The sequence below is a fragment of the Dipodomys merriami genome, unplaced genomic scaffold (genome assembly GCF_024711535.1).
Source record: "Dipodomys merriami isolate MVZ:Mamm:240054 unplaced genomic scaffold, mDipMer1.0.p SCAF_3, whole genome shotgun sequence".
NCBI lineage: Eukaryota > Metazoa > Chordata > Mammalia > Rodentia > Heteromyidae > Dipodomys > Dipodomys merriami.
Genome location: NW_027204492.1, coordinates 3,038,758 through 3,108,873, shown reverse-complemented (window position 1 = coordinate 3,108,873; position 70,116 = coordinate 3,038,758). Strand labels below are relative to the sequence as shown.

The 70,116-nt window shown below is 46.6% G+C and overlaps 3 protein-coding genes across 6 annotated transcripts; all 3 read left to right on the top strand.

Annotated features, from left to right (window-relative positions):
* The first annotated feature begins 11,006 nt into the window (after positions 1-11,006).
* Positions 11,007-21,989, top strand: Prrg3 (proline rich and Gla domain 3). Of its 3 annotated transcripts, none has more exons than XM_070039566.1 (4): positions 11,007-11,181; positions 14,855-14,892; positions 15,944-16,104; positions 16,492-21,989. In XM_070039566.1, exons 2-4 carry the CDS (start codon positions 14,886-14,888, stop codon positions 17,017-17,019), a joined length of 696 nt encoding a protein of 231 aa, XP_069895667.1. In that variant the 5' UTR covers positions 11,007-11,181; positions 14,855-14,885; the 3' UTR covers positions 17,020-21,989. The 3 variants fall into 3 exon arrangements, with proteins under 3 accessions (XP_069895667.1, XP_069895668.1, XP_069895666.1); XM_070039567.1 differs by lacking the exon at positions 11,007-11,181 and adding an exon at positions 11,726-11,742; XM_070039565.1 differs by lacking the exon at positions 11,007-11,181 and adding an exon at positions 11,984-12,052.
* Positions 21,990-30,683: 8,694 nt separating this feature from the next.
* On the top strand, positions 30,684-34,496 carry Fate1 (fetal and adult testis expressed 1). Its single transcript, XM_070038879.1, has 5 exons — positions 30,684-30,854; positions 31,341-31,468; positions 33,088-33,194; positions 33,472-33,550; positions 33,976-34,496. Exons 1-5 carry the CDS (start codon positions 30,749-30,751, stop codon positions 34,105-34,107), a joined length of 552 nt encoding a protein of 183 aa, XP_069894980.1. The 5' UTR covers positions 30,684-30,748; the 3' UTR covers positions 34,108-34,496.
* A 4,280-nt stretch (positions 34,497-38,776) lies between these two features.
* On the top strand, positions 38,777-55,171 carry Cnga2 (cyclic nucleotide gated channel subunit alpha 2). 2 transcript variants are annotated; one of them, XM_070039562.1, is made up of 7 exons: positions 38,777-39,113; positions 47,550-47,683; positions 47,883-47,975; positions 48,555-48,725; positions 49,978-50,085; positions 52,622-52,728; positions 53,298-55,171. In XM_070039562.1, the coding sequence occupies exons 2-7, from the start codon at positions 47,574-47,576 to the stop codon at positions 54,701-54,703; spliced, it is 1,995 nt and encodes a 664-aa protein (XP_069895663.1). In that variant the 5' UTR covers positions 38,777-39,113; positions 47,550-47,573; the 3' UTR covers positions 54,704-55,171. The 2 variants fall into 2 exon arrangements, with proteins under 2 accessions (XP_069895663.1, XP_069895664.1); XM_070039563.1 differs by lacking the exon at positions 38,777-39,113 and adding an exon at positions 41,398-41,474.
* The last annotated feature ends 14,945 nt before the right edge of the window (positions 55,172-70,116 follow it).

The window sequence follows — 70,116 nt, the reverse complement described above, 5'->3', positions numbered from 1 at the left end:
GTGCTCTACCACTTGAGCTACAGTGCCACTTCCCATTTTGTGGTGGTTTATTGGAGATAAGCATCTCAGGGACTTTCCTTCAGTGGCTGGCTTTGAACCGTGTTCCTCAGATCTCAGCCTCCTGAGTAGCTAGGATTACAGGTGTGAGCCACTGGTGCCTGATTTCTTTTGTTTCTTTTTGAAACCAAATATATACATTGCCTGACAATTTCTTGAACTTATTCTCTCATATGCATTAATAACTGGAAGAAACAGTAGTATAAATGCTTATTGGAAGATTTGGTGGACTTTGCAAAAGTCCAGATTTGAAATTAGGTGCCACCAAGGCTAGTAAAAGTGAATTTCAAGGTGTTACGAGTAAAGCTTTATTTTCCCATTAAGCTTGGTGCTCTTGGCAGGAAATACAGATATGTTGATTACCCGTGCCATAAGGCAACAATGAAAAAGTTGGTTTCAAATTCCATCATTTGTACGCATTGGCATTCCTTTCCTGTGATGAAATTCTGGAAACTTTAATCAATGAAAGCCATATTTTCGTACAGAAGCCAGCCAAGTTAATGAGGGATTTGAACATCATATGCCATAGTATGATACTTGTGATGCTGCTGGGTTCTCTCTAAGTCTGTCTTGTCTCTGTCATTCTTTGTGTCCTCTCTCTCTTCCCTCCCTCTCTCCTCTCCTTTCTTACTTCGTTGTCTTTATTTCAGTGTTGGCATTGGATCATCATTACATTAGTGCAAGGGTGAGCAGGATAGACTTCTGCGTTCCTAAAGCAGCATAGAACCACAGCACACACAATGGGAAACTTTAATAGGGAATACTAATAGTGCTGTATATTGAATCATAATAGAATTTGAAGAAAAATAGAAGAGTAGTGCCATGGAGCAAATGAATGCATTCTGCCATGAGCACCAGGCCCTGAAAGAAAAGAAAGCTGTTACTCATTGTGACCCCAAACTTCTACATACCTCATGATGGTCTAATGGATGTCATAATCCATTGCCTGTATTCTGTTATCGCCATATCCTTTACCATATGTCAAGTTTTCTTAAGTTTTTCCATTAGTTAAGATGATCAGTATTTCTTCACACAATTTGATTAGACATGCAGACTATGTTTCATCTTTTCAATATTGGAACGGTATAATTGGAAATGGAAGTATACATTGTGCATAGACTTTGAAAGATTTGAATTCATTTCCTCTCTACTTACTTCTTGGAAAATGCAGTCTCACCACAGTAAGTGTGTGAATGTGGGCATGTACATAGATACTGAAACCTCTTCAGTAGGAGATGTCCTCTGTGTGCATCTGCCCTGGGAAAAGGTGGCATCCTTCAGCATGATAGCAAGCTGGGTGGCTGTCCTGTCCTTCACAAGATTTCAGATGAGCATAGTTCTAAAGCTGTGACTATAGCTGAGTCTGTGTATGTTATGATCACCTATCAAACTGTGCAAAGTGGCCTATGAAGCAATTTGTTGCACTTGTATGTCTCTCAAACCCTCTCAATAAAAGTGTAAGTGGCCACATGACAATGGCTCATGTCTATAATCCTAGTTGCTTAGGAGGCTGAGATCTGAGGATCTCAGTACAAAGCCAGCACAAGCAGGAAAGTCCATGAAACCTTTGTCTCCAATTACCCATCAAAAAATGACAGTGAAACTGTGATTCAAGTGATCAAACACTAACCTTGACCAAAAATACCTCAGGGAGAATTCCCAAGCCCTGCGTTCAAGCCCCAGGACTATCACAAAAATTATAAATAAATGTGCTTTAAAGGACAACACACACACAGACACACAGACACACACACACACACACACACACACACACACACACATATCACAATGACCCCATCAAATACTGTACATTATATGCTTGCTGCAAATATTTCAATGAAATCCTTTTGTATAATTTGTGCAAATAAGATTTAAAAAATGTATGCAAATATATTTTAGAAGATTGAATTTATTTCCAAAATTGTTCATGTGACATTTTGTTCTTTCTGGACTTTTCACTTTAGGGATTTTGATCTTCAGGGATTTCAGCACTCAAGGTTATAATATGTATCTTTCAGGATGATGACTCAAACTATGAAAAGCATTTGCTACAACTATAACAATGTACTGAATTCCTAATTTACACCTCCTGTAAAACTCAATTCCATACGGATTAAAAATGTATGTTTAACTGATGAAAAGGTAAAAGTATAGCATGAAAACAACATGTATGTGCAAATACTCTGTGGCAGTGCAACCCTGACAGCATTGTTTACAATGGCCAAAGAACTCCCCCAGCCCGCCCCCCCAACAGAGAGCACTGAATTCATGTGTCGATGCCATCATGGTAACATGATTCTCACTACATCATGTAATTTGGGGAAATGTTTAATATTCTGTTTTAAATCTTTTTAGCTGAATATTTGTATAATGTGTCCTTTGACACTTTTTTATTCAATGAAGCTAAAAATAAAAAAACTCATATTGCCTTTTCATTTTATATATTTATTTATTTATTTTTATTGTGAAAATACTGTACAGAGGGGTTACAATTACATGGGCAAGATAATGAGTACATTTCTTATCAAGCATTGTAGCCTCCTCCTTTGTTTCCCCTTCCCATCCCTTCCCATCCTCCCCCCACCCCCCCACCTAATCCTCTCCCCCACCACCAAAATTGTAAGGTTCCTTTTTGACATGACAACTTGTACTTCTCATTGTTGCAATGGGTCCACCTGTATCCTTATTTAAACAACTTGTTTTTCCCCTTCCCCTCCACAAATTATACCGACATCAAATACAGTGAAAGCAGGGGTTATACTGTGGGGGAGGGACATACAAAGCAACAAAGAAATAATCTTATAAATGCGTTAGAAACAAATGCATGAAAGAAAAAAACATTTCAATACATATCTTAGGGTTCATTTTCCTAATATCACCTTATCTGACCTTTTCTGCTTGAGTCATACATATACTAAATATTGCAAATAAGGGAAAACATGGGACCTATGTTTCTTTGGGCTTGGCTTACTTCACTTAATATAATTTTTTCCAAGTCTTTCCATTTCCTAACAAATGGGGCAATGTCATTCTTTCTGATGGAGGCATAGAATTCCATTGTGTATATGTTCCACATTTTCTTGATCCATTCATCTACTGAGGGGCATCTGGGTTGGTTCCATATCTTAGCTATAGTACATAATGCTGCAATAAACACAGTTGTGCTGGTAGCTTTAGTGTGGTCTTGTTTGTAAACATTTGGGTAAATGCCCAAAAGTGGGATTGCTGGGTCATAGGGGAGCTCTATGTGAAGTCTTTTCAGGAACCTCCATACTACTTTCCAAAGTGGTTGAACAAGTTTACACTCCCACCAACAATGAAGTAAGGTTCCCTTCTGTCCTTATCCCCTCCAGCATCTGTTGTTATTAAAGTTCTTGATTTTTGCCATTCTAACTGGGGTGAGGTGGTATCTTAATGTTGTTTTGATTTGCATTTCTTTTATGGCTAGGGAGGTTGAGCATTTCTTCATGTGTCTATTGGCCATCCTCCTTTCTTCTTCAGAGAAGTTTTTCTTTAAGTCTTTAGCCCACTTATTTATTGGGCAGCTGTTTCTTTGAGGATTTGTTTTGGGGGGATTTAATTTTTTGAGTTCCAAGTATATTTTATATATGAGACCCTTGTCCGTTGTATGGCTAGTGAAGATCTTCTCCCAGTCTGTAGGCTTTCTATTGATCTTGCTAGCTATGTCCTTTGCCATGCAGAAGCTCTGCAACTTCATGCAATCCCATTTGTCCAACCTTTGTTTGATTTGTTGTGTTTCCGGGTCTCTATTTCATATTGCCTTTTTAACACTGAGTTTATATATAAAACCTGAACAAGAAAATGCACTTTTACAAGACAAGCATCTATGGCTCATGACTGTAATCCTAGCTACTAAGGAAGCTGAGATGTGAGGATTATGGTTTGAAGCCAGCCTAGCCAGGAAAATGCATGAACCTCTTATCTCCCATTTACCAGCAAAACAAGAGAGGTGGAGGTGTGCTTCAAGAGGTAGAGCCATCAGCAAAAAAGCCAAGTGAGAGTACTAGGCTCTGAGTTCAAGCCCCAAAACAAAACAAAAATCCCAAACAGTAAGAACAACACTTCAATAGCTTTATCGGAATGGTGGAATTGTGGGTGATTATTTAAAAGAAACATAGTCCTAGGCTATGTGGTAGAGAACAATATGAGAAGACAGAAAAGGCCTTAGAGACTGCCTGGCTCTTTCACAGCTGACAATCTGGTGGGTCAGAGGTGGATATGAGTGGATCAGAAAAAAAACATTAAGCATGGAAAAATGTTACAGAGGAAAAGAAACTGGGGTATAACATAGGCTGTTTTGGAGATGTGTTTGGGAAGGCTCTATTGACAAGGTAACATTGAAACCAAGGAGAAGCCTGTTAGTGATGGAGATATATAGGAATGAAATGGCTTCAATAAGCTCATCTTCAGTCTTTCCATGCTGAGCTCTGCTCTAGCCACACTGACCTCCTGCCAGTGTTTCATGACCCTACTACCACAAGATCATGCCAAACCCAAAAGTATTGATCATATGGTAGAATGGACAATTGAGCTCCCTAAAGCCTCATTTTATTAAGGCACCAATACCATTCCTGTGGGTTCCACCTCATGACCTACTTACTACTTCATCTCCTAATAGTATCACATTGGGAATTAGGTTCTAGTTATATAGGAACTTTAATATTTGGAATATATAATCGGGGCAATGCAGAAAGCCCCATCCCCCACTGGGAGGATACACCAAATCTTTAGTGAGACCATGGGTGAGTCTTGTCCTTGTGGCTTGTGTGAAGTTCTGCAAGTTGCATGGGTGCCACAGTACAGTCCTTCCCTTGCACTGCTAGCACCTTAATACCACCAGAGCCGCCTCTGGGCCTTGGCATTTACACTTCCTTTTCCTAGGATATTCATCCAGTTGTCTGCCCCATCATTCTTCTTGCCTCCTTTAAATGTTGCTCAAAAATTACCTCTCAGTGAGTCCTGTGGCCAGTGGTTCTATGATGACAGTCTCCTATTATAGCCTTTCTCATATTCCTCTTCTACTTTACTTTTCTCCCTAGACATGCTGCTATAGGCCCACGAGTCTACGAAATAAATTTACCCCATGTCACTCACATTTTCACATTCTCTTTCACATGTCTATGTGAACTCAGGAGAAATTTCAATTTATAATTATAAATTTCAATTATAATGCTGTGGCTATTGAGTGGGTGTCAGCATCTGAGACAAAACTCAAACACAAAACATGTCCGTATAAGGAAAAAGTGGTATAGGGGAATTGGACTCAGAATGTGAGCTGATATACTCTAGTCACTTTATGTTGTTTACATGTATTGTTTTAGGTAAGCATCAAAGAGATCTACAACAAAAATCCGCATCTGTTTAAGTCTGAAGGATCTCTTTCAATAAGTAGAAAAGAAAACATTGTATCATGGCTCAAATAGCGTAATTGGTAGCACATGTAATTGCTGTCAGATTAGATTTGATGGAACTCTATCTCAATTGTGCTTATTTACAAACATGTTATCTGTCTTTCTTGCTGTAATCGCCATGAGTGTATCTCTGTACTGGGCTAGTATCTTGACTGAGGAAAATTTCAGGCAGAGGTGCCTTGCGTGTGGGCTTTCTGGAGACCACTTGTCATTCAACCTCTCAAGACTGCCAATGAGCTTCCTCTTCATTAAAGTGGCCATTCTCAGCCATATAGTTGGTGATTGGTAGTATTTCTGATGCATTGTATGGGAAAGGACTAGGCTCCTGGGGTGGGGTGGAGGTGATAGCTACAGTACCCATGGTGGCCAGGAGGTGGCAGAAGGGAAAATGAAATATGCCAGGGCTAAGCTGGAGGGGGAGCTTGTCTGTGTAAGCCTAGTTTACTGGCTTCTGGTGGATGAATGGGTTGAGGTAGAGATGCATAGTTTGATGTGGACAACAAAGCTTGAGATGGGCTATACCAGGAGCCACTTGATTTGGGTTCCCCAGGCCTGAAGTGTGCCCATCATGCTGAAATAACCATAGTGAAACCACTGGGGACCTTCACATGCTCTTCCCAGGTATTTCCAAAGACCTTTGCTTGGTCACTAGACCTCCCAAATCTGATCAGTCTATTTCCTTTTATAATCTATAGTTTCTGGGAGGCACCTGCTGGTGTGTGTGTGTGTGTGTGTGTGTGTGTGTGTGTGTGTGTGTGTGTGTGTGTGTGTGTGTGTGTGTGTGTCTGTCTGTCTGTTTGTCTGTCTGTCTGCCTATATCTGTATGTGAAGGGAGGGGAAGAAGATGGGGGGGGGGCGCTCTGTCTTGGATGAAAGTCTAGGCCACAGCAGTTTCTGAAAGTTTTCTCTACCCGGACCCCTGCATCGGTTATCAGGCATGCTAGATGTTGGGTAATGCAGGGCTCTGGCAACCCCTCACATTCACTGATTCTATACAGAGTGCAAATGAACCCATGAGAATCTCCATGATTAAAATGTATCCCTAGTGATTCTCATGCTTCATGGTCTCTGACAAATCCAGGCCTAGCAGTTCCTCTACTTCCAGAGGAGGCCATGATCATCCAGTGTAAGGGAAGAACTTCTAGTACCCAAGCTGACATGCCACTGAGGGATTCTCCCCACTACAGGAAGGGCCAACCTTCAGCCTCCCATCTTGGGTGATTTTCCAGCTGTCCCTAAGCATCTCGGGGTGTAGATTTCAGACTAAGCTCTCCCATGGAACATGTAGACTATGTGTGGGACACAGAAGTTTGAAAGAGAGTTCAAGGCAGAAAACCTGGCAGCCCCAGTCATGTATCCTCTACAGCCTAGCTTCTTGGCTCTGTTTGCCCTACCACAGTTTGTCTAGGTCTGCTCAGAGTTTGCTGCTGTGGTGAGTGCATGAAGGGAAATTCTCAGGCTGGCTCTGGCCCTTGGAATGAAGAAGCAGTATCTAAGAATCACACACATGATTGTCTCTGTCCTGAAGCCGCAATGGGAGCATGACAGACACTGTTTGAGTTCCTAACACCTGGCATGCAGCGAGGAGTGCTGCAGTGAACATGGACTGTAGCTATCTCTCAACAGCTTAGGCAACATACTCAATTCCGGGTCATATAGTCCGAATCGTGTGGTAATTCTTTTTTTTTGGGTCCGGTCGTGGGGCCTGAACTCTGGGCCTAGGCGCTGTCCCTCAGCTCTTCAGCTCAAGGCTAGCGCGCTACCACTTGAGCCACAGCGCCACTTCCAGCTTTTTTCTTTTTGCTGAGGAATCGAACCCAGGGCCTCATGCATGCAAGACAAGCGCTATACCACTGAGCCACCTTCCCAGTCCCTCATGTGGTAATTCTAATTTAAGTTCTTTGTTGAGGAAGCTCCATATTGACCCCTTCATGGTGGTATTTATTTACATTCTTAGCGTATATGGAAGGCTTCTGTTTATCTCCCATCCTTGCCTAGACTTATCATTAGAAATGTGGTGTATATACAAAGGAAACATTATTCATTCATAAAATAAGGAAATACTGCCCTTTGCAACAGTATGAATGAGCCTAGAGGAAATTACACTAAGTGAAGTGAGGCAGACGTTGGAAGACAAATATCACATGGTTTTACTTGTATTTGAATTCTACACAAATCAAATTCACAGAAGCAGGGCAGAAAATAGTGGCAAGCTGGAGCTGAGGTGGTGAGGTGAGGGGGCTGGGAAGACAGTGGTCAAAAGGCACAGGATTTCACTTGGAGGAGGACTCAGAGATCTGGAGATCAACAATGCACATGGAAACCATGTCCAGTAACAATATTATGTGCAGTGCACACTTGAAACTTAAGAGTAAGTTTTAAATGTTTTCACCACAAATGTATGGTAAATATGTGACAGGAAGCATATGTTAATTCTCTTCATTGAGCCATACCTGGTGTTTGCATATTTATAATTATAATGCTCTACACCAAGTTTTTTTTTTAATTCCTCCATTTAGAAACAAGATGGAAATGGAACATAAAAGCTCAGGGACAAAACTGAGTAAAAGCTGAGAAATTGGAACCTGGGGTAAGGGTGAGGCCCTTCCTAGTGGTGAGCTAACCTCTGGAGCCAGTGAGCTTCAGGGCTGAGGCTCAGAGATGGTGTACCCTTCAGGTCCGTGACATAGTGAGCTTTTTAGGGAGGAGATGAGGCATCAGGGCTCCAGTATTACAATTGGTTAGATGTAACTTAAGCAGTTCTTGTGATTTCTGTACCCACAGTAATTCCAGCCCCTGTTCTGCTTTCTGATCTATTGTCTGCTGATGCTTAGGCCTCCTCCCTTCGAAACCTATCACTTCATACATCCAACTCTCTAGTCACCATTCCCCTCCTTTGAGTATTGGAACAATCTTTGACGCCTACGGGAATGAGGATTCTACTGCTTTCTTGCCTTCACCGGCTCAGTCTGCCCTTATCTCCCTCTCTCGTTATGCAGTTGAAAACCTGCAGCCATTCATGATCATTTCTCCCTTGAATCCACATGTCATTCCTAAGTCCCTCTGTCATTAATTTCTTTGTACTCATCTAGCAAAATCCCAACAATGAGTGTGCATCAATGCAATTGAACATGGTTGGAGAAAATCATGCAGACATGCTGAATCATTTCCCTTTAAAGCACTAGTCATCTACTTTCAAGTGCAGCCTTAATGTGGTCTGGCAATCATGCTGGAGCTGCATGGAACACATACCCTTTGGTCTCCCTGGAGACTATTTCAATCTCTCTCTCCTCAAACCACCCCTTTGTGCTGAACACTTTAGTTGCTTACCACCCCCTTTTTAATTTTCTCAATGAAGAATCTTGTTATAACTCTGGCTGAATTGGAACTTGCTAAGTATCCCAGGTTGGCCTTGAACTCGAAGGCTTCCTCCCTTCATTTCCCAAAGTGGTGGGACTGATTGCTGGTGCACCCACCACTTCCTGATGCAGTTCCCGTACCTGTATCTACATTCTTCCAGTTCCCCTCCTGTCACACCCATCAGTTCTTCCCTCTCCCATCTGAGGTTACTCCCCTACCCACCTGTAAATGCAGTGTGGGCTGGGGTTTGGTTCTGGAGTTGTTTTCTTTCTTTATATTCACTACCGCTCAGACATAGCTCCAGCTATGAAAACCAGAGAAGGCTCCTTTCTGTATGGATGAATGTCAGGAAAAGAAAGAATGTGGTTGAGGGAAAAAAAAGCACCTAACGTTTAAAGAGTGAGGAGAGGGGGATGGGACAAGGGAGAGGTCAAATCTTTTTGGAGATAGAATTGGTGGAGTTGAGGGATGAGGAAAAGAGGGATTGGCTGAGGCTTATACAGTGAAGAAGTAAATGGCAGGGCTGCTTTGGGTGTGGAAGCATCATGATGGCTGACCATTACTGAAGCTCACAACTTGCGCACTCTCCCCTCTGCTACTGTACAATGAGCTAGTGAGCACCTGGTATGGATGAGACTCCCTGGTGGATTTATGCCTTGAGACATAGGAAGACAGTGTGCTGACCCAAGAGAGAGGAGGCCAGTACACAACGTAACTAAGCTGTTCGTTGAGCAGAATGCAATCATAGAGAAGCTGAAGCTGATTCATTTTAAGCACTAGGTACACTTTATGTGATTATTTCCTTTACTCTTTTAAAAACCTTTGGAGGCAGGCGGTGTCAGCCTCATTCCCATTGAAAAGATTAAGAAACTAATTCGGAAAGACTAAATCACTCCTTGAACATCACAGAACCAGTACATAGTCCTCTGAAGAGGTACAGCAAGCAGCCCACACCTGAAGGATGCTCTGCTTCCTTCCCCTCCCATGCCATCCATAGAGGGTCCCAGCTTTCTATTCCCTGTAGACAATGTGGAGAACTCATGTCGGGGGAAGGGCCTTACAAGACCTCAACATGCAGATGATATCTGCTGGGTGTGGGAAGAATGGACGTGAGTGTTCTTGCTAATAGTGGGAGGACAGGCATTCAGCTCAAAGAAGGAACTAGAAGTGGGCTACTGTTGTTAGGCCAGAAGTTCAAGTGCAGATGGTGGAGGCGGAGGGAAACAGAAACCGTGAGCCCTTGTGTGCACACTGGAAACGCTATCAGCAGTTCTATGCACAAGATTCCATGATAGTTCAGGATGCAAACAGGCTGGAGGGGCCTATGAGACTCAGATTCGTTCTGTAAGCCCTAATCAAGACTTCATGAACCAGGGCTTCTATACACCATTGAATTTTGCATGGAAAGAGGCCATTGTCTTCCCCGGGAAATCTTGTTTTCCTCTGTGGCATCTGCTCCAAAGGCCACACAGGGTCCGGCATAGCAAGGAACACTCAGGCAGCCTGGGAAGAGGAAGCAATGCAGGAAGGGGCCTCTGATATTGGGAGGAGTGGAAGGGAATGTGCCATGCACCCTGGCAGAGAAGAAAGGTATAGACAAGGTAACCAGGGTAGCCAACAGGGAGAACACCTGCAGAGGAGGTCTTCCCCAACCACTCTCCAAGTGCCTGGCAGGACAGTTGGTGTTTCTCTGCCTGGCTTGGGTTTGGGGGTAGTGTTGTGAGATTCTCAAGCTCATTCCTAGGGGCCAAAGAACATCAAAGAACTCCTTTAACGAAGCAAGGAGCAACGGGTGGGCCTCACTTCAGCTTGGCAATTTTTTTTTCCCAGACTCAGACTCCAGCTTCCTAGGTTCCTTCCGTCCTGTGTCTTTAGTAGTTAAAACCTTGTGGTTATTATGCTAGTGTCCTGTCTCTGCTTCCAGAACCTTGCCCAGTCATGTGTGCTGACCCTCCCCCAAGGTGGAATGGGGCGGGGGTCCCCCCCCCCACACACACCTAGTGCTCCTTCCTGGCCCAGACAAATTCCTTCCTCTTTCCTTTCTATTCCTTAGGGTTTTCCAAGCCCATTTCCTTCTTCATCTGGCTGCAGCCTTTTGAGGGGGAGCAGAAGGGAGTCTCTCCATTTCTCCGATTTTTACAAGAAAGCAGCTTTGCCATCTCTGGGTAGGGTGGGGGGAGGTAAGTGAGGAAGCCAAGGTCACTCAGTCATTGGCAGAAGGCGGCCAGACTCAGCCTTTCTTCTGTGGGGCCTGGGCAGGACAGGCCTGCTGGCATTCGCCCTTTTTTCCACCGCCGTGAAGTACCCGGGGCCAGGTCGGCCTGAATGGCAGGTGAGCCTGGGTAGAGAGCAAGAGGGGGGCTGTTGTGTGCTGTGCGTGGACGCCTGGCGCGCGGGCCTTGGGCGCGGTCGCTCGAGCTGCTGCTGTGCCAGGTCTTCTGTGGGCCTGAGGTGTGGGTCACCAGTGGGCCAGCGAGGTGTCCTAGGGTCCTCGGCGGCGCGCCCCTGGCCACGCCCCGCCCCCCCTCCCGGCGGCACAGGCACGGGAGCGGGCAGGGGCGGCGCCGGTAGAGCGGGGCGCGGGCACGCAGTGCAGGGCGCGCGCCGCCGCCCCTCCAGCCCGGCTTGCCTGCCTTCCCTCCCTAACCCCTTGGCCTGCTCCGATCGCCCCCATCCCTCCTTCCTCTCCGGGCCCCACAGGCGGCCTGGTGCGCTGGGCAGAGCAACGATTGCGGCCTTGGCTCCCCAGGGCACGGCGGTCGTGGCGCGCGAGGGAGGCGCGCTCCGGGCGCAGGGCGCGAGGCCAGATCTGGCACGGCGGGGTGTGTGTGGGGGGGTGCAGGCAGCAGCGGAGCCCCCCAGAGGAGAGCAGGGCAGGCAGGGGGGAGTCGAGGTAATGGGCAGGGCCTGGGCAGCCTGGCTGTGAGGGCGGGGGCTCCCGGCACACTTTGGCCCTGGTTGGGTTGGCGAAGGGATGTGGGGAGGGAGGGGCGCCTGAGGTTGCAGGGGTGTGTGGGGAGCGCGGAGAGGGGTGGGGAGCAGGATGGGGAGGGACGGAGGGAAAGAGACGTCAGGGCTGGGCCGGGGGCTTGGCCGACGGGGAGCAGGTGGGCGGGGACAGGGGCCCTGCTGGAAGAGGCGCCGCAGCGAGGTGGCGGGCTGCGTGCGCAAACAGGGAGGCCACCCCCTGGGCCTGCAGAACGGTGAGGCCGTTGGTTGGGCGCCCCAGCCCCGAGGGCACGGTTCGGCGGTGGTCAGGGTCACTGCGCTGGGCGCGCGGCACTGTGGGTTGGGGGGATCTGGAGTCCTGGAGGGCCAAAGCGTTTGGGGGGTCTGGATTCAACCTGGTGGAGAAAGACTGCTGCTGGGCCAGAAGCAGGAGTTCCTGAGCAGGGCACTGGGGTGAAGCAAAGGTGGGCAAAGACAGGCACTTGCAAGGCTGGTGCGATGGGCAGGGGACAGGAGGCCCCAGACTTTGAACTTAACTGGGGCGATGCCATGTCACTGGGTGGGTGGATGAATCATGAGATCTGGAAATCACAAGCCCCTTTCATGGCCAGCACTGAAGGAAATAAAAGGGCTTTGGAGAAGGGCTTTGGAGGCTCTGCCTTGGGACACACCAGGTGCTCTGGTGGCTGCTGGTCTCCCTATGAGGGACTCTGGGACCTGTGTCCCACAGGGCTGTGATTCAGAGGCTTGGGCCTGCAGTGGAGTTAGGAAGGTGTTTGTGGCGGCCGGTTTCGGGCCTTCCTTCCTTCTTTTCTTTTCTTTCCTGGCTGACAGGATTCACTCGTGTGCCTGTGGGGAGTGGGTTAAAAATTCTTTCAGCCTACAAGGAGCTTTACAGTATTCACCAGGGGCAGGAGGGGCATCTACATGTGTCACTGCAGCAGCATTCTCTGTCTGGAGCCCTCATGCTTCCTCACCGTTGCCATAGTAACTGCCTATTGATGGTGTATTTATAGGGGAAGAAGCGGGCCGTAAATTTTGGGCAGGGGAGGGGGGGAGGCGGCGTGGTGGCCGGCAGCAGCAGCAGTGATGGTAGCTACAGAATTACTAATGGAGTGGGCCAAGCCAAGTGAGCTCTTTTGGGGAGATCTTGGCTTCTTTGAAGCTCAAATGGAACTAATGACGTTTGCAGGTGGCAGAATAACACCAACATGGGGTTAAGGTTTATGTGGTGATGCATGTACCAAGGTCCATGTGTTTGGGACAAAAAGATGGCTCTATGTAAGCTATTACGTCATTTTTCCATAGAAGATGTTGAAAACACTGAAGTTCACTTCCTGTATCAGTATAGCCTTTTCCCATTCTTTTCAAACCCTGACCCCCATTTTTTCCCCACCAAATCCTCTTTTTCTTAGGTATACTACCTCCACATCCGTACTATGTGGATCTAGGAGATGCGTGATAGAAGCAGAATTTTGAGATAATATGCCCTCTCTGCCATTATGGATACTGAGAACCAGCTCTGTCACAATGGCAGACCTATCTGTTGGCAAATTCTCATCTGTATTTTGGTAGTTTTCCCTGCGATTGTGGCAGGGTAACACAGTGATATCCCAGCTGGGTATTAGTGCTGCTGTCTTTCCCATTGTTTTAAATGTATTGATTTGTATCCTGCCTTGTTTTCTAAAAGGATGAGAAGTCATACATGCATAATAACAATATGAGTCTGAAAACACCAATATTAAGCTGAAGCTAGTGGTAGGAAAGAAGTATACTGCTTAACAGCTGACCTTCCAGGACACCTGTGCTTCGTTGTCACTGTTGACACTGGTAGCCAAGTCAGAAAGGGTAGTAACGCCACGGGTTACACTGCTCATGTGCCTTACATCCCATTGGTGGTCAGTCATTAAACACAGGATTCTGCATAGGGAGAGGAACAATGGGATGATTGCTCCCAGATGTAGAGTGACACAGTGTTTCAGAATGTGTGTGTATTTTGAGGAAGGCTGCCATGCCCATGGTTGACATATTAGCTTGGTAGCTCCTTAGCATTAATAGAGTTTGGGACAAGAGTCCACAAGAGAGGCCTCTCTTGTAGTCAGTAGCTCAGTTTTTCTCGTTGTTATTGTTTTTTCTTTTTTGTTGTTGTTTTTGCTTTGTTGTGGCACTGGGGATGGAACCCAGAGTCTTGCTTGAGCTAGTCATGTTACTCTACCACTGAGTCACAGCCCCAGCCCTGTCTCCATATTGATCATTTAAATTTGTGTCTTTGTACTTTGCTGCAGTAGTCTTTAATGTAAAGAGAGATGAGACGATGTATGCTTCTGGAAGAGCCTAGTATCTTTCCTCCATTTCTTGTAAAGATGAACTAGCAGGTCATCTGGATTTATAAGAAACAGCTATGTTGTATATAGAGGATCAAACCAGCAACAGGTATCCACTGGAGGTTACTGTAGAGATGGTTATCCGTGATGCTGCTTTATGTTTGCTGTTGTAAAAAACAAGCTTGTCATTAGAGGTATCTAGGACTTGTCACTGTGGACAAAATCTGTTCCGAATTCAGCTCCTGCCTATGTCACTGTCAATTTGCTTAACCTTCCATTTCCTGATCGATGTCTATCGGCTTCATTTCTTCATGTGCTACTATGGTCTTTCCAGTTTGAAGGCCCAAAGATTCATTTCAGGATTGAGAAAAAAAAAAAAAAAAGGAGCCCTAGTTCACAGGAACTTTTTTTTTTTTTTTTTTTTTTTTTTTTTAAGAAAGAAAAGTCCTAAAGTCTTCTGGACACTCAGAATGTTTTCTGGAGGAAATAGCTGGAAGGTTTGCTTTGGGCTCTGCTCGGCCTTGCAGGGCTGTGGTGAGACTTGAGGACTGTTGAGAAGAGCTGTAGGGGAGAATGAGAATCAGCAGAGAGCTTGGCGTGCTGCATCTCATGATACTGTTTGGCTTTGAGACTAGAGCCATGTGGTGGTGGGGGTCACAGCTCAAGGCCAGGAAGGTGCCTATAGTTTTCTGGATGTGATTTCACCATAAATCTACTTTTTTCATTTCTCAGGCAAGTGAGACGGTGGTGCTAAAGGAACATCATGGCAGGTAAATTTTTTCAGGCTCAGTCGTGGGGGTGGGGGAAGAGCCATGCCCAAGGGCTCATGGGAAAGGCATGAATTCATCTCCCAAGTCCATTCCAGCTTTCTTGTCCTCAGTGGCCCTGTGGCCACTATCTGCTTAGCTGATCAGTAGCTTCTCAACCCTCAGGCACACCGATGAGACGGGCTTGCAGAATGGGCCTACCGACAAGACCCAGCAGCCCTGCCATTGAGTGGCATCACTTGACACAAGAACGAAACAGTGTTACCTTTGAGTGAATACTAGGAGTAAATGTTACCAGTTTCATCTTCAACTCCTGGGAGTGCGTAGCTCATAGTCATCGTCTCACCTAGTTGTAGCTAGGTTTGTTTCTGGAATAATTCAGTATGTCTACTGCCTTATGATAGTTTTGCAGGAAGGGTCAATTCCAAAGGAACACTTGCTCAGATTCTCCATATAGACCTCTTAATGCATTCCAAAAGGTCCTTTCAAGCCCATATGTTTCCAGTGCCCTGCTCCTCCATTGTCTGGGTTCTCCTAGACTGTTTCAAACATCACTACTTATGCTACATGTCCTGATAGTTCAGACGAAGAGTTGCCACCCTGGTGGGGCTTTCTTGGGCTTGTATTCGTCCTACCAGTGTCAGCCTCCAAGAGGAACCGATTCTCAGGACAGGGGTGGAGACATTCTTTTTTCAAGAGAAATTGCAGCTATGAGGACTCCAATAGCTATAATTTTCCCTCTTTCTTGGTCAGGTGCAACAGGAACTTCCCTCTTTACTTGCCTTCCCTTTACTTCTGTCTTCCCAAGCGGCTGCAGCCTGCTGGGACCTTGGTATTCCAGACAGAACATTAGGGCATCACAAAAAGCCTGCCCCTCTGCCCCTCTTGCTTGGCCTTTTGCACTAGAGGCACAAAAAGTAACAGCCCCTTACCTTTGGGTGAAGACCTGGCATGGCCTCTGTTTGACTTGCCTTATCCCCTTCAATAATTGTGTCTCTGGGTGGACATGATTTGAAAGAGCCTCTGTGTAGCCTCATTGCAGCTCTATCCTCAGTGTTTTTAGAGGCCAAGAATGCGCATGCAGTGTTGAAGCGGTTTCCTCGGGCCAATGAGTTCTTGGAGGAGCTGCGCCAGGGCACCATCGAGCGTGAGTGCATGGAAGAGATCTGCAGCTACGAGGAGGTCAAGGAGGTGTTTGAGAACAAAGAGAAAACGGCACGTACTTCCCCCCCGGCTGGCTTCTGGAAGAACAGGCCTGGGTACCTCAGACTAGTCAGAAGCTAGGAAGGAAAGCCACCCTGGCCTGGGGCATGTGCACTGGGGCCAAAAAGAAACTGAAAGAATGGTCATCCGGTGCTATTGTGAGACTTTTTGAGGCCTTCCTCAAACGGATGCTTTGTCCTTTGACCTTTGTGCACTCCTTAGATGCCAATCAGATGAGGAGGGGGAAGAGTACCGAAGACTTGGTCCTGAGCAACTTCATAGGAGATGGCCTGAGGTCTGGGGAGGCTTGGGAGGTGCATGTGGTTTGCAGGTGTTTGGTAAGTATTACTTGGCACCCTTCCCCCCCCCCAGATGTGAGTGGCCTCTTCTCTCTTACAGATGGAGTTTTGGAAGGGGTACCCGAACGCAGTCTACTCGGTCCGGGATCCCTCGCAGAGCTCAGATGCCATGTACGTGGTGGTGCCCCTTCTGGGGGTAGTTCTGCTGATTGTCATCGCCTTGTTCATCATCTGGAGATGCCAGCTGCAGAAAGCAACTCGCCACCACCCTTCCTATGCTCAGAACCGGTATCTAGCCAGTCGCGCCGGGCACAGCCTCCCCCGGGTCATGGTGTATAGGGGTACTGTGCATAGCCAGGGGGAGTCCTCTGTGCATCGTGAGGTGGGGGGCAACCCACAGGTAGTGCTGGGGACCAGCCGGGGAAGCAGAGCTACGGTCCGGCTGGAGAGTACCCTCTACCTCCCTGAGCTCTCTCTCTCCAGACTGTCCAGTGCCAGTCCTCCCCCGTCTTATGAAGAGGTCACTGCACCCCAGGAGGGCAACAGTGAGGAGGCCAGTGTCTGTTACAGTGACCCACCTCCAAAGTATGAAGAGATAGTGGCTGCCAGCCCTGGCACAGACAAGTAGTGTGGTGCGTGCCCTGGCCCCAAAGAAAGCCTCTTTCACGGGCCTCCTGTTTCCTTCTGAACATTTGAAAGACTGTCACCACAGAACAGCCTTAGCGTCCTTGTTGCCAAATAATTCCCTAACCATGGATTCTTAGGAAGCCAGTTGACACACACCAGTGTGGAGGTGGGGGGTATGGAACATGCAGGAGTCAAAACCCACTGGGAAGAGTGTACCTCCTCTAGAGGCTCCCCCCCCAACTTCGCACCATCCTGCCCTCCTATTGGGACTGGCTTCTCTTATGCCAAAGTAATCACCCCCCCCTCTCTGTTGATGGTGGCCAGAATCTCCACAGGCTCGGCCCCTGGGGCTGTGGAGCTGGCTAGAGACCTCTCTATATCTGGGGCCCTAGGCCCCAGAAGTGAGCGAGAGAAGCCAGGCCTATAGTACCTGTGTTCCACAACTGTTCAGTGCTTTCTGTCCTTACTTAGATTATGAGGACAGGGACAAGAATTGATGAATAAACAAAGCAAACTATGTAATAACAGATGAACCAACTATGGACATCCTAGAATAAAACAGTCACACCTGGGCCATTCACAGGTAGCCAGGGGCAACCAGTTGTCCAGATTTGCGGTGTAACCCTCCTCTGAGCCACACCCACACACTCCTGACCAGGTTGGAATTAATGTTTATAGCAACCTGGCAGGAGTGCAGGGTGTGCAGGATGCAGGCCGAATGGCTGGGTGGCAAAGCTCCTTCCTTTCTATTGACCAAGGGGCCCACATGAGCTTTGCCATCCTGTTTCTGATGTGCTTGGCTTCCCCAGACCAGTGTACCAGATGTGCTAAAACCACTACCTGGTGGCATGAGCCCACTTGCAGCCTTAGGGCACTTTGTCGAAGGGAAAAATGGATGGTCCTTACCCTGTCTGTGGGTCTCATAGCTTGAGTGGTTAAGGTACAAGCTGGGAGAGAGAGCTGAAGGTTTTGCTTCTTGTATGAGAACAATGAAAGTCAGGAGCTTGGCCTCTTTGGCGCTGAACACTCTAGCTTTGAGCTTATAAGTTACTTCTCTTTTGTGAATAGACGCATTCTGATGGATGACTTTTCCTAATGACAGTGCCCACCTGGGAAGAAGAACGTACAGTGTCTCTTTATGAACTTCTTGCTGGGGAAACCAATGATCTGGGGTTGAAGGCCCATGAGGGATGTGCTCTGCTGTGGCCAGGTGCTGGTCCATTTTCTGTGAGGCTTTGGGAAGAGTTGGACAGAGATAACTTGCTCTGTAACTGTCAGTGACCATGTATAGACACTGTTGATACCATCTCTCCACACCCATCTCCATTCTCCCGGCCCCTGTGCCAAACCAGTTTTCCTCTGTGGTGCTTTACAAATGTAGCAAATTTCTGTGGGGCCCAAAAGAGTGTGCAGTAAGGGTCTACTGGCAACCACAGTAGTTTAAAACCAGCTTTGACAAGCTTCCTTTAGTCTAAACAGCTCTGCCAGGCAGACACTGGGACTCATTCCTTGCATGCAGCTCTGTGTTGAGCTCCCAAATGGCCTTCAGAGGCCCGTCAAATGCTGGCAACATTTCTTGGGACACCCTTGTCCCAGTAAGGCTACTGCCATGGATAACTGGACCCTATGGCTAGGATTTTCCTTCATTTCCCCTACCTCACAGGCCATTGGAGACTGACTGAACTCGTGCTTGTGAATTGCTTAAAGCCCCCTGGGAGCCAGTGTGGTTTTTCTCTTAGCAAGATTCTTCTAGAAGTAGCTATAATATAGCGGATGGCCTCATATGCCTCTGATACACAGTCTCAACCTTCTAAGTCAATCTTCTGCCAGTTGCCCTTTTTTTCTAGAGTTCTCTCATGCTGTGGATGCTGGACAGGTGATATTTCACCTCAACTCCCTTCTTTTTCCTCCCCTGGTCCTCTAGTATTAGACTCTTGCCCTTCCCTATGAGGGTTTTTTTTTCCACCTAGAAGGCTCTGGCTTTTTCCATGATGGAGGCTCAGATTATTCCCATCCAGCTGTGTTGGAGGAAATAGAGAAGCTGGAAGGTCTGGGGCCAATCCCAGCTCTCCAAGTATTTTTGCAACCAGGTGCCCACCTGTCACCTGGAAAGACATGACAAGAGACTTTTCCTAATGTGTCTTCTCCCTAGGTAGTAGAGAGGCAGGCACAGGCTCCACGGACTAGAGCCAAAGGGAGTATGCCAAAGGAGCACGCACTGCCTTTGGCATCTGATCTGCCTCCCCTGCTGAGCTGCCCAGTAGCTTAAGGCTGGATGGTCATGGGAGAGAGCAGGAAATAGAACCCTGGGGACTGGCCTGTGGTTGACAGCATGTGTCCCCCAGGAGCTGAGGACCCAGCTACAGGAGAGCCAGAGGCCACTCCTTACAGCTGTGGTCTTGGCTCAGGTGCTTCTCAGAGTTTTTCTAGGTGGGGTGTGTCAAGCACTGTGAGAGGGTTCTGCAGTATGTTGTAGAAAAGACAATGGGCATAATTCCTCGTGGTGCACACTTGGCTTTCTGAATGCCCTGTACATATCTTTTCAAACTCTGTCTTTGTATGGGTGTTGATTTGATATAATGCTAACACTTCAGTAGCCACATTTTTGTTGTTTAGGGGTGTGTGTGTGTGTGTGTGTGTGTGTGTGTGTGTGTGTGTGTGTGTACATGGCTTTTTCTCATTGCTTATCTGAATGATAGCTCGTGGTTGGGTACATTTGAACAAGGAGAGATCTGGTGTAAAGGAAACAATGTCACTCCCGAGACAAGGCAGCGCTGTGTAAGAAAAGCTGAGATTCGCTGGTGGAACTCCCAAAGTCACTGCCTTTTGTTCCCTCCTCCCCCAAAATGCTTTGGAAAAAGATGAAGCAACTCCATTCCTGGGTCTCCTCCCTATGAGATCCCCACTCATTCACTCTTTCTGCATGGTGTTCCCCTGCCTCAGCTCCTATTTTGTGCCATCAGTGGCTGGAGGAAATGTCAACATTGTTGAGTGGGGTGTGTGTGTGTGTGTGTGTGTGTGTGTGTGTGTGTGTGTGTGTGTGTGTGTGTGTACGTGGTGTGCTCTCACGCATGTCTATGTGTGTGTCAAGATATGTGACTTTCAGAAGGGTGGGCTAGTTACTTAGATCTTTTTCATTATAAACAGAAAAGGCTTTAAATATTCTTGAGATGTGACTGTCACTTGTTTTCAACCAAAAACTTTGTAACACTTTTTAAAAGAAAAGAAATGCCAATCCCATCCGTCCCTTAGCCCCCATCGTCTTGAGTTTTCCAAACGAAAGCACAATAGGAAGAGCGGGGCGTGCAGGTGCCGGTCATATGTGTACACCCCACACGGTTCTGATGTGCACTCTGACGCAAACTTCAGCGCTGAGCAGTTGGCCTCAGGAAGCGGCAGCTTCCCCTGCTTTTCCCTGCCCCACTGCCATTAGTGTGAATGCCTTAGGGTGCTCCAGCAAATAGCAATCGGTCCCATTTGTTGGACAATGTGTTTCTAGTGGCCCACATGTAAGGGATTAAGGATGGGAAAGTGGCTTTTTTGGTTAAGAAGTTGGACCAGGTGCTTCCCCTCTCCTAGTGGAGGGAGACTCCCAATCCCCAATCAGAGTTAATGGTTTGACAACCCAATGGAATCCTATAAGAAGAAAGCAAAAATCCAACACTGCCTTTAGATTGTTCTTTTGCCCAAGTGAGAGCAAGATAACAGAGAGAGACTGCGACTTGACTGGCCAAGGCTCTGTCTTTGTAGACACAGTCAAAGCCAAACTGCTTGGTTAGGCTGCTTTGTAGCTTAATAAGCGACAAAGGTCCATTTTAGGACGTCCCCCCTTCAGAGACAACTGTACCCTCCCCTCTGAAGTCTACTAATACTAATCAGTATAATTAGCTAATTTTAAAGTACTGTTAATCACACTGCTTGCAACGACAGAAAAAAAAGCCCATTAATTTGAAGCCCGCTCATTCAGAACTTCAAGAAAATTGCAATTTGAGATAATTCACAGTAGCTGTAATTCTTGCTACATAAAAATATTTGAAATTTTTTTCCCATCCAGTCAGTTTTCTGAGTGCTTGGTGTAAGAAATATCCAGTTTAAAATTAGTACCTCCTTCCCAGAAATGGCTTAAGGTACTAAGGATCCCTTCTTTTAGTGTGCCTTCAGCTTTGGGGTTTGGCATTTCTCCTATGTATGGCTTCTGTGCAAAGTGGTCCCTGTTCTCTTTCCATCATGAGGATGTTGGATATTACAACCTTTCCTTCCACTCATGTGTTTATCCTGTGACTAATACAGTTTGTGATCGTCACTGCAATTTCCACGCAAGTATTCAGTAAAGCAGATGTTGCACTAGGAGCCTGGCTACTGCCATCATTTACCCCCAAATGTTCAAACTTCCGGAGCCTTTCCTTTCCCAGGCTGTGGGCGGCCAGCCTCTCTCTAGCAAGAATTTCTGACAAAGATATCCAAACAGCACACTCCCTCGGGCTCAACGCCCCAACAGTTGCTTTACTGTACTGATATCTGACCGCTGAACGGAGCCTGCCCTTCTCCAGCCCCCAGCTGAGCATTAACACAGATATGCAGGACTGGGACCAATCCTCCTGCAGCTTTGTCTCCGCAGATGCCACTTTCCCAGGCCTGAATACACCTGCTATCCCACTCTGTGATTGTGAATGTGTGCCATTGGAAACCCTGCTATGTGCAACTGAGCTTATAGACATGATTACTGTGAAATGGATTAATTTTGGTACCACTCTGAACTGTGCTCTTATTCATGTGGTGATCCATGTCGGCTGGAAAATCTGTACATTGAGTAATGTGTCAGGATTTCCCTTGAGCCTGGGAGCCACCAACGAACCTGCTTCTGATCTCTCTCGCTCACACCATTCTCTTGCGCTTTGGAAATCGTTGAATTCACCTGTTATCTTTTGTCTCTTTCTGTATAAGAAGATAATGTATAACAATAAAGTGCAAATGGCATTCACTTGTGTTCTGGCTTAGTCTACTCTGTGACCCTCCACTTCTATGGTGTATACACTACCGTGGTTGAAACTTAGTTTGCTCAAAAGTCAGACCCTTGAGAAAGAAACAGCCCAAACCAGTTCAGGAACAGGAAACAGACTGTTTTTGATCCCAAAGTTTATGCTCATGGTGTGTAATATGATCCCTTGACTGCCCCCATCCCCCTTCCTATGAGTTAAGTAAGATCAGTCACAGATTTTGGTTAGCAAATTCCTTGTCACCTGATCCTTGCTTACTGACAGGTGTCCCTTGCTAGAAAGATGCCCTGCTTGGGTTTAGAGCTGTGGGGAGGAGGGATAGGAGGGAGAAGTATTCCCTGCCTTATGTGGGTAGGACACCGTGCCTAGCCTTTGCCCTGGCCAGGCTTTCTTTTCTTTTCTTTTTTTTTTTTTTTGGGTCCGGTCGTGGGGCTTGAACTCTGGGCCTGGGCACTGTCCCTCAGCTCTTCAGCTCAAGCCTAGTGCTCTACAACTTGAGCCACAGCGCCACTTCCGGCTTTTTTCTTTTTGCTTATGTGGTGCTGAGGAATCGAACTCAGGGCCTCAGGCATGCAAGGCAAGCGCTCTACCACTGAGCCACCTTCCTAGCCCCCTGGCCAGGCTTTCAGAGTCGTGAGGAGTAAGGGTCAGGGAGCCCCCTGTCTCTGCACAAAAGATGTAAGCATAGCCCAAAGACTTCCATCTGGGACATGGGAAGTTGCTGCCACAAGTTGTGCTAAACCCCCATAATGAAAGTTAACAACAAAACACAATTGTGGTGCTAGGGACTGAACTCAGGGTCTCATGCATGGTGATCAAGTGTCTCCGGCCCTCTCAGTGATGAAAGAAATCCTGACTTTATTAAGGACAATCTTGGTAGAGATAGACCCATGTTAATGAAGTGAGGGGCCTCATAGACAAGTCTATGAGTAGCCTAAATGCCAGGAAAGGCAGCCAAGGCCTTGGGTTCCTTCTTGGCCCAGGCTGACTTGTTGAGTGATGACTACCCCTCTGGGAATGTGGGAACGTTGGGAAGTGAAATGTAATCTCTTCAAATAGGCCCTAGCGTAAAGATGGGGTCAGGTTCTGTAGCTGGGTTTAGAACTTGAGCTTCTTTTGACAGAGATAGAACACTTAGCCCAGGCTAGCCTGTGCAGAAAAGCTGGTACATGGCAGGTCTGCAGGCTTCCATGCATAATGGTACCTGGTTTTTAGTAATTGCCCAATTTAAAAATGTGTCCGCCAGGCACACCGATGGCTTACACCTGTAATCCTAGCTACTCAGGGGGCTGAGATCTGAGAATTGCAGTTCAAAGCCAGCTTGGGGAAGAAAGTTTGTAACACTCAACCACCAAAAAGCATGAAGTAGAACTGTGGCTCAATTGGTAGAGAGCTAGACTTGAGCAGAAAAACTCAGGAACAGTGCCCAGGTCCTGAGTTCAAGACCCAGAACTAGCAAAAAAATAAGTGTTGATAGACTGTAATCTCTGATCCAAGTCTTAGCTCCATATATTAGTTTTCTAAAGCTCCCATATAATACCATGGTCTGCTGGTTTCAACAGGAACTCATCTCTTCCCAGTTATGAAGACTGGAAGTCCAAGGTTAACATGGCTTCTGACCACCTGATCACCTTTCTTGTCCACGTGTGTCTGACACAAGTCAACTGAATTCGGGCCCACCCTAATAAACTTATTTTACCTTACTTAGATTCAAAATAACTTGTGTCCAAATACTCAAATGTTGAGGTCCTGGCCTTCAATATGTGAATTTTGGGGAGAGGAACACAGTTTGGCCCAGATTAGTCTACTCATGAGGAAGAGTCTGGGTTTCTTTTCCTCAATCTGAGAGCATTATACACCACCCAGCAGAGCCATAGGGGTGGACATCACAGCTTTGCTGAAATGCTGACAACGCCCATGGCATCTTGTCAGTCTCAATCCAGGCCACTGCCACAGCTGGAAGGACCGGGAGGAGCTACCAAAGGTTCCATATAGGGCCAGTAGGGTTGGGAGGGCCTCCCTGTGGGATGTAATGTGACAACTCAACATGTGAGGAACAGACATAATATCTGTACCTTTGTTTTGTCTCATTTGTCTCATTCCCAAGAATCACAAGAGTGGCAGCCCCAGTAACAGTGGCTTTCCCCAATTTCTCGGAAGAGGTCAGACTGTGATAGAGCTGGGGAACATTTCTCATTAGGTGAAATGTGGTTGCACTGAATCAGGAATACAGGGGATGCAGGTGTCAGTGTTGGTGCCCTAGGATCTTAGTGTGGCAGCAGTATATACTGGCAGAACATGGCTTTTTACAAGCCAGTAGTATCTGCCCTAAGCCAGCCACAAGCCTCTAGAAGGGTATATAGCGCAGCCCACCAAGTGCCAGCTACATGGATCAGTGGGCACAGCTTGATGAAGGTGCATGGAACAAGCTGTAGCAATGGTTTGTGATGGGTCTGGGTCTGGGTATTGAGATCTTCAGAGAAAGCCTTCCTGAGGAAGTCAGAGCCAGCCCAAATGACAGAGTAGTAGATATCATTCAGGCAAAGAGCATGGGAAGGCATGACCTAAGGCAGAGGGAGACCGTGTGAAGAAGTCTTACACAGGATGAGACTGGGTAAGGTTAGAGAGAACTCAGTCTATGTAGGGCCCTTTACACCATGCTTAGAAATGCAGAGTTGGTCCCAGTAACAATGGAAGACCATCAAGGAGCGCCTTAATGAGCAAGAGGACATTGGCGGCTGTAATTACTTGCCATATGTAAAATAAGCTGCAGGTGCCCAGCAATTAGAGAGGCCAACCCTGCTGTCCACCATTGCGAGTCATTGGGTTTGACTTCTGGATATTCACTTATTAGCTGTGACTTTAGGTAATTCGATTGGCCTCTCTGTGCAGCCATAATCCTGCCTCTGACAGGTGAGCACATGAACTGCTAGGAACTGTCCCTTCTCCTCCCATACTACTATGCTTTCTCAGGCTCTGAAATTGGGGTATCTGCCCTGCATACTATCTCGACTGTTTTACTCACCAGGCAGCTTGCTACTCAGTGTCGTCTCCCTTCCTTACGCAACTGAAATGAAACCTTTCTGGGATCTTCAAGGACCTCCTGATGGCTTAGTCCAATGAATCCACTTCAGTTGGCAACAGGCTTGACATCGAGGAAGCAGTTCCTATCATTGTCCACTCTTCCTCTCTACAAACACCATGCTCCTTTGGTTAATAGGAGCCCACACTCATGCTGCTGCTGCTTTCCTTCTGCTTGCTTGGGTTCTTCCTGGTCCACCTGCTCATCACCCCCTGACCATTTTTCCTCAGTCTCTGATTCTCCTGACTAACACATACATCATGGTAACTGGGCACAGAGACAAGTGGAAACAGCTGCATTGCCATTGCAGGAATCACTACATGGCTGAGGCTCTGGGTTCTATACCAACCCTGTCCTGAAGAGCAGAAAAAAGGTTTTTGTCCATTGCCTGTCCTTGCAAAGAGGCAAAGTGCCCTGGCCTCTTAGCAGATATGGAGGTTGGACTGCTATATGAATGACAGGCAGGGAACTGAAGCCCCAAGCTCTTTGAATCTGTTGCTAGCAGAGAGGAAAGCAGAAGAAAGAAGCAAGCTGGGATATCAGCTGGTGACACTAGGAGGTCTTGTACGCTTAGGGGCTGCTCTTTGTCCCATAGGCAGGGCAGTGTTGAGTTATCCCTCTGGGGAAAAAAGCTCTTGTATGGCTGAGGGAGTCTCCCTCCCCAGTGGAAGGCATTAGGCGCTGCTCTGAAGGGACTGGGGAATGCTGCAGAATGGCCTCTGGCTGTGGGCACTAGCTCAGGACTGGGCTGTGGGGACACTGCTTAGTGTCATGCACTCTTACTGGTGTGTAAGCCATGGCTGTGCTCTGTGTCTGTGTCTTCAGCTTACTTGGCTGGAGCTTCTCCTCCCTGCCACTGTTCCATACTTTCCATTCAATGCAGGAGAGGTGTTTCTATCTATGTGAGTCCCTTGGGAGGTTCCATGGTGTCCCTGATGGCCTGTGGGAGCTGGATAACGGTTGAGCCAAATGTCTTTATAGTTTTTCCTTCTTAGGTTCACAAAGCTCCAATGAACATCCACCAGATTCCCAAACAGTATGCATGATTGCTACACACGACTGGTTCCCTATCACTGTTCCCAAAGCCCCATGAACTTTCTCTCCATCAGCTTGCTTCTATCTGCCTATAGAACATAAGCAGTGTAAGGACAGGGACCTTGTTCCAACACTTATTCATAACACATGGCCAGTCTTGATAGCCATATTGCATGAGACAGGGAAAAGTGGGTGATTCTGGGCCCATAGAAATAGGAATTGACACAGCTCTAGATGGCCCTGCTACTTTGTATTCATTACCATTGCTGCCCTGCTCATGCCATAGCCTTCCTTCCCTGGAGCAGCTGCAATCTCTGCAATTTGAACCTATCTCCCTGTGTCTGTCCTTCCTGTTTCTTTAAGGCTTCGTTAGTTCCCCTTCCACTTCCTGTGTTGGGAGAAGGATCTTGGAGTTGCAGGAAGGAGAATTGTTTACAGGTCCCAAAGCTTTGGTAGCAAAAGAAATACAGGAAGCTGCTAGCTTCCTGAAACATCTAGGCTGGTGGGTCACTCACTTGGATTGGGGCACCCAATGGCATTTAGACTTTCCTTTGAGATGTATGTGAATGACCTCTTAATAGAATTCCCCTCCCCACCAAAAAAAACCAGTAAGAGCAGCATGTTGTACAAGAAGAGAGCTAGGTTGTACCTTGAAGGCCAGACACCAATCAAGGCACCTCCCTGAAAACACAAAGGTGCTCAGTAACAGGCCTAAGAGTCACTCTTAGGTACTGGCCCTAGGGCTGGACTTCAGCCACCTTCTACAGCTGCTGGTTAGGGAGAGGGAAACTCAAGACTGGACCAGTTGGCTTAACAGCTGAAAGAACCAGTGTATGGGAGGCATTATTGGAGGCAGCTCCTCAGGCAGGCAAAGCACAGGCCAAAGGAATGACAGGCAGGCCCAAAGGCAGGTGAGCAGGCAGGCAGGCAGCAGCGTGTGTTGAGATAAACACCTGCTCTGTGCTGGGCTTGGATGTCCTCTAGGTTTGAGTGGCAAACTTGCACACAATTAAAGGTTGTGTTTGGTCCCCAGTGGAAACCATGTGTTCAAGATCACTGTAGGGAAAAAGAGTATACGTTTCCTTTGGAGATGTTTGTCTGCGAGGAACAGAGAGCCTTCGCCCCCACCCCTTTCTGCTAATAAAACAGCTCTTATTTTAATAAAGAGCCAAGCCCTCCAGCAGGTAGTTCACAAGACATAAATACAGTAGATCAATAAACAAATGGAAAATCACTAGGTTTATTCATAATTAAAGCAAAATAGATTAAAGCAACAGTGAGATAGATATCACTTTTCATCCATGATAATGATGCCTTTTTAAAAGTTCCATAATATTTTCTGTGGAGAGGACTGACTGGAAAGAAACAAATATTTCCTTTGGTTTCATGGCTCCCATTTGGTACAGTCTTTAGAGGGTCTGTTAGCAATATGGATAGTATAACCTGAACTCAACATGGACCCCAGAACTTCACAACTCCACTTCTAAGCACTTGCTGTACAAACACATTTGTACTGGTGCACAAAGAAGGAAGTGCAGAAGTGCCCATTGCCACATTGTTTGTAAAAGTAAAATGTCTACATACTCAAAATGTCCATGGGTAGGTGGAGGGAGGCAGTGGAGTTAGGTTTAAAAGAAATTTGATAGCTCTGTTCCCTTATAAGATCTCCGAGGCACATTATTCAGTTAAGAAAGTAAATTGGAGAACAGCATGCACCTCAGACACAAGGACTCACTAGGTTAAAGACCCTGCACACTACACAAGTAGACATGGATATAACAGATGTGTTCTGGACCCCTCTTTCCCTTTCCTAGGGGCATCTGTCCAAGTGAGGGGCGTTCCCTGGCCTCCCCTGGAAGTGTGCCATTTGAACGCAGCTTTCAGCAACCACCTACATGCACAGCCATAGTCGTCTTCCTGGACCCAGATACAAAGTAAGACTTGTCAGATTGCTCTGTACCCTGGGTGCACTAGCCCTTCCTTCTTCCAAGATTATGCTACTAAACAGGGGTACCCAGTGCAAGCGAGGCAAGCATGCTAAGGCAGTTTCCTGATGCCACTCTTTAGACCCCAGGGTTGGGAAGAAAGATTGCCCAGGCTTTCCTTGGCTTCCACTGATGGCTTCCTATACCACCAGGGGGCAGTGGCTCTCAGGCACCTGGATTCAGTGTTCCTGTTCCCAGGAAGCCTCCATGGATTAAGGCAAGTAGGCCGTGGAAAGCAATTAGTATTGCTTCTCTTCTGGTAATCGATAGCTGTGACAAGTTAGCCCCAGCACCATTTTGCTCTCCTGCTTTCTGAGTCTTTTCCCACTCTACCAGCCCTGTATGAAGGGGATGCAACTCTACTGCCCATCAAGCCACTGAGCACAAAGAAGGAAAACACTCATCCAAGGTCTAATCTTGAGCTCAGTGAAAGAATGAGAAGGGCAAGGGTTTGCCACTATAACATACAGGCTCTCCAGTTGCATTAGAATGCCAGATAAATCAGGAGTAGTTTTCAGTGGAAGTATGTCCCAAATGTGGCACAGATCATAATAGTAACACAATGCTTTGTCTATGCAAAGTTGAAATTTGTTGGGTCTCCTGTATTTTCATTTGCTCAGCTTGGCAGCTGTGGCTGGACAGAAACATAAGGCTCCAGCTTCCTGGACTCCTGAGTCCTAATACATTCTCTCAGCACTTTCTCTGCTCCTAGCAGGGCCCCTCAGAAAGCTCAGGTTTCACTCCAGTTGCTCTGCTGGAGCTGGCAAGGGAGGGCCTTCTCCTTGGAGTCCTCAGGAATGCATGCAGGGCCTATGTATGTGAATGGCACAGGTGGGACTGGTGCAGGCAGGCAGATCAAGACCACACTACTCTCTCTCACCTGGTCTTGGCCTCAGTACTTCCCTCTATTGCTTCCTTCATTTTCCTATTTTCTTTCTCTTCCCAGCTGGCCCCAGCTTTGCTTGATTCCTTTGACAAATAGCCCCTTCTTTCTTCAAGGACTCTGGAACTGTTCCTAAGAGCCAAGTCTTCATATTTGGTAGTTGTGTTAATCAGGATCCTCTGGAAGAGTGTATGGGAGCACAATGTGTGTGTGTGTGTGTGTGTGTGTGTGTGTGTGTGTGTGTGTGTGTATGTAGAGATTGATTTGAGCTACTGGCTCATAAGACTGCGAGGCTGAGCTCTGTAACACTGGACAGCAGGCTGGGAACTCAAGCAGGAGTCAGTGCTTTGGGCTTGTCGTAGACGTTTCTCTTCCTTAGGTAAACCTCGATGTTTGCTCTTTTTATTTATTTATTTATATATTTATTTTTTATTGTGAAAATACCCTACAGAGGGGTTACAATTACATGGGCAAGATAATGAGTACATTTCTTATCAAGCATTGTAGCCTCCTCCTTTGTTTCCCCTTCCCATCCCTTCCCATCTTCCCCCTGCCCCCCCACCCAATCCTTCCCCCCCACCCACCAAAGTTGTAAAGTTCGTTTTCAACATAACGACTTGTACGTCTGATTGTTGCAATGGGTCCACCTGTATCCCTATTTAAACGATTTGTTTTTTCCCTTCCCCTCCACAAATTATACCAACATCAAATACAGTGAAAGCAGGGGTTATACCGTGGGGGAGGGACATACAAAGCAACAAAGAAATAATCTTATAAATGTGTTAGAAACAATCACAAGAAAGAAAAAAAACATTTGAATACATATCTTAGGGTTCATTTCCCTAACATCAACTTAACTGTTTGCTCTTAAATAAAATCTTTCACTGATTGAGGATGGTAAGCACAGCTGAACAATACTTCTTCTAATGGGGGAGAATGATGGAAGGAGTGACTTTGACCAAGAAGCATTGTATGCATAACTTGACAAAGAATTGTAATGTATTTGTATTACTAGGTAATAGTTTAAAAAGTGCCTCCAAAGCAATGTTGAACTCACTGGGGACTAGAACCTGGCCAAGCTGACACATGAAGCTGACCAACATGGTGATTTAATCAGCAAGGACAATTGAAACTTAGATCAGGGAACGAGGACTCCGCGCTCTGCTTTTTCTTCTCTGCCCCTTTGTTCTCATTGTTTCTTCCCAGGCGGATTCAGCTAAAAACTAAAAACAACAAAAAGCATCTCTCCTGTCCTGGAACTCTGGATGGAGGGAGGCGGGAGGCACTATGCACTCTTCAGAGAACCTCTTCTGATATAATGCGTGGCATTCATTGTTGTCCTGAGGTAGGTCAAAATGGTGATAGTCCTTGGACATGTCCTGTTTTGGGCCCTGTGCCAGTTCCTGCCTCTCCCTAGAAGTAACGGAGGCTCAACCCCACCTACCCCTCTCCCCACTAACTAAATCATGGGACTAGCAAGACAGAGTGGTTCTCACAAGCCAGGCTCTGAGCCGTATCTCTTCTAAGATGCTTACAGAGTAACAGGGAGGCAATCAGAGGCACAGCCCACGAGATAGGGCTGGAACACAAGGTACCCAGTCCCGGATCCTAGCTAGAGAGGGAGTTTGTCTCCACCCCTATGCTGGGGTATATCTGCCTTGAGCTCCTCGCCCTTGACAAACTCACCGTCTAGGTGCCTCCACAGTGCCTTCCACCCTGTGGAGAGGCAAAGGGAACGACTGCTAGTGATGGCAGGAAACCCTGCCAACGTCAAAGAAGAGTTAGAAATGTCCCTGGGTGAGGACTCGGTGCCGGGAAACCATTCCCAAAGCCAAGAGCACATGGCGATCACAGGTAAGGAGTCAGTAAAATGCCCCAAGGCTCTAGCCGCTCATGTTGGCCTTTGAAGTACCGTTATGGATTGCATCCATACATTGTAGAATATGCCTGTGTGTCTAGACAACTTGTATTTGGTTACACACATGTGGTCTCAAATATATGCACTGGAGATAAGAGTATAACCAGAGGGAAAAAAGGGGGGAAATGGATGTAAAAAGTTTATAGTCCGGGGGAGGGGGCAGGGAGGATTGGGTGGGGGGGCGGGGGGAGGATGGGAAGGGATGGGAAGGGGAAACAAAGGAGGAGGCTACAATGCTTGATAAGAAATGTACTCATTATCTTGCCCATGTAATTGTAACCCCTCTGTACAGTATTTTTACAATAAAAAAAAGTTTGTAGTCCAAGAGGAAAGAGGCTCCGGTCTCCCTCTCATCTAAGCTGCCACTGTGTACTGTCACAATTGATGGGATGTTTTGGGGGTATCTGTGTTGTTCTCTGTAGAAATGATAGAGCGTGGACCCTGGTCTCCAGGTGTTTCTCAACGGAGACAGAAGTTGGAATCAAAGGTTACTACTTCTGCTGCAACCCAGGCAGCTTGGACTATGACTACCCCGCGGGTCAAGAAAACGGTAAGGTTCAGGTCCTTGCTATGTGGCAGATGGGCTGGGGGTAGGGAAGGGGAGGCAGGGAGCAGCTACTGCCTGTCGGGGCTACAGCCTGACTATGAGAGTCAAAGAGGCCAGAAGTTGGTGGTTGGGAGGCATTGGTCACTGTAATCTTCTCTTCCAATCTCTCAAAAATGTTTTCCATACTTTTGATTCCAATCTACAGGAAAATAGGGGCTAGTGTAGGAATTGTATGAGACACTTGGTATTAATGACACTCACAGAGCCTAGTGGCCAGGTTCCTAAGAAATCCTTTGACAGCAATAACTTTCATGTTCATATTGATGCTTAAGAACAGAGGAAGGCTTCAGGCCCTTTTCAGGTGACAGGTGAGCCCTGGATATCTGTTCCTGGGTAAGTAAGAATGAAAGCAATAGAAGAGGGACTCTAGACTTGTGCACATGTATATCTGTGTCAGGCTTGCCAAATAGTAGGCTCTGCTTCAGCAGGGTCATGGGCAAGGAACACGAGGGCATATAGGAACCCCTGAGTGCCAGAAGGAAGAGAGTTTTATTTGGTGGCATGAACACCCTAGCTTTCTTATCAATTTGGTTTCGATTCTTTTGGCTTGGGATAAGTGTGTGGCTGCCAGGAAAGTAGAATGAGAAATGCTGCTATGACTGTCACTTAGTGGGGACTTCAGGGGAAACTGTGAGAGCATGTGGACTAATGGTTCACAGGACAACCTGTGGTGCACAATGCTCCAAGTATGGCTCTGAGCCCACTGCTTAACTTCTCTGCGTCTCAGTTTCTTCATCTTTCAAACTGAGATGATAATAACACCCGATGTACATTGTGATGGCCTGGATTTGATCACTTGATATTGATCAGGGCTTAGAGGATGGCATTATCCCTGCGAAGTGGTAAAGTTTCATGAAATAATAGCCAGAAACCCAGAGCCAGGAAATTCTGGCCCTGGCATGTTATGTTTGACTTCTTGTTGCCACGTTGTTCTTTAAAAGTACCTGGTGCATAAGATGTACAAGTCATTATGTTGAAAATGAACTTTACAACTTTGGTGGGGGGGGATTGCGTGGGGGGGCGAGGGGAAGATGGGAAGGGATGGGAAGGGGAAAGGAGAAGGCTACAATGCTTGATAAGAAATGTACTCATTATCTCGCCCATGTAATTGTAACTTCTCTTTGTAACAGTATATTTTCACAATCAAAAGAAAAAAATAAGTAAAAGTACCTGGTGCCTTTGGCCTGCAAGATTCTCTCTGAAAATGAATGCCATGGGCCTGACCTGAAGAAGTAGGTGGTTTCACAGAAGCCAGAGTGAAGGTCAGGTGCCAATACCTCCTGTTAAATAGCTTTTATATTATGATTCAGTTGGTTGCTCAGAGTCCAGGTGGTATTGATCTGTGATAGTTGTGCCAGGAGACAGGGACCCTGTTACTGTTCCTTCCTCACAACAATCTGAAATACCCAGAGCACCTGAGAGGCAGAGGGTGGGTGTCGTGCTGACTCTGCTAGTCCTTGATTATGGAGGAGCACATACCAAAAGGTCTGCCCATCAAAGTGTGCGGAATCTGCTTAGGTGGAGCTGAGCAGGTGACTTGGAGGGACCCTTCTTTTTTATAGGGACATCACTCACAGCTGCCCAGGATGCAAAGAGACCCAGGCCATGGTGAAACCCATGCCCAGGAGAATACTGGCAATGTCCAAAACATGAGATACAAGTATGATCGGTAAGAGCTGGAGCACTTTGGGCGCTGGCTGATTGGGCATGGACGTGGCAAGGTCAGTAGTCTGGCCCGGAAGGAGTGTGTTTGGGATGTTGGAGTTCTGTTGCTTTCTGGCCACTTGAGTCCTCCAAATACAGTGTCCAGACCATAAGCCGTCATTATCCCAGAAGGGAAGGTTTGGAGGCAAAACAGTCCCTATCCAAGAAGTCCCCTGCTTTATGTCCTTGCCACTGGTCCTACGTGGGGCCAGCAGCAGCCTAGCTCTCTGTTTTCCCACCAGCAACCCAGGGGCGGATTTGGTGGCAGAGATAGGCCTGGAAGAGCTCAATGGACTGGAGATGGAAATCATGAGACGACAGGTGAGCAGCTGCTGGTCATGGACCCTTACCAAGTAGAGGCAGTATCATAATGCCTTAGGGTGGGTGTGTTGACAGCAACGAAACCACAGGTGTATAATCTTATTCCATAGCGCTCAAGGTAAAATCAGCCTGCCTTCACTTCTTCCCACACCCTATGCTGATGACCGCTCTCAAGGCCCGCTTGTCTCTAACATACTGGAAAGGAATCAGGGAAGACAAAAGGGGAACGATGTGTCTCAAGATCAGTACTAAGAGATTTGCGAATGGGGTGTTTGGGGTACAAATTAAGCATAGGAGGAAACACCAAGGAGTAGGAGCATAAAGTCAGGTCCTTCCCCTCCCCAGGGTACTTGGGTTCACTGAAGGACAACCAAGCTCTTTACTGTTTTCACTTCATACTAGCCCTATTTTTGCTCTCTCCCCAGATGCAGGTGATCACCGCGCGTCTGCGTGTCCTGGAGGACCAGGATGCCACCTGGCGCTACAAGGAGACTTTGCTCTTCACTCTGCTGCTGTCTGCCTGCATTGTCAACCTGTGGCTGTGGATGCGCCAGTAATGCTTCACAGCCAGTGTAACCCCGCTAAGAGCTTTCACCCTCTTCCCTTTTTTCCTTTTCTCCTTGGGCCACCCTTGCCTGTTCTCCTTCCAGCAGCTTTCAGACAACACTGGGGCCATATTTCAGCTCTAGTCACACCACCTGCCTGGGTCAGGTGACGTCATTGCTGCTGCCAGAGTGGAGGACCTCTGGTGTGTGTCACAGAGGCGGGAGACAAAGTAACACCATTCCCTACAATAATACCAGCTCAAGCCTCACTGGGCCATACCTCTGTGACCCCAATACACCTGCTGTTCATCTTCGGTGGGCGGCGGTGGCTGTTTCTTCCTTCCCTGATTCATTCCACGTGGCTCACCCTGCTCTGCGCAAACAACGTAATAAAATTTCAATGCAGCATCAAAACCTGGTGTGTGAGATTCTCATGTAAGACTCACTTGTGACCATGGTGGTCAGGTTTGCTGAGGAACAGTCCTTCTCATCAAAGGCCTTTAGACTTTGGGGACTGAGCTGCTGCCATCTGCTCCCTGTCCCCTGAAACTCACAAAGTCCTCCCTGTCACTTGGTGTCGATGACGTGCAGGTTTGGCAGCCCAGCTGGTGCAGGGACACAATCAGAGGAAATCTGGAAGGGACCAGAAAACAGCTCATTAGCCCAAGAGGAAATTGAGTTCCCGAGAGGGGAAATGTGGCCCTGAGGTTTGGGAAAAGACAGGGGCAGGGCTGGGCCAAGGATGGGTTTTCTTTACTCCTAACATAGGGAGTGGCCAGTGTCCTACAGATTCTCTGAGAGAGGATGAGATTCTTCTACAGCTCTGAAAGCTGAATCATCTATCCCTAGGGCACACAGCCGCACCAAGCATGTCGTCCGCAGGGTATGTGTACCAGGCTTCTGCAGTTCCAGGAAAAAACCTGCTCACTTTCCCAGGATCAGGGGATCAATGCACAGTTGGCTGTGGGTGCAGACTTGGGATTTTTTCCATTGGCTTTGTGGCTAAGTGGGTCTTTCTTAGATCCCCAAATCTGCCTACAAAGATGTCAGAGTATATCAGTAGATATAAAATGAGTGAAACCATGAGTAGGCCACGAGGACAGGAGAAAAGAGAGAGAATAGGGGAAACGAGAAAGAGGAGGGACATAGACACCAAGCCAGAGAGGGAACCAAAGAGACAGAGGGAGAGGGAAGAAAAGAGGGGAGAGCTGGGTGCTGGTAGCTCATGCCTGTAATTCTATCTATTCAGGAGGCTGAGATCTGAGGATTGTGGTTCAAAGCCAGCCCAGGCAGGAAAGACTGCGAGACTCTTATCTCCAATAAACCACCAGAAAAGCCAGAAGTGGCACTGTGGCTCAAGTGGTAGAGCACTGGCCTTGAGCTGAAGAGCTGAGGGACAGCACCCAGGCCTAGAGTTCAAGCTCATGACTACCAAAAAAAAAAAGAGGAAAAGAAAGAAAGAAAGAAGGAAAGGAAAGGAAAGAAAGAAAGAAAGAAAGAAAGAAAGAAAGAAAGAAAGAAAGAAAGAAAGAAAGAAAGAAAGAAAGAAAGAAAGAAAGAAAAGAAAAGAAAAGGAAGAAAGAGAAGAGGGGAGGAAAAGAGCGGGTGAGGGCGCAATTGAGAAACGAAGAAGCTTAAGTACAAGTGAAATAGGGAATTCAGGTCTGGCCTGCGCCATCTTGGCCACGTGGTGAATGGGAAGATCTGGCATCTTGTCTTCATGGTGGGTGTTAGCCCAGAAGCCTCCTCCCTCATGGCTTAACATGCTCTTTCCCTAGGCACCACTAGGCCCATGTAGTAAAGGCAGCAAATGATCAATCCCTACCCCCTTTCCCTGAGAGAGCACCCTGTTGGGATAGCTATAACCATATAAGGCAGCAAGATCCCCCAAATCCTGGAGGTTATGAAAGGTCACCTGAGACAATAGTACTTCTTCTCACTTCCTCTCACCTGGTGAGATGGGGTCTTGCCAGTTTCCTTACTGGCAATAAACCTTTCCTTTGTTCTTCCCACATGGATGTCCATATGATATTTTGGCTGAGTGTAATTTACTGTTAACAGTGGGGGAAGGTTAAGCCCCCACCCAACAGGTGATGGGTATGCCTGAATCCCTGGAAGCAGGGGCGGGCACTGGCTGATAGGTTACTAAACCTGTCACTCCAGTGCCTGAGACTGGGACATTCTTATGACTCTGCCCCCTGACCTAACCCTATTTAGGCTTGGACCAGCTCAGGCCCATTGGGCCATGCTACGTGTCTCCGTGTTTGAGTTGTGTCTCCCGGCTCCTGGCTGTTCTCTGGTCACCATGGCATCCCACTTCAGCTTTCCATTGGAGCTGAATTGGTTTGTTGGTATTGTTTTTGTTCTTTCTTTCCTCTCTGGCCTTCATGGCTCAGTTTTCTAGCAATATTAAGTGTATTTGCTGGCTGCTGGTCTTTGAGATAGGAGCCTACCATGTAGTCACTGGCCTTTTAATAAACACTCCAAAATTTGACTTCTCCAAATGTGGCTTCTCTGTCTTCCCACCTTATAACTCTGGGGCCTGCACTGCTAGTACCCATCACCTCTCCTGGGTCCTCAGTGGCTAAGGGAATTCTTCTATTTCTGACACTGGGATTTACAAAGATTCTGAGATGGGGATTCAGAACCCCCGGTCAGCCCCATGGGACCCTGTACATATGGCTCCTGGACTTTTGCCCAATTAAAGGTGGGGACAAGGACACCTAGTAAAGAGAAACTTGGCAGATTCTCTCTCCAGTCCCAATACAGTGGAATTATAGAGTGCCAGGAAACACCACTGAGCAGAATAGAGAGACGGATGACAAGCCCTTCTTGCCAACAGTTAAGAGTGCCTAGAAAAGCCTAGAATGTTCCTCTGCCCTCCGATCAGGGATGATTGCAGGGCTGCAAACAAGGCCTCCTTAGAGGCCACCTTGGTGCTTTCCCCAGCCACAGGAAAGAGCAGAAGAGTGCTCAGAGAAGCAGAGAGATGAAACAGCCCACCCATTTAGACGCAGGCAGCATATAGCACTTCCTGTCCCCAGAACAAAGCTTGCACTGCCTTTGTGCCATGGAGAGCAAGACAAGGAAGGAACAGGATTCTGTTAAGGAGGCCCCTCTCTTTAGCTCTAATTGGGATCGTTAGAGAAACTTCAGGGAAGAAAGGGCTATAGCCACGCCTGGCCAAGTCTACCCTTTAGGGCCAGTGTGTACGTGTGCGTGCGCAGACATGGACATGTTTGCAGGAAAAGTTGAGTTGAAAATATGTTGTGAAACAAAGGTGTCTCTTGGGAGCAATTTAGCTTAGTTGCAAACAAACAGCTTGGTGGCCCCTCTGGAGAAATAGCGCCTGAGCAAGGTGAGCTCAGATGCAGCTCTTGGCTGGGTTGTGGCTCTGTCTGTCCCTTGCCTTGCAGGATGACCACTGACTGGCTCCTGTTCCTGCAAACATGCCTCAGACACCTCCTGAGAGGAACAGCCACTAGAGCTGCCATTGCTGGACTGCACGGCAACCTAGAAGACCATCCTCGGGCCCCTGTGTAGTGCTCTTGAATGGAGTAAGGGCACTATTGCAGGAAGGGGATGTCAACAGGTAGACTGACACCTCTGCTTGTCCCTCAGGCTGTGAACACTTGGAGTATTTGTCTCTCTTCCAAGTTGTCTTCAGCTGTCTCAAATACTCTTTGCTGAGCCCAGACCTTCTGTTAAGCAGCCATGAAGTGCCCCATGGAGAAGCAGTATGTCCCATGTACACTTGGATTGGGGGAAGGGACAATCTAGGCTGGTAGTAGAGGGGTGTCTAGTCAGACCTTGACTGGATCAGTAGCTTCTGGAGGGCAGACTCCATTTCTTCTGCATCATTGGTATCGAACAGAAGGAAGGTGGGAGACCTCTCCTCTGACCAGATTCCCCAGAGAGCTGTTCTGGCTGTGGTTAGAGCTACTTGATCTTTAGGACATGTCTTTTTCCCATCCAACTCCTCTTTCTATGGTGCACCTCTGCGGTGCCAGACCCACTACATTGAAAAAGAATTATTCTTGGCGGAGCCCTAGTCCTCCAGAGAGGAAGTCCCCAAGGCTGGTTTGGTGGGCCCCTCTCTAAACTCTGTTGTTCCATGTAGATTCCCAGCAAAAGCTGATACCCAGTGTTCCACTTCTTCTGTTTCAATTTGGCTTTGTAGCAGGCAGAAGAAGACAGATATAGGAAAGTGAGCCTGTGAGGACAGGGCCATGAAGTTGCAGGAAGGAGCCCTGGTGCCTTTCAGGGCAGCCTGAAATCTCAACGTCCCAAACAAGAAAAAGGCTCTGCTACTACTCTGGGGCTCTTAACTCCTTTCCCTTTCCAGCTCCCGTCCCTCTTAGAGACAAAGTCTGAGGGGATTTGGACAGAAAGGGTGAACTCCTTCAGACTAGCCTGAGCCCACACTTGTCTTTTCTCTCCTAGAGGTCTCTCTGGCTGGGCCTTCAGTCAGGTCGACTGGCTGGTACTGTGTCAACACCTTAAGACAACTGCAAGGTAGCTGAGAGCTGGCAGCTTTCAGTCTCTAGATACAAAGCCCTGAACAAGCTCCATGAAAGGGAGAGTCCCTGGGGGAGTTGGGAGGGGCTAGCTCCTAGGTCCTGGAAGACAAGCAGCTCCTGCAGCCAGACAGCCTAGTTATCCAGTGTTCACCTGCAAACAGCCTGGGGTGTGCAGGGCCCCTGGGCTGAAGGGCTTCTCCAGTGGTCATCCTGGGCCAGGGTCAACACTTCATCTTAGCTGTGGGCATGAGCTCCTGTGGGCCTCTGTTGGCTTCCTTTGCTAACATCAGGCACGGTGGGACAGTTCTGTGACTGGGAGGCTGCCAGCTGCTTGTTGGGGACTCGGGGATTCCACCAGCTAGGGGACAGGAGAACCAGGAAGTCTCTGCTGGCTTTGGTGCTCATGAGCCCCCAAGGGCTTGTCTCTGACTGGAGGCTGTGTGGACGGACCGACAGATGTTGAGCACAGGACTCCCTGCCTCTGAAGCCATCTGAGCGGTGAGGAAAAGGGTGGATGCTGGGTGACATCTTCCTATGGCTACTGGCTGGTTGCCTCTATGGGGCTGGAACCCACTCAAGTGCGCAGGCCCTAGACCCAAGATTGCCATGGACTGTTGTGTGTATGGCCTGCACAGGGGGGCTGAGAAAATGGCTGTGTTAGGGAATTTGCCTCCCACCAAAGCATCCAAATGAATTCCTGGGGGCTCTATTCATGCAGTGGCAGTGAATGCAACACTAGGTTTGTCTGCACATATGTAAGACACTGTTCTCTTCTAGGAAGGTGGTAAGGAAGGTGGCTTGGCACGGAGGGCTTTAAGGACTGCTTGGCTATACATGGCTCTAGGAGAGAGTAGGAAACCTGTGGGCCTTGCCTGCTCTGCCCTCACTGCCTGCCCAGCGCTGAACACTGGCACAGGGCTATTTGATGCGTGAGGGCTCTGTACATCAAAGGAGCTGCTTCGATCAGAAACCCTGCTCTGATTGCACCATTTGATTTTCACATTTTGAGTTCCACTCTCGTATCCTCCAGAGGTCTTGGAGGATCAGGATCCTCAGATATGGGAGTTGGCCTCTCTGCCATTTAGATAAATTCATTTGCAGTGAGGTCCTTGGAGCTTCTGATTGAGGGAAGATTCTGAAATCAAGTAGCAGTCCTGGAGCAGGAATAGACTCTCAAGGCTACTACAAACCTAGCACCCTGCTATGTTTAGGCTTCCAGTTGGAGTCTAGTTTTTGCAGGCCTCAACCCTTTTAGTCTGCAGCCATTCATAGGAGGTGACAACCTCATCTCTACACTTCTAGTCAATGAGGAGGACTGTGAACCCTCTTCCACAGCTGGGTTGCCTCCAGGTACCCCTACCTGCCACCTGTCAGCAGATCTGTTTCTCCAGAAAAAGGGATAGAGAGCTCGATGAAGCATAGATACAAACTTCAGGTTGAACCCCAGCTGTGTTAGGCAAAAAGAAAATAAACCTTTAGTTCACTGGTAGAAGATAAATCTATGTTACAAATACAACGGGGGCTGGGAAGGTGGCTCAGTGGTAGAGCGCTTGCCTTGCATGCCTGAGGCCCTGGGTTCGATTCCTCAGCACCACATAAGCAAAAAGAAAAAAAGCCGGAAGTGGCGCTGTGGCTCAAGTGGTAGAGCGCTAGCCTTGAGCTGAAGAGCTGAGGGACAGCGCCCAGGCCCAGAGTCCAGGCCCCACGAACGGACCCCCCCCCCCCAAAAAAAAGAAATACAACGGGAAGGGGGAAAGTAACCATTAAAGCAAATGTGGAGTTGTGGAGTTTGAACTGTGCACAGCAAGTTCACGGGTTCATTTATTTATTCATCCATCCATTCATCTATTCATCCATTTATTCATGTATTCACTTACTAATATATATATATATGTATATATATATATATATATATATATATATATATATATATATCAGGTATGTCGCTTGACTAGGTTTTGGGATGGAGCAGGGAGGGGAAGGGGAGGATCAATGCCTAACAAAACAGACAAGACCCTGCCTCTATAAAGCTTCCTTCTAGGGTGAGGTTTTCTGACCTGGGCTCTGAAAGTAGGAGTGACAGCATGAGACTGAACAGAGCCTGGAGGGAGGAAACATGGACCAAAGGAAAAGTTGGAGATTTGAAAGTAGAAGAGCGTGGAATCACAGGTGGCTGTGAAGATGGTGCAGGCCCGAGGTGTGGAAGACGTGCTACAGAGAGTTTGGCAGTGGAACCAAGGAGATGTGGAGGCCTTTGGGGGCTGGGTTGGAGGGTATCAGGTTTCTGCCTCGAAAGAATGTAGAGAAAGAGGTGCCTTTCTGGAGATGAGACACTGAGGAGATAGGAGCTTCGGCTCAGGGGAAGAGCACCATGTCAGTTGGGGATTTGTGGAGTTCAGGATGTCAGTGGCTTGTTTCCAAGAGACCGAGATGGCCTGTGGGGACCTGGAGGTGTGCAGTTCATTAAGGACAAGAAAGTTTAGGAGCCTGAATTCTAATTGTTGGGGTCTGGCCTGTTCTTGCTGACATCCATCCGCTCCACCCACCCCGTGGTGACTGTGCATGTCTCATCCTACAGGCTCATCTTTTCCTTTAAAGAAATGAAGTATTCTTTGGCAAGATCAGTCCAAGAATGTCAAGTTTCTGACGTCATAATATCCATGCATTGTCAAAGTAGGGAGCAATTGGATTGGCTTCCCAGGCCTATTGAGCAAAGCCTGTGTGTTCGGCCGGAGGCTACATCCATCCTACAAGAGCTCTCAAGTGCCACTTTCATGGAGGGGCTAGTCTTGAGCCTGGCTGCAGAGCAGCTGATGAAAGCCACAGACTTCTCCTCATCCGTGGTTCTCAGCGTGCCCAGTGAGTGACAGACAGTCCTCCTCCTCCCTCACCCACCTCTTGCATTTCTAATTCCCACCTCCTAACTGTCCATGATAGGCCTGGGGCATAAGGAATCGTAAACAGCTTCAGTTCCACACTCCAAAGTCAGTCTCAAGAGCCTGGCTATGCACGGTGAAGTCATGACCCTGATTCATTAGTTCTATTTTATGTGCCTTCCAAGTTGGGCCTGTGGTTGAGTGTGCTTTTAGAGCTATACTGTGGAGGTATCTTAAAGAGGTAGACTCACCAAGTTGTCATGGGGATTAAGTAACTTGATTTATGTCAAGTATTTAGCACAAGATAAGTGCTTCATAAATGAGAACTTGCCCCTGAATTATTAGGCAGGTTTTAACTCCCTGTCCAGGAATGACTATTTCTTTTTCTTGAACCTCCTTATGGCTTTCTGCCTGCTAGCCTACCTCTATGCTTCCCTGCCTTGCTGTCCTAATGCTCTGACATCCCTGACATGAATATCATCCCCTTCGTATCATTAGTATCTCTAGTACCCTTGACTAGGGCCTTTTCCATTGAAATGACCAGAAGTGGGTGCGCATTTCTACCTAAGACATGGAGTCTGCTTCTCTAAGTTGTCAAGTGTAGAAGAGACTACTTCCCGAGCATTGTAGTTGAAGTCCTAATGGACTGGATTGTATAGAAAGTGGGGGCATCTGGCCATGTACAGGGCTCCATGAGCTCTCCAAAAGGCCTACCAGAGTTCCTCTCTGTACCCACGGCTTCAGGACTACCAAGCCCCCTGACCACTGGGCATACTCTTGAGGGAGAACTTTGAGTGCCAAGCCATCCTGAAGTCCATAAGGGCATGAAGTCCTGAGCAGTTATGTCTATCAAAGGACCCAGATGGTAACAAGTTCAGTATGACTTAGGACAAGGTGAGCTTCAGCTTTTTTAAGGTAAACTAGAGAGAACTGGGACTGGACATGTGGTGCCATGTTTTGGTCTCTCACTGTATAATGTGTCTTTAAGATTCTCCCCACTATCAGTGAATTTTGATAATGTCATAATGTGCCCTGGTGTATGCTTCATGTGTGTGCATGCACACATGTCCTCACGCATGCACATCAGCTCCTGTTTAGCTGTCATAGATCTTGTGTCTCTGCATTTGTAGTTTTCTTCCATTTTTTAAAAAAGGTCATTATTTCTTCTAGTCCCATTCCTGCAGGAACTTAGATTACAGTTGGATGGACCCATTAAAGTAGTTCCACAGTTCCTTGATGCTTACTCTTGTTTTCGGATTCTTTTTCTCTCTGTATGTTTCCTTTTGGATAGTCTCACTGGCTTGTCTGTAAGTTCACTAATGTCTTGTACATTATCTGATGTTCCATTAACCTCATCCAGAGGTGGGGAAGCTTTTTTCTGCCAAGGGACATTGGGATATTTACAATATCATTTATGGGCCATATGAAATTACCAGTAAAAACACACAGCAGTGGGAAGCTGACGCACCAAATGACTTCCTCCCCCTTCAACCGGGAACTGTCCATAACAATGGCCACTGCATCTGCACATTCAACAAAGCATGCATTAAAAAGATTGAAAAAATAGTGCGTGTACTTAACCTGTACAGACTTGCTCTTATTTTTAATCCCCCAAATAACATATTACAGCCTTAATAAAGCATTTGCATAATACTAGCTATCATAAGTTATTGAGAGATGATTTAAAGAACATGGGAAGACCTGGATAGATTACATACAAACATGATGTTTTCACATAAAATCCTTTGATCTAAAGGACTCGAGCACTAACTAGTCAATTGTGGTGCCCACAGGGGGTTCTGGAACTAATTTTCCATACATGCTGAGGATCATCGATAGTATGTTTTTCATTGCAGAAAGGACAAATCAGGAATAGTCATGAGGCTCACTTTACTTATCTCCAGTTTCTTAGGAATTGCCACCGATTGTTATGTAATATTGAAAGTTGTGAAAATTGTTATTTCATAAACTTTTTGTCAAATTTTGATTAGTTCATTCTGGAGGATATATTTAATTAGTTACTTCATCTTAATCAAGAGAAAACATGTTGTCTGTTCCCTTAGTATCACTCGATAGAGTAGAGGCTTAAGGTGAGTGATGAAAGGGAAAAGAGAAGGAAGAACTCAGGGTCCATTCACAGACATCACCATAATACATTTATTCAGGGTTTACCATCTGCCAGACACTGAGACTAGTTGGTAGCTTGGTTAAGTTGGTCATGATGTAGACAGTGACAACTGATTGGATACAGATACTCTCTCTCTACATGTGACAAGCAGATGAGTGTGGGACAAACAGGGGAAGATCAAGAACTCAGTTTTACACAAACTAATTCTGTGGTTCCTAATCACAATGCAAATGGTTATTCCAAGGTAAAGTGGAGTCCATTATAAGTTTGCAAGTCATCAGCATCTGGATGTGTTTTAAGGGATGACACTGGGGATAAAATGGAGAAGAGAGAACACAAGTGAGCAATTCAAGCAATGAGTTCAGGGCCCTGCAATTTTTCGTTGGAAAGAGGAGAAGGCTTCTTCACAGAAAACTGAGAGGGAGTGGCCAGTGAGGGAGGAAGAGAATGAAGAGTAGAAGCCATTGTTTCAAGGACAGGGTGTCGCTGAGAAAGCAAATGGAACAGGAAGTGAGAAGTGTCAGGAAGCATGACAGTCTTGGTCTCTTATTCTATCTCGGAGCAAGTCTGACATCAGAGACGCTGCCAGAATCCTGTCTTTAGCCTATTTCCAATGACCTGGTCCTCAACAGGTGGTTGGCTTGGAATTGTGCATGGAACAGAACTCTGAGCTGCACTGACATTTGCATGAGATGTAAAATGCAACTTCGAGTTTTGGCTGTATGTTTAACAGGGCCCTTCTCTCTTAAGCGTTAACATATACTTCCAACTCAGGTTCAAAGGACTCATTGGGCAAGGCTTTTGTTCGTGTAAAGTCCTAATCAGATTAATAACTCAGTGCTTGCCCAATAAGTCCCTTGAACATACAGCCAAGGATATCATGACTGAAGATGAGCTTTTCATGGAATTGTCATGTTTTAATTTTTGCTTGAGAGCCACCTTCCTTGAATATATCATTCTCCATCTAGGCTCTCTGACCATCTCTGTATGGCTTGTTGTCTTGCTTGTCATGTCTGGTTTTGACCTCACTCTATTTGGTTTGACTTATGCATCCCTGAAGCAGCTATTAAAAATTTCCTGATCTCGGGGCTGAGAAGGTAGCTCAGTGGTAGAGTGTTTGCCATGCATGCATGATGCCCTGGGTTCGATTCCTCAGCACCACAGAAGCAGAAAATGCTGGAAGTGGTACCATGGATCAAGTGGTAGAGTGCTAGCCTTTACTTGAACAGCTGAGGGACAGAGTCCAAGCACAGAGTTCAGGCACCATGTCAGACAAAAAAATAAATCTTCTGATCTGCAAAGTGTGCACCTACCGCAACCTGGGATCTCGCACTTCCCCTGCACCTCACTGGATCCCCACCTCCACAGAAAATGTCCTCCATCCCCCTTCCTCTAGCCTGTTCCTCAGGAATCACTCCTCATGCTCTCGGCAAGTCATGGGCTCTAGCCTCCAGTGCAGGTGATTATTAGCACAAATACTTTCCTTTTCTACTAAGTCCCTTGTCAAAAATCTTTAGACTTACTTTATTATCCCCTTGGTGTAAAAATTATAACAATAGCCACACAGAATGTAACTGATGCCCACAGACTCCTTCACTTCCCAGCATTATCTCTATCAGTTCCTGGCCAATCGCACAGAGATAGCCACGTGTTCTAGCTCACGCCTCTCATCTCCCACTGCTGATCCTGAGCCCTGTGAAATGTATCATCTTTTACCAGTACCCCGTGATGCTGTGTTGATTAGATGAGCAGTGAAGTCCTTATTGTTCTATCCCATGGCTTGTATCAGCTCCCATATCAGAAGTTGTGATTATGGGGTTCTCTAGGCAACTTTATCTTCCTGCCTTAGGACTGGGGAGGGCCTGATCTTAATAAACTGTTCCCTTCCTGAAGCTCTCCCTTCCTTGGGAATGCTTCTTTCATTATTCCTGCACTTGCTCAGCATTTTGTGCTATCTGTTACTTGTGACTCTGCCCATGATGACATCCATGAGTCCCCTGTAGTGCAGGTCCCAGGAAATGGCAGCTCAGTTGGAGTATGCTGCAGCAAGCTTAGAAGGCTGTGATGAAAGCCGCAGACCAGGCCTCTGCCTTTAGGACAGAGCATACACGCACAGACGCTGGACACTTTGCTGAGGAAAGTCAGCCTGGGAAAGGGCTTGTTTGAATGTAATCAAGGAAGCAAAGAGTTATGATTGCCATTCAGATTTCTGACTTGAGTGACTACGGAAGGGGATAAGGTTCTTTGTGAAGTAGGGAAATTGGAACCGAAGCCCATTTGACAAATTTTATGTCAAACTCAGTTTTAAACATGTTGTCTTTGAGGGTCTGGGCTATCTCAAAGGAAATATCCAGTAGAAATATCTGGCAGGTGGGTGTGGGAGGGGGGGAAACATGGGCAGGGAGCTGGGGAGAGACTGCTAGCATGAGTTCTTATCCCCTTGATGTAAAAATTATAACTAAAACCTGAGAGTAGAAATTTCTTGGAAAGAGCATGCCCATGAGAACCACTGGTAGGACTGTGGTTTAGGACTGGGTGAGACAAGGGATAGCTGTCTGCCTGCGCTCGTTCCCTAACAAGTAGCCCACAGGGGAAATCTTTGAAGAAGGCGAATATGTAAGAGTGGACAGCCACCATGAGGTGAAGACAGCTTCAGAGGAGGGCTTGCTCCTGGTGAGGAGGGTGCAGGGATCTGAGGGAAGAACTAGTTTTGGGGGCCAAGGCCAAGGCAGGGTTGGAATGAATCACATCATACAGAGCTGACTGGATCGTGAGTCTCAGCTTCTTTTGCTTTGTAAACTTGGACTTCAACACTATCTTTTCTTTGTATCAGTCCTGGGATTTGAACTGAACTCCTGAGCCCTGTCCCTGAGCTTCTTTTTGTTTAAGGCTAGTGCTCTACCACTTGAGCCACAGCACCACTTCTGGCTTTTTGTGAATAATTTATTGGAAATAAGAGTCTCATGGACTTTTCTGCAAGGGCTGGCTTCAAACTGCAATTGTAAGATCTCAGCCTCTAGAGTAGCTAAGATTACAGGCATGAGCCACACCAGCACCGAGCTCAGCACTATGTTTTTAGGAGGCCAACTCTGAAACTCTGATCAGTGTGAGTGGCCCTGACTTTGTTTGTCTTGCCTGGAACTTTCTGTCTCCATGCTCTGGTCCCTCTAGGGACAAAGCGGTGACTTGTAGATGCTGGTACTTTTCCCTCAGGTGCCCTCATTAACATCCTGATGCCACTCTCCCGCTGAGAGCACCAGGAGAGTATCACTGAGGCTGCTTGACGTGACTGCTATTGCCATGGTGACGGCTTTCAGGAGCTGGAACAAGCTTGCAGCACAGGGGGAAGGGGAGATGGCTTGGACTCCAGGAACAGCTTTGGTACTGTGACTCTGTGAGTCAGCAGGAATAGGCCTGGAAAATGTAAGGGCACGGTGACCATCTGTGTGCACACCTGCTGAGGAGCGTGCTGAGGAGCGCCAGCACGGAACATCCTCTCTGTGCATCTCTTGTCCCAAGCTCCCTGACTCTGGAAAGAGATCCCGTGGAATCCAGCTTTGTTTTCCTCTTCTGCAGTGTTCTTTCTTAGATTGATCTTGTTCCATCTGCTCAATCCTCTAGTGTTGGGGGCAAATCTCAAAATCCGCAGGTATTTCTGGGGCAGTATGGGGCAGGAGGACTTGGCATTGTTGCACTGTATGTATCTAAGAGCCAAGAAAAATGACTGCACTGGCCATCTTCATATGTCATATACAATGAAAGTAATGCTAAACTACACAAGAAACAATGGTTTCGTTTCCTTTACTGTGCACATGAGCTATCACAGCCAGCTGAGCATTGATTCTATTCTTACTCTGCTCAGCCATAGCCCTCCCGCCCTCTATGAGTACTAGGGTCTTCTATGACTTTCTTTGGTCATCTGTCTGGCAGGTGAGTCTTGACTGTACATGGAGGATGACTGAAAAAACCAATGGTGTGAAGAGCTCTCCAGCCAATAACCACAACCACCATGCACCTCCTGCCATCAAGGCAAATGGCAAAGATGACCCCCAGACAGGCAGCAGGTGAGTCCACTAAGACTAAGTAATTTCAGAGATAATCCCCAAACTGCTACTTCCTCCCATCTATGTTTCATTGTCAAAGAATAAGCTACCATTGGCTCTAGAATCTCCTCTAAATGAACTATGGGATTTCTAAGCATGTCCCAGGAGGTAAGACAAGACAAGCTCAGAGAATCCTGGGTACAATTCTGTTCCTCTGCAGGCCACAGTCTGCAGCTGACGATGACACCTCATCAGAACTTCAGAGGCTGGCAGAGATGGATACCCCGCGAAGGGGGAGGGGTGGCTTTCGAAGGTGAGTGCCACCCCCCCACTGACCTTCTGGTACCCCTTGTGTCCATAAGACCTGTCAGGATGATTACCATGGCTCTGATCTTCTCAGCCCCTCTAGGCCTTTCTATAAGACCCTGAAGGATTGAGCAGGACAGAGTTCATATAAGGCAAGCTGAGAGTGTCCAAAGGACATTTTCCTTCCCTTGTAGAAGAGCCTGGATAGAGGCCAGAGGTGCCCATGACAGAATCACAGGCTCCATGGAAAGTCAGAAAATACGAGACAATCTTCATTGTGGTCTGCCTTGCCTTAGTACGATCTCTCCCAGCTTCCTGCCCTGAAGATCTCCTGTTTCTTCTTCCCAATTACCTTATATAGCTGATAGCACCTTACACAGAAAATCTTCTTATACCTTCGTCCACACGATGCACTTCAGGTCATTTAAGCCCTGTCTGCTCCCTTCAAGCCCAGCTTTTAGCACCCAGGAAATCATGATCAGGCCTATTTCCATATTTCCCTCATCATTTTCCCTCTCCCTCAATGGACAGTGAGCTCTCTGGGGCTTCTTCTGTCTGCCTCATGCTCCTTGTTTCTGGCTTTTAGGATTGTCCGTCTTGTGGGGGTCATCAGAGAGTGGGCCAACAAGAACTTCCGTGAAGAGGAACCTCGGCCAGACTCATTCCTCGAGCGTTTTCGTGGGCCTGAACTCCAAACCGTGACAACCCAGCAGGGAGATGGCAAAGGCGACAAGGATGGCGATGGAAAGGGCACTAAGTACAGCTGTTCAGCCTTTGGGGTTCAAAAGGCTCCCAAACATGCAATGGGAGGGCTCAGCGGGGCTTCTAATAACAGTGCCAGGAGTAATGCTATACTCCATCTTAGTGGAGAAAGGGCTCCAACGCTGCTACAGCAGTCAATGCTGTCATTTCCATGGATGTTTTTAGTGGCTTTTCTTAACTTAGCTTCCACTTGTCAGAGGTTCTCTTACTGCTCATGAAGTGAATGTGGGCAAGGAGGGGGCTCAGGCAAGGCTGTGCTACCTCCAGCCTCAGATCTAGTGCTGATCAGAGAGGGTACAATAAAGAAGTGCTATTGAGCTAGCTCCCGGTGACTCAGGGCTGTAATCCTAGCTACTCAGGAGGCTGAGATCTCAGGATTGCAGTTCAATGCCAGCCCAGGCAGGAAAGTCTGTGAGATTCTTATCGCCAATTAACCACCAGAAAAACTGGAAGTGTTGTAGTGGCTTAAGTGGTAGAGCACTGGCCTTGAGCTGAAGAGCTGAAGGACAATGCCCAGGCCCACAGTTCAAGCCCCACGACAAACCAGAAAAAAAAAAGAAGTGCTGTTGAAACATGCCTGTTCTAGCTGGACTGTGACCAAGGCAAGGGATTTTTGAAGACTCCATACAGGGAGCTGGAGGGGAAGACCCAGGTCATTGAGCAGAAGAGTGCTGGAGAGCAGAGAAAGCAGAGTGAGAGAGCCTGTGTTTTGAGGAATATGTGTGACTGCAGCTGTCTGGCCAAGCTGACAGGCCTTCCCTCTGGTCAGTGAAGGGAAAGGGCTCTTGGCAAGGTGAGACTCAACATCTGGAAAAGCAATTTGGAAGATGGAGGCCAAGGACCAGAAAGGGAGGGTGCGGTGGGCAGGAAACACATGTTGCTCGCTCGCCTGGAGTTTCTTTCTCTTCCCAGGAGAGATGTGGCAATAGGCCAAAGCTTGCATTACCATCCTGTGGTAATCTCTCCCCAAACTCTGAGGCTCATCTGTGCATATGCCCTGTATTCAAGGGGGCCTCCAGAGGGAAAAGGAGCCAATGGGCCTCTTTGTGGTCAGAATGGGAAGAAGAGTAGCCTTTGTGCATCAGATGCCTGGTACCAGACTGTGGGTATCTGAAAAATGGAACCCTAAGCCACTCACTACACACATCTGTTTAATCAGTATTTTGTTATTGGGCGGGGGAACTCTTAGTTCTAGAAGCTAAAACTCTAAGGGACCTGGTCCCTAAGACTGGCCTCTGTGTCCTCAGGAAGAAATTTGAGCTATTTGTCTTGGATCCAGCTGGAGACTGGTACTACCGCTGGCTGCTTGTCATCGCTATACCGGTCCTGTACAACTGGTGCCTGCTGGTGGCCAGGTGAGCAGGGAGGAGTGTGCAAGGGGTGGCCACAGCATTCCAGTGCTCAGGTTGTGCTATTCACACCATACCAGTCCAGAAGCAATTGCTATTTTCTCTGACCGTCAAGTCCCTTCTATCTTACCTGTTAACCCCAACCCTTCTCATTATTGAATACACCAAGCCTTCGTGTCTGTCTAATTCCTCGTGGCTGTGGTTACTTTTTTTTGTCAGTCGTGGGGCTTGAACTCTGGGCCTGGGCACTGTTCCTCAGCTCTTCAGATCAAGGCGAGCGCTCTACCACTTGAGCCACAGCACCACTTCTGGTTTTCTGGGGGTTCATTGGAGATAAGAGTCTCATGGACTTTCTTGCTCAGGCTGGTTTTGAACTGTGATCCTGAGAGCTCAGCCTCCTAACTATGATTACAGGTGTGAGCCACCGGCACCTGGCTCTGTTGTTACTTTTAAAAAATGCATATCCTTATTGTCCTGAGCAAGGCCCCCCTGGGAAAGCAACAGCAACCCCACACTCATGTCTCTTCTAGTACATCTGTCACTCTTACAACTAATGTGCCTGGTAGAAACTGGGGTTTGGTGATGCCACTTTATCTCCAAAAGCCTATCTGTAGCTTCCTGTCTTCTGAAGCTTGGGCTGGGAAGGTGGCTCAGTGGTAGAGCATTTGCCTTGCATGCCTGAGGCCCTGGGTTCGATTTACCAGCACCACATAAGCAAAAAGAAAAAAAGCCATAAGTGGCGCTGTGGCTCAAGTGGTAGAGCGCTAGTGTTGAGCTGAAGAGCTGAGGGACAGTGCCCAGGCCCAGAGTTCAGGCCACACAACCGAACCCCTCCCCCCAAAATAATAAGAAAATAAAAAGTTGAAGCTCTGAGGATAGCCTCCAAGTGTTCTGAGGCTTGGTCTTCCCACATGCCGACAGCATTTGCCACACTACTCTAAACTTACCCCAGTCCTTTGACACCAAGGATTTGACTCATGGGATACTAGGCTCTGTGCTCACTGCTGGGGAGAGTAGATTGACAAGAGAGGCATGATTTCCATATTGGTCACATGAAGATCACATGGTAGACTGAACATAAACCTAAGGATAACAAATGACCTAAGATGGTTGTACGCACTGGTGGCAAAAGTTGGGAAAGAAATCACAGTCAGGATATATCTCTTTGTGGAGACAGGATACGTGCTGAGCTCTTGGTGGGAGCTAGTGAGCTATTTTGTTATCTGAGGTGGGCAGAGGTAGGGTTCTGGGCAGAAGAAATAAGATCTTCTATCTCAGGATATCCCCGTGTGAGGCTGAAGGCTGGAATGGGCTGAGTGCTGGGCATCACTCATTCTGCAGGCTTTGTGGGACAAGGATAGTTTACACTTTATAAAAATTCTCTGGTGATACTGGAATTTAAATTCAGGGCCTTACATTTGTGAGATAGGTGCTCTATCACTTGATCAACACTCCCAGCCCTTTCATTGTTTTTTAAGCAGGGCCTTGCATTTTATTTTGACCTAGTTGGTCTGGACTGCAATCTCTTTCCTGCAGAGCTGTGCTGGCAGGCAAATGCCATAGTACACAACTATTGGCTAAGATGGGATCTCAATAACTGCCTGGGCTGGCCTCAAACCACGATCCTCTGGATCTCTGTCTCCTGAGTATCTGCAATTATAAGCGTGATATCACTGTACCTTGGTGGAGTGGGACTCTAAATGTGACCACTCTGTTGGGCATGTATAGGATCTCTAGCCAGATGTCCATGCCTTACTCAGCACCACCCTAGGTCCTTTTCTAGGCCTTAACTCTTCAGTCAGTAAGTCCTGTTTTATATCTTTGTACAAAGCTCTGGCATTTTCCACCCTTTATTCTCACTGCTTCTAACCCAAGCCCAGCTATTACCCACACTATGGCCTGATTGGCTGAAGTTGCATGCCTGGTTCTCAGTGGATGTACATAGAAGTGATGAACCTGGAAGGTATTCAACTGTTCTTCTAATGCCTTGTTCATGCATTCAATTCATGCCACTGGCCACAGAGCCCTTGTATCTTGGTACTTGCCTTTCTGGATCTAACAGTATAATGGTCGAGGCAGACAAACAATTGTCACTGGTGATGCTTGTGTAGTGATTCTTACATAATGATAAAGGTTTGCAGAAAAGTCTAGTCAATAGTATCTTCTTGGAACCAAATTAAATATGTTCACCAAGTTGGGCACTGGTGGCTCATGCCTGTCATCCTAGCTACTCAGGAGGCTGAGATCTGAGGATCACAGTTCAAAGCCAGCCCGGGCAGGAAAGTCCATGAGACTCTTATCTCCAATAAACTACTTAGAAAACAGGAAGTGGAGCACTGGCTCAAGTGGTAGCGTGTTAGCCTTGAGCTGAATAGGTGAGGGACAGTATCTAGGCCCAGAATTCAAGCCCTGTGATCTACAAAAAAAAGCTCACCAGTGCCCCTTGTGGTCATCTTGAGTGTTGTATAAGTAGGCAGTCAACTTGGGGTCTCTGGGAACCTTGCCTTGCATTGAAGGTGAAACCAGTCCTATCCTCCTGCAGAGCCTGCTTCAGTGACCTACAAAGAGGCTACTTTGTGGTGTGGCTGGTGTTGGACTATTTCTCCGATGTGGTTTATATTGCCGACCTCTTCATCCGATTACGTACAGGTGAGTGAAAGTTGGGCTGTACAAGCAACTGTATGAGCTCCAATTCCAAAGCTTTTAGTTCAGATGTTCATTAAAGCTATGGGACATGATGTTGAACATACTTTCTTCGCTGGGACTCTGATAAAAGTTGTTGTGATTTTTTTTTTTTTTGGTCTGGTCATGGGGCCTGAACTCTGGGCCTGGGCGCTGTCCCTCAGCTCTTCAGCTCAAGGCTAGCGCTCTACCACTTGAGCCACAGCACCACTTCTGGCTTTTTTTCCTGCTTTTGTGGTGCTGAGGAATTGAACCCAGGGCCTCAGGCATGCAAGACAAGCGCTCTACCACTGAGCCACCTTCCCAGCCCAAAAGTTGTGATCTTACATCCTTAAACTGGTGAAGATCCGTGTTGGTCTCTTAGGGCCTTTCTGGCCAGTCCTTCTTTGTGAAGGGAACCCAAACTGACTGGCTATTATTAAGCCCTTATTCCTCCTTGAGAAGAAGGGCTATATGAGCAGTTTATTTCTTGATAAGCATTTTATATAGGCTGGGCCTGAAGGCAGAGGTGACATACTAGCTTGTGTCTCTATCAGGTTTCCTAGAGCAAGGACTATTGGTTAAAGATCCTAAGAAACTTCGAGACAACTACATCCACACATTGCAGTTCAAGCTGGATGTGGCATCCATCATCCCTACTGACCTGATTTATTTTGCCGTGGGCATCCACAGCCCTGAGGTGCGCTTCAACCGCCTGCTACACTTTGCCCGCATGTTTGAGTTTTTTGACCGCACTGAGACTCGCACCAGCTACCCCAACATCTTTCGAATTAGCAACCTGGTCCTCTATATTTTGGTCATCATTCACTGGAATGCTTGCATCTATTATGCCATCTCCAAGTCCATTGGCTTTGGGGTTGACACCTGGGTTTATCCCAACATCACTGACCCTGAGTATGGCTACCTGGCAAGGGAATACATCTACTGCCTTTACTGGTCCACACTGACCCTCACTACCATCGGGGAGACACCACCCCCTGTAAAGGATGAGGAATACCTCTTCGTCATCTTTGACTTCCTGATTGGAGTCCTCATCTTTGCTACCATCGTTGGAAATGTGGGCTCCATGATCTCCAACATGAATGCCACCCGGGCAGAGTTCCAGGCCAAGATTGATGCAGTCAAACACTACATGCACTTCCGCAAGGTCAGTAAGGAGATGGAGGCCAAGGTCATTAAGTGGTTTGATTACCTGTGGACCAATAAGAAATCAGTGGATGAGCGGGAAGTTCTCAAGAACCTGCCCGCCAAGCTCAGAGCTGAGATTGCCATCAATGTCCATCTGTCCACACTGAAGAAAGTGCGGATCTTCCAGGATTGTGAGGCAGGCCTGCTGGTGGAGCTGGTACTGAAGCTTCGTCCTCAGGTCTTTAGCCCTGGAGATTACATTTGCCGCAAGGGGGACATTGGCAAGGAGATGTACATCATCAAGGAGGGCAAGTTAGCAGTCGTGGCCGATGACGGTGTGACCCAGTATGCCTTGCTGTCAGCTGGGAGCTGCTTTGGAGAAATCAGTATCCTTAACATTAAAGGGAGCAAAATGGGGAATCGACGCACAGCCAATATCCGTAGCCTGGGTTACTCAGATCTCTTCTGCTTGTCCAAGGATGATCTCATGGAGGCTGTGACGGAGTACCCGGATGCTAAGAAGGTCTTAGAGGAGAGGGGTCGGGAGATCCTCATGAAAGAAGGACTGCTGGATGAGAATGAGGTGGCCGCCACCATGGAGGTAGATGTGCAGGAGAAGCTGGAGCAGTTGGAGACCAACATGGAGACCCTGTACACTCGCTTTGGGCGCCTGCTGGCTGAGTACACGGGAGCCCAGCAAAAGCTCAAGCAACGCATCACGATTCTGGAGGTGAAGATGAAAGAAAACCACGAGGACGACTACCTGTCAGACGGCATGAACAGCCCAGAGCCTGCTGCTGATGAGCAGCCCTAAGCACTGGGCCCAGTGGCCCCTCTAGCCTTGCCTGGACCCCAGGAGCTGAAAGAGCTGTTGTAGATCTTCAGATAGATCCGCATTACCCTCTTATACCTCTGAATTCTCCTCAGAGCCTTTCAGAAGCTCAAGATTTTGGCCTTAACGTCTACGAGTCCCGCTCTGAGTGTAGCTAACAGCCAGGTTCATGGACACGCCCCTATGTTAAATGGGCTTCTTAGGAGCTCCAGCCTGCTCACATTGGATAAAGGAAAAGAACAGTAGAACTGCTCTGCAGGGGTCTGCCAAGGACTGGAAGCCTGGGCAATGCACCCCAATGCCCTTCTGGATCCTTCATGCCCAGCCACTCTGTATTTGGATCTGGCCCCTATTTCTTCTAACATGTCTTCTGAGCACCCACTTCCTTTCACATAAAGGTATTCAAGAGTCAGCTACAGACATGGAAACAGGAACCCAGAGATTGTCCCCCACAGCAAGCAAAGTGGCGTGCGGGGTGGGGGTGGGGGTAGGGGGTAATCTGGAAGGTGGTCAGGGGAATCTCCCTCCTTGTCAGGCAAAACCACCAGAAAAAGGAGGAAGCCGGCAGTTCTATCAAGAGCACTTCTAAAGACATTAAGACTGGGGGGCTGGGGAGTACGGGGACTCTTCAAGTGAATATGTACATTAGAGCCACTTATGGGTTAATAAACTCCTTTCAAACACTCATGTTTATTGCTCAACTCCGATTCTAACAATCACTCCCTCTCCCTGTTGGTCACTGCCTTTTCTTCCTAGCTCTACCTCACCCCCAAGATTAAATCCAGCATATACTCTGCCCTCTTCTTGGCCTGCCTAAAATCTACTGATCTTTGGGCAACTCAGTGCGGGTACCTGATCCTTGGAGAACTTTTCCTTTGCTTATACACACCCGCTCCCCTACTAAATATTCAGGCTCCTATGCTGCTCAAGGTCCTTTCTATTCTGGCTCTTCTGACACTAAGTAGTGGCACTGGAAAGATGAGAGTAGCCTTCCAGACTGTGGGCTCCTTGACACCAAGGCCAAAGCACTCTTTCTTACCACATTTGGGCTGCAGCCATGTATGGTATAGACAATGTTGATTCACAAAGGGAGTAAATGCAACAGAAGTCACTGAATGAGTGAATGTATGATCAGAGCAAAACTCCCATAATTCCCCCTGGCAGCTGCATATGTTGAGGGAAACACTAGCCTTGCCTGGAGGAGGACGTATTTGACCCAGGTATTTCCAGATGATCAGGAATCTGATGGACAGGTGCTGGGCATCAGCTTCAATGCCTTCATGTTCATGTGCAGCATTCATTCATTCATTCATTCACTGTGGTAACATACTTTCATGTTACAAAACTGAAATTCTATGCCCTGCAAACCACTCTCCATTTGTCCCTCCTCTACAGCTTTTAACAGCCGTCTTTGTATTTTGTTATTTCTGAACAGCCTTAGGCTAGGGAGTTTGTGTACGTGGAATCATGCAGGATTTGTATTTTGTTTCTGGTTCATTTTACTTAGCACCATATCATCAAAATTTATCTATGCTGTAGCACTTCTCAAAATTGTTTACTTTTTGAAAGACTGAGTAATATTCCACTGTATGGGTATACACATTTTTTCTAATTCCTTTTCCTATCAATAAAATTGGTGCGTTTCTACCATTTGCCTTTTTACACATTCCTGCTATTACATGGGTGTGCAAATACCTCTTTGAGATCCTGTTTTTAGTTCTTTTGGAATATATGGAAAAGTAGAGTTGTTAGATCATATGCTAATTTTAGTTTTAACTTTTGAGAAACAGCCATATTTTCCAATTTTCCAATTTCTCTATCCTCACCAAAATGAGTTATTTTTCTGTGTTTTTTGGACTGTAGCCTTCCTAATTGGAATGAGATTATGTCTTATTTTTGTTTAATTTTACATTTCTCCAAGTTGTAATTCTGAGCAAACTTTCATGTGCTTGTCAGCCTCCTTCATATCTTATTTAGAGAAATGACTTTGTTTTTAATGCCAGTCCTCGGGCTTGAACTCAGAGCCTGCATAGTGTCTCTGAGCATTTTGCTCAAGGCTAGTGCTCTACCAGTGAGTGAATGATTCGCTTCTGGTTTTCTGATCACTAGCTAGATGAGTCTCACAGACGTTCCTTCCCAGGCTAGTTTCCTGGGTAGCTAGGCTTGCAGGTATGAGCCACTGGAGTCCAGCTGGAGAAATGACTTTTTATTTAGCCATGTTCAATTGAGTTGTCGAGTTCTAAGTATGCATTATGTAGTATGCTCATTAACTTTATCTGATTTGCAATTGTTTCCCATTCGACGAGTCGACTTCTATTTCATTAACTGTGCTCTTGGAGGCATAGAAGTTTTAAATTTTATTGTCATACGGTTTGTGTACATTTTAACTTTTGTTGTCTGCTATTTTGTGTGGTCATTAATTTTCATGTGCATTCATTCTTGTAGTAGCTATACTTCTGTTTGACTTAGTGTAAATTCTTCTCCACTTCCTACCTGACAAGACTGTCTTGAGTAGGACTAACCTCATCTGGAGCGATGTGTAACATTACCCCTGCTCAGGTCCTGGTCTCTGGGAGCAGCAGCTGTGAGGCTGCAGCATTCACAATAGGACACAGCTCTGTCATACTCTCCCTGTAAGTATTAGGTTGAAAGAAAAAGCTCTAAACCTTTTTTGGCTTAAGAAAAGTCTAGCCAAGAGAGGAATCCTTGGAGACTCAGCCAGCTGCTTGCCAAGATGGTTGTTGCTAAAACTGCACTAAAGAGTTCATTTTTCACTAAGAGCTGGAACCTGGACAAGATGTCATCTGTGCAAACTAGCATGACAGTTTCACCAGCGGCAAGGGGATGACTACTTTGAACATGTTTGCTTAAGTTTCAGCAAGAAATCTGTAATATTTCACTTTACAGTCTACCCCTAGGCCATCTCAATAGGTGTCTGATTTCCAGCTCACAGCATGGGACAGACGTAGAATCCTTCTTAAAAATACACCATTAATTATTTGCACAAGGGGATTTCATTTTGACCTGGCCATGTTCACATGCAATGTATCTTGATCAGACTCACTCTATCCATCGCTTTCCTTTATTCTCCTTCCAAAACAATCTCTACAGAATTCATTGCTCCATTGGAACACATAGTCATCTTGGTTTTTACTATGTAGTCTGAATCACCAGTACCTGGAGACAGTATCTATATCTGACCAGTCTCTCCACCCATCTCCTCTTGTTTTGTCTCTCACCACCAAGAAGTCTTTTTCTGTCTGGCATTGGCCATGGCTACCACCTTTCCTATAGCTGGCTGTGATATAAGAAATGAGATTCATTTTGCATTATGTATATGTCAGTGCTCTCCAATCTTATCTAAAACAATATTGAAACTGGAATCTGTCTTATTTTCCTATTAGGATGGCCACTGAAGGTAAATTGCTTTTGTATATGACCAACCTTTCATTTTTCTTCACTAATGACCTTGTCTAGAAAACCAAACCATGTTGCTGCCTCCCCCTGCTCTCCTTCTCTTTTTGGTCCGACTTGTGGTGGTCCTTGATTGAGTTCAGCTGAACCCCCATTTTGGCTTTATCTGAGTTCCAACTTCAGTAGTGTTTATTTCTCACTCTGGAGCTTAAAGTTAGCCTGTCATCTTGGGTGGAGACCTGAAAGCCCTAATAGCACAGAAAAGCACCCAGCCACCAGAGGGCGCGTGGACATCAGGAAAGTGGGTGGGCTGTCCTTTAAACCTCCATCATCACTACCACTACCACCACCACCATGAAAGCAAGTACAGGTGACAGTTAGGTGGTTGCCTCTAGGACCTAGTTTAACTGTTGGGCCAATATCTTTCCCACAATGCTTCACAGGAGTCCTTTCACATGCCCTCAGAGTTTCCTTGGTGGCAAGGGCAACATCCAGTCCAAGTCTGTATGTCTATCTAGGTGTTCAGGCCCTGCTAGTTTGAGGAAAGAGGAAATGGTAGAGTTGAATTGTAAGGAATCCTGCCAGGAGACTATGGTTGCCATTTATTTATGATTTTATCAAAAAACCCTATTGGTCTATAAAATTATTACTGAAATATTTGGTCTCATGGCAAATGAAGATAGGCCCCAGATGATAGTATATCTCTAATATCTATCTGATACCTGAACACTACAAAATTAACATCATCCCAACTCACCACTTGATTGTTTTTCTCTCAGCCAGGCACTTCTCCCCCATATCTCCTCCATATGAGCAATGGCACACTGGTCACCCCAAACTCACTGAAATCACCCTGAACTCTTCTTTTTGCATCATCTGCAACATCTAATTAATCAGGAAATACCTTATGCTTAACTTCCTAAGTATAATCAGAATCCATACATCTCTCTTACCTCCACTTCCCCTGTCCTGGCCCAGACCACCACTAGCTTTCTCTTGAGCAGGTGCAATTGCCTTCAGAGTGCCGTCTTAGCTCTGTCCTTGGCCCGTGCATTCTCTTGTCCACCTAGTCACCAGAATATTTTGAACAGGAAAATTATATTCTCTCAGTCCTGTACCTAAACCTACCAGTAGATCGCAACATGCTTCTCACCCTTTCGAGCCCTCTATAACATCACCTCTTCTCTAAAGCTTTCTTTGCTCTTCTGTAAGAACATGTATGGTTCTAATCCCCAGTGGCCATCCGTGAGTTTCTTGTCCCTTGTTCCTTAAAGACAGGCCTGTGTGCCTGTGTGAGATATGTCTTGGCCACCTGTAGTCAAAGTTATTGTGTTCTCTGTGTGTAGGGGGGGGGGTGTTTATACATTCCAGCCCTGGAAGGTGGTACTAAAAGCAGAACAGAGATCTTAGTCAGCATACATTGGCTCCCCATTGGTTTCCATCAGGAGGAATATTGTGCTATTGTAGCTGTGGCTTCAGTTACAATCCCTTGACCCTGGCAAGGGCTGAACTGCTAGAAAACGACATGATTTTGCTGTATTCTGAGGCAGATTTTTGTCTGGAAGGACAATCTAGCCTTGATTTGGAGCCCAAGCCTAGGATAGCAACAGCTAGTCCCTATGGGAAGTGTAAGGAAGATGCAATTTCTAGCTAAGGCCAAGATCTGCTAAGCCCAGGGCCAGAAGTGGCTCAGTAGTGAGGCTAGGACCGGGGCCATGTCGATTCAGGACCTGCTAGCAGCAGTAGACCAGGAACCTCATCACTTAAACTGGATATTCTTCCATCACCATTTTCTGGGGACGTCTGAAGATGGGGCCATTATCACAGTAGGCTAACAGGGGAAGGAGGCATCATCTTAATAGACAATGAAAGAATCTGTTTTGGCTCCTCCAGACTGTGCCAGACTTTGCTTTTTTCTAGCACTTTCAACCTAGCTGTATATTCACACAGTTCAAACTAGGGCCATGTGAGCTACTATTTTGCCCTCTGTGAACATATTTGTTTTCAAAAACATCACATTTGCCTAGAATCTTAATGGGTGAAGAGCTGGCAAGACAAACAAGATCAAGTACCAAGTCCAGGAAGTCAACTGAGCAATGATATTGAAGAATAAGGTCAAGAGCTGGAGTCTGGGTAGGAATGAAGTAGAGTGGAACCTGGACCTAATTCTTTCTTGGACTTTACAGATCTTAGAGTGCACTAGGTCTCACAGGTTGAATTGAACAAATGGATTTCTCCTTAGTTGTCAGTTTGCCACTTCTGTTAAGAAAGGAGTTGCTCAGGGCTCTTTGCCATCATCCCCTTTGAGGCAGGAGGAGAATAGATTTGTCATAATATCCCTGCATCACTTGTGTTTGTGGAAACACTAACTTCCAGCAAGGCCTTTGGAGTTTCCAGTTTCTATGGATCAATGTTTTTAATTAGATGGGTTTTCTTGTTTCTCCTTTATTGGATTGAGTAAGCAAATTAAATTGAGCAATTTGTTGTTAGGTCATTTAAATGCCAACTCTATTTCATAACCTGGGCTTGTGCCACATCTGAATCCTTCCAACTTCTTCCTGGAGTGATGGAATCTGAAACCAGCCAGAGGAGTGGACACCTGGGAACTGTAGGTGACCCTCTCCTTCTTGACAGAGTGAGCGCCTCTGGCATAGCTCAATTCTCCTCTTTGGTCCAAGAAAAAAATGGGAGATGAGACAAAGAGTAGGATTATGGTTGACAGGAGTAATAGTGACATGACACTAATCAGAAATTCCTAGGTTGTTCCTAGACAAATAACTGTTTTGTATTTGCAGCCTCTATTTGCTTATCTTCAAAATTGGTATGATGTCGGAGGATCCTTCCTTTCCGGCATTCTGAAACATTTAGGTTCTTGGGAAGGTAGACATTACCCGAGTGCTGTCATCATGATACAGCTGGTCTGTCTGGTGCTGCAGGACGAACAGCATTTGGGAACCCAGATTTTGGGTTCGATTGCGATAAAGTGGACAGATTGCTGGGCTGGGGACAACAATCCCCTGGCACCAGCACAGAGTCTTGCCAGCATCACATTGGCAGGCTGCCTGGGGCTCAAGACCACTCGCCTTATTGCTATTCCGCTTCCTGCCGCAGCGCAGGGTGGGGGCGCTCTAGCGTCACGAGTAAAGCATGTTTGGGCTCTTCAAGCTTTTGCCCATCCTCCATGCTGCAGCAGCCTGGACTTCAGGGAGGGGGCCATCGGAAGGTCTTCATGCAAGAAAGTATGTGCAAACGACAACCGCGGGCACCAGACGTGGCAGGAAGCTTTAGGGGCATCTGCCGTCCATCTCCCTATCCCCTCGCGTTCATAGAGCCCGCACCTTCTTACCACCAGGACTCAGGACCCTTGGCCAGCAACAGTGTCACAGTGCAGAACTATTTCTTTGCACGCTGTTTGCTTTTCTTACACGACAAAGGGAGAAAGACTGTTCCTTCTGGACATTCACCTCGGGGAGCTGCTCTGGGAGGGGTAGGGCTGCCTCAACCTGTTGAATTCAAATGCAGTGACAAGATGTGACAGATGTACAGAGACAGTGGCTGGAGGGCTCCAGCAGGAGATAGGGCCAGGCATTAGAGCCATGGGGCTTGGTAAATAACATTAACAAGGCGACAACCTGAGAAGGCAAATTGGGAATGCAGACAGGGCTCTTCGACTGTGCTGGCTGTCTGCCTATGAGTCACCTCTGCAGATCGATTTCATCTCTGAGCTCTGAGCTATGCAATGTGCTTAGAAAGAGCAGCTAAGTTGGGGCTCCACCCCAGCGTTCTGGGGAAAAAATTACCCCCCAAACAGGATTCTTTTGCGAAGTTTGGCTCCCCAAGGTTTCAGATGGAAATTGACTTTTGGTGATTCTCTAGCGTACTGGCTGAGTTATGAAGGACACATTTCTCTAGTGCTTTCTTTTCTGTTTTTAATATTTTTTAAGTAATTGTAAAAACAATCAAAATAAAAAGCCATTTTGACTTGGGACTATCCAGAGATTCCTCTCAACTCTGCTTGATCAACTCACCCCATGGGGCCAGGTTTCCTGGCCTTGTTTAGTGTTCAGTCCAGATTCGATGCCAATAAAGATTTGTTGGGACAATGTGAAATCATGGAGATTTCTTGATTTTTTTTTAAAAGAATGTATGTACATAGGTCTGTGTTTCCTACTCTACCTATAGAGGAAAAATACAACCCTTTAGGAGGAAAAAAAATGTGTTTCTCGCAGGAAGGATTTCTGGAAATTAACCAGTTCTGTGCAGATGTGGCCGAGTGCATAGGTGATGAAACACATATCTACGAAGGAGGAAATTGAACTGCAAAAGATCACAGGAACGAACACCGTGCATTTTTGCAGGCTCTTCGTTCTCTGTGCTGACCACGTGGAAGAGAAGCATTTATTTTCTTCGTCTAAAGACAATACGGGAAGGGTAATGGCAGTCCCCATGTACTTAGGGCTGAGAGCTCACACTATGGTGCCGCTTCAAGTCCCGCCTGCAAAAAGGCAGTGTGTGGGAGGCAGCTAAAACACTGACTAACTACTGAAGATCAATAACCCCAAAGCTGTTCCTGAGCCCCTAGGTGACAGCAGCCACCCTCAACTGAACCACGATGGTTCTGAAACGGATGTCTCTGGTGGCTTGTTTATCCAAATGCACAGATAACATCATAGCCCAATGACGTAAATAGTGATTCGTGACATTTCAGAATTCAGAACTGGAGCTGGCTGAAACTTGATTTTTGTCCATTTTCAAATCTTGCTTTGTATCCAATCTTTTCTGAATAACATACAAACCAGATCCACTAATTGATATTCATCCCTGCTAGTCCATGAAAGTAATTATGTCTGTCCATCTGTCTGTCTGTCTGTTCTCTGTCTCTCTGTCTGTCTCTGTCTGTCTGTCTGTCTGTCTCTCTCCAGAGGTTTTTTTTAAAATTGTGAAAATACCGTACAGAGGGGTTACAATTACATGGGCAAGATAATGAGTACATTTCTGGTTTTAATTTTTTTTTGTTGTTGTTGGTCGTGGGGCTTGAACTCTGGGCCTGGCGCTGTCCCTCAGCTCTTCAGCTCAAGGCAAGCGCTCTACCACTTGAGCTACAGCGCCACTATGAGTACATTTCTTATCAAGCATTGTTGCCTCCTCCTTTGTTTCCCCTTCCCATCCCTTCCCATCCTCCCCACACACAATCCCAATCCCTCCCCTCGCCAAAATTGCAAAGTTTGGCTTCTGGTGTAGGCCTTTTGTGTGGCCCTAAGACTGAAGGATTTGAGAAGAGGTAAGGCTGTGGTCAGCTCTGAGTCTACAAACAAAGAAGCCGGGAGAGGGAGGAGGAATAGAAAGAATGAAAGGAAGGAAGGGGGACATGGAATCTTCTTCTTCTCTTGTTGTTTCTTGGTCTCTGGGTGATGAAAGCTGGAATTGCGTAGCTGCTGCTCAGGCCAGGCACACATCTGATAGCCCACACCCAGCGCTCGGTGCTCAGCCCTGCTGTGTGGAGAAGGGGTGATGAAAGAGTTAATTTTGGAGCCGGTCATGAGTCATGCAGGTGTATTGGCTTGCTCTGTTGGGGAAACACCTGAGTATTCTTGGCAGCTGGGCTGTAAGGCTTTCGGTTCCTTTGGAAATGGATCTTCAGTCATATGAAGCTGGCGCTCACATTGGATTCACACACCCCATCTGAAGTGGCCCTTCCTCCTCCAACCTCTTCCATTCCCTTTCTCTGCCTCCTACTTTTCACCCTTTTCTCCACTGTTCTCTGCCCTCCTTGACCTTTTTCCTCCCCATCCCCCTCCTTCTGGCTCTTTCTCTTCCAGAAGCTCTTTCAGATGCTTCAAGTGTCCTGTCCTTTTATTCTTCCTTTATCTGCAACCACTGATTCCCTCTGCTTTCTCCCTTTTTGCCTCTCTTTTCCACTCTCCAAATTATCTCTCTTTTCCTGTTGCTTTTCTCTCTCTTCCTTGTTGTGTCCGAATCCATCTTCTGCCCTGCTCTCTCCTCAGAATCATTTGCCTTGCCTGCTGTCCTTTTTGGTCTCTACCTCTCTTCCTCCTTGTACCTGCTCCTCCCACTCGTCCCCCCTCCTCTCCTCACTGCCACAGTCTACAGATAAGGGCCTAGTCCCTGTGTTGCCTCCTACCCCTCATTCATTCCCATAGCTCTCCCTGCACTGTCAAACACTCTGATGAGCGGTTCTCCCAGCCTTTTGCCACCCTGTACTTTCTAACTCTCTTTTCTTCTCATTTCGGACTGTCCTTTTCTCCTTCCTTCCTTCCTTGCATGCCAAGCAACAGAATCTTGGAACTAGCCTCTGGGTCTAGCAGTGTGTGGATCTGGGGAGAGGAATAGAGGGGAGGACTTGGTTTTGGTGGACTTGTGCTGAGATCAAGTACCTAGACCTCATCTCCCAAGCTAGCTTTTTTTTTTTTTTTGGCGGTCGTGGGGCTTGAACTCTGGGCCTGAGTGCTGTCCCTCAGCTCTTCAGCTCAAGGCTAATGCTCTACCACTTGAGCTACAGCGCCACTTCAGGTTTTCTGGTGATTTATTAGAGATAAGAGTTTCACGGACTTTCCTGCCCAGGCTGGCTTTGAACTGAGATCCTCAGATCTCAGCCTCCTGAGTAGCTAGGATTACAGGTGTGAGTCACCGGCACCCTGCCCCAAGCTAGCTTTGTATACTTAAGTATTGTCAGGCCTGCCTCACAAAGCAAGGCCTCAGAGACTGTATACCATGGAGGCAGAAGAACAAGTTCTGGAGCCATGCTGAAACTGTAGCCTAGCTGTGCAAGAACTGGCTCAACCCAGGGGATGTGGTAGGGGGCATCTGTGAAGAAACTTGAACCTTCAGTGAGTTTACTGTTAGTACCCCAACAATAGGAATTGCCTGTTCTAACGGCTGTTATAAAACAGCACCTCTAAGCACTCCCATGGGTTTCAGGGAAAAGTCATGCCTGAATGTCCAGGCAAATCTTGGGAATGATGACTCTTGCATCATCCTCCCAGAACCACCCTGAGTTGAATGACAGTCCATCTCAGTTGTTTCTGTAGTAACTGACCACCGTTAGCCATCCTCACCTTGGCTTCCTATTGTCCTTGCGTGTGTATCGCAGAACCGGGGCCCTGTCACCACCATGTCTAACTCACCTCATTCTCGGCCTCTGCCCCACTGTGTTATGCCAGCCTTCTTGTCCAAGCTGATCATTATTCATAAATTCTCTGCAGTCATTGCAGATATCCAGGATCCTAGCCTTCCCACAGGCAAACCATGCAGCCCAGGGCTGTGTTTCAATTGTGACATCAGGCCCTGCCAGAAGACAGCGGCCATGACTTTCTGAAGAGCTTAATATATGGCTGTATTTTTAAAAAATCATATGTGGCCGTATTTAAACTTACCATTAATGTCCCTCATTTTGTGCCTGCAATAACCCAGCCACGGGAACTTCACTAATTGACTGTAGGTGCCCAACAAGTAATAAAAGAGAAAAGTAGACTGGGACAAACCTTAAAGCTGTTCAAAGGATGTGATTGTCTCAGGGCAATTGTTTTCCTTTTTATTTATTTATTTATTTATTTATTTATTATTGTGAAAATACTGTACAGAGGGATTACAATTACATGGGCAAAATAATGAGTACATTTCTTATCAAGCATTGTAGCCTCCTCCTTTGTTTACCCTTCCCATCCCTTCCCATCCTCCCCCCCACTCCCCCACTCAATCCTCCCCCCCCCAAGTTGTAAAGTATGTTTTCGACATGACAACTTGTACTTCTCATTGTTGTAACAGGTCCACCTGTATCCTTATTTAAACGATTTGTTTTTCCCCTTCCCCTCCACAAATTATACCGACATCAAATACAGTGAAAGCAAGGGTTATACTGTGGGGGAGGGACATACAAAGCAACAAAGAAATAATCTTATAATTGCGTTAGAAACAAATGCATGAAAGAAAAAAACATTTAAAATACATATCTTAGAGTTCATTTTCCTAACATCATCTTATCTGACCTTTTCGGCTTGTCTCAGACACATACTAGTTATTGCACATAAGGGAAACCATGGGATCTATGTTTCTTTCTGCCTGGCTTACTTCACTTAATATAATTTTTTTCCAAGTCTTTCCATTTCCTAACAAATGGGGCAATGTCATTCTTTCTGATGGAGGCATAGAATTCCATTGTGTACATATACCACATTTTCTTGATCCATTCATCTACTGAGGGGCATCTGGGTTGGTTCCAGATCTTAGCTATGGTAAATAATGCTGCAATAAACATAGTTGTGCTGGTAGCTTTAGTGTGGTCTTGTTTGTAAACATTTGGGTAAATGCCCAAAAGTGGGACTGCTGGGTCATAGGAGAGCTCAATGTGGAGTCTTTTGAAGAACCTCTATACTACTTTCCAAAGTGTTTGAACAACTTTACACTCCCACCAACAATGAAGTAAGGTTCCCTTCTGTCCACATCCCCTCCAGCATCTGTTGTTATTAGAGTTCTTGATTTTTGCCATTCTAACTAGAGTGAGGTGGTATCTCAATGTTGTTTTGATTTGCATTTCTTTTATGGCTAGGGATGTTGAGCATTTCTTCATGTGTCTATTGGCCATCCTTCTTGCTTCTTCAGAGAAGTTTCTCCTTAAGTCATTAGCCCACTTATTTATTGGGCAGTTGTTTCTTTGAGGATTTGTTGTTGGGGGATTTGATTTTTTGAGTTCCAAGTATATTTTAGATATGAGACCCTTGTCCGTTGTATGGCTAGTGAAAATCTTCTCCCAGTCCGTGGGCTTTCTATTGATCTTGCTAGCTATGTCCTTTGCCATGCAGAAGCTCTGCAACTTCATGCAATCCCATTTGTCCAACCTGTCTTTGATTTGTTGTGTTTCCGGGTCTCTATTAAGAAAATTTCGGCCTGTGCCAAGGAGACCTAGGGTTTCTCCTATTCCATCCTGTAATGTTTTCAAAGTGTATGCTTTGACTTCGAGGTCTTTGATCCATTTGGAGTTGATTCTGGTGCAGGGTGATATATGAGCATCTAGCTTTAGTTTTCTACAAGTAGTTAATCAATTTTGCCCGCACCATTTACTGAAGAGGCTGTCTTTCTTCCATTCTATTTTTTTTAGCTCCCTTATCAAAGATTAGATGGCTCTAGGTCTGTAGGTGCATTTGTGGGTTTTCAATTCTATTCCATTGGTCCTGAGGTCTGTTCTTGTGCCAGTACCAAGCTGTTTTGATTACTATGGCTTTATAGTAGAGTTTGAAATTTGGTATTGATATTCCTCCAGCAGTGTTCTTTCCATTGAGAAACGTTTTTGCTATTTGGGGTCTTTTATTGTTCCATATGAATTTTTGGATTGCCTCTTCTATTTCCTTGAAGAATGAGGTTGGAATTTTGATAGGTATCTCATTAAATTTGTAGATAGCCTTGGGAAGTATTGCCATTTTTGTGAAATTGTTTTCCTTTTGTCCTTGCTACTAGCTGGGCAGTAAGGAGCGCCTATTAGTAACAGTGTGTTTCCTACCATAGCAAGAACCCTCAACATTTGGCTAATCACTCACTCTTCCCATTGCCAGAATGTTCTGTGCCTCATATCCGCATTAGTGGCTCCATCCTGACATTCATTTTTCAGCTTAAATGTCACCATCTTTGGCCACCCAATGTGAAGTGGCCATAGTCACTCTATGTCATATCACCCTATCTTAATTCTCTGGCTAGCACAATTCATATTGTCCTGTTTTTCTCTTTGTTCAAAGACTCTGTCTCTCTGTCTCTTTGTCTCTCTGACTCTCTCTCTCTCTGTCCACTGAGCAGAATAAGACCATGTCTGTTGTAAGTCCATTGTTCCCCGTTATACTCTCAAGCCCCAGCCCTTCTCTTGGCACTCACCATGACCTAAGTGAATATTTGCTGAGTGAGGAAGCCATGTTTTCATGGCAAACAGTGTTCAGAAGAACTTTATACCAGTGGAGTATCAGTTATACTGCACTGGATTCTGGAAAGATTGAAGATAATTCTATAAAGTCCCTGTCTCCAGAACAGATCCCTGGGCTTCTCAGTCATCTGTTGAACACTGTGAGCCAGAATGATAAGCGATGATGTAGTGAGTGACTGTCTGGAGAATTGGGGTAGCCGCTGAAGAATGACTAGTTTTCTAGGGAAAGACCAAAATGGCCAGTTTTGAGTAGGGTAAGTTCTATGTGCATAAAGAAATAGTATTCAAGTCTGGTGTGTTCAGGAAAGTAATGAAATGTTTTGTAGAGCTAAAGGAACAGGTACAGGAGAAGGAGAAGAGAGAGAAATAAAGTCCTTGAGAGCCAAAGGGAAGCATTACATGGTGGTAGTTTTTCCTTTGGCAAAGTTTGAAATGTAGAAGACATAACAACAAGAGCTTTCTTTTAATGTTCTTTGGCCAGCAACACTGTCAGAGATGAGGGGAGAGATGAAGCAGCTCCTCGTGAAAAGAAGAGTCCATGTCACATGGGAAAGCCTTGTGTGATATCCTTCCTTTGCAACTGGTGCTTGGGTTGGCATGTTCGCAGTGCTAACTCTAGCCTTAACTCAATTCTCACTAAAGACGTTGGGCTTGAGCACCAAGAATATAGAGAAGACTGATTTCCTAAGATTTTAGGGATCCACCTATGTAACTATAAGGGCCTCTAAGCAAAGAAAGAGATAGTGGCAGCTTCATCGACAGGAAATTCTTGATGCTTTCTGCCAACTTGTCTTCAAGTCTAGAAGCTTGTCAGATTTGGCTTCTCTAAGGACATGTCTGTGCAGAGTGAAAATGAAGGCCCCTGAGTGTGCAATCCAGTACGTACATGTGCAAGTGCTCTGAGATGAAGCGGCCTTTGATTAGGGATCTATGTGGGAGGTCGGTCTGATCTCTTACCCCCTTTCCCTGGCACTGCATGACTCTCAGTTGTTTTAACTTGACATCAGGAGCAATGACCATATTTTTTGGTGAGCCCGGAGAAAGAAGGGAATATTGCCTCCTCAGGATCCCAAGTCACTGAAATGGAAATTGGCTTCCATGTCAGGAAGGAATAAGGGAGAGAAAATTGCCTTATGAACAATTCAGCTTGGTCATAAATATCCCCAATAATCCTTCATAGTGCACAGAGCTTTGTCAGGCACTGAGCTCTTGCTCATCCATCAACCCACCTGATCATCACAATGTGTGTGTGAGCTAAGTAGAGCCAGGAAGAGCTACCTTGTGAGGTGCAGGCTGATGTAGGGCAGGAAAAAATACATCTGGTCGAGCACAAGTGGTCTTTGTAGCGTGGTGGGGGGTATGTGCAGCTAGGCTCAAAGGCCAGTAGACTAGTGACAGTTTTTCTGGGAGGAGGGAGGAGAGGATCAGATTATGTTCCAAGGGCTCCTGACTGCCAACCAACCAGTTTTGTTTCTTCCTTCCCCTTCCCCTTCCCATATCCCTTCCTCTCCCCCCTTCCTCTTCCCCTTTTCCCCTTTTCCCCTTTCCCTTCCCTTTCTCCAGCCCTCCCCTCTTTCTTTCTTTCTTTCTTTCCTTCTTTGTTTCTTTCCTTCTTCCTTTCTTCCTGTGTTCCTTTCTTTCTTTCTTGGAGGGAGTCTATTTGGAGATAAAGTCCACATAGCATGAAGCTTACTTTTTTAACTATTTTAAAATATACATTTCAATGACATTTAGTACATTCCAAATGTTATGCAGCCTTCACATTCTCTCATTCTAGAAAATGTTATCACCTTCAAAGAAAAGCCTGACCTTATTAAGTAGCCACACCCCATTTCCCTGTGCTCTTTTTTTTTCTTTGAAAAAGTGTACTCTTAAAGCCTAAAGTCATTGGGTGCATATGTAAATATGCTCGTACCTCTAGTATATGCTAATAAACATGGAATAAAACACCTTACTTATAGACTTCAGGTGCAGATTTTAATTAAATCCACCCCTTCCTTCAGAGGTGGACATGAGCATCACCTACATGTATAAGGCCTGGTTCTCATTTGATTTT

Bases quoted from the DNA above. Each gene is read 5' to 3' on its own strand.
- Prrg3 (XM_070039566.1), top strand. The intron at 16,105-16,491 runs GCACGTACTTCC...TCTCTCTTACAG, and splicing joins TTGAGAACAAAGAGAAAACG to ATGGAGTTTTGGAAGGGGTA.
- Fate1 (XM_070038879.1), top strand. From the start codon at position 30,749: ATGGCAGGAAACCCTGCCAACGTCAAAGAAGAGTTAGAAATGTCCCTG. The intron at 30,855-31,340 runs GTAAGGAGTCAG...TGTTCTCTGTAG, and splicing joins AGAGCACATGGCGATCACAG to AAATGATAGAGCGTGGACCC. The intron at 33,195-33,471 runs GTAAGAGCTGGA...TTTTCCCACCAG, and splicing joins ATGAGATACAAGTATGATCG to CAACCCAGGGGCGGATTTGG.
- Cnga2 (XM_070039562.1), top strand. From the start codon at position 47,574: ATGACTGAAAAAACCAATGGTGTGAAGAGCTCTCCAGCCAATAACCAC. The intron at 48,726-49,977 runs GTACAGCTGTTC...CTGTGTCCTCAG, and splicing joins GGCGATGGAAAGGGCACTAA to GAAGAAATTTGAGCTATTTG. The intron at 52,729-53,297 runs GTGAGTGAAAGT...TGTCTCTATCAG, and splicing joins CTTCATCCGATTACGTACAG to GTTTCCTAGAGCAAGGACTA.